The following is a 72,089-nucleotide window of genomic DNA, read 5'->3' as shown; positions in this document are numbered from 1 at the left end:
AGAACATGTACTGATTCAAAGTCATAGTAATCTAATTTAAAAATGGAGAAATTCAGTCCCATTAAAGTAGATGATCTGACAAATAAATTACCACCCTTAGTTAGTAACAGAAAGAATCAAATCCCATGTTTTCTCTATTATCTGCTTTCAGTATCACAGCCCCAAGTCTGGAGATATCCCCACACATTTTTCTTTAATTTAATATTCCAATAAATCACTCTGTAAATTCAGTACTTCTAGACCCAGAACTTAAGATGGGTATTCTTATGTAAGTGATGCATTAAGGGTATTCTAGCAAGAGAAGCTTATAAGAAAGAGAATAATAGATAGAGAAGGGGATTTATTAGTCTGCTCAAACTGTCATAACAAAATACCACAGGCTGAATGGCTTAAACAACAGATATTTATCTTCTCACAATTATGGAAGCTAAACACCTATGACCAAAGTACTGAACAATTCCATTCCTGGTGAGGGTTTTCTTGTTCACTTGCAGACAGCTCACTTCTTGGTTTATTATCACATGTTCTCCTCCATATGCTTGCACAGGGATGAATCTCTGGCATCTCTTCTTCTTATAAGGATACCAGTCTTGTTAGATTAGGGTTCATCCTTATGACCACATTTAATTTAATTACCTCCATAAAGACCCTATCTCCAAATACATTGGGGGTTAGGACTTCAACCTTGAGATTTGGTAGATACACACTTCAGTCCGTAACAGGTAAACCCAAACAACAATATAGTTTTAGTTGAAGTCTAGGCTTAGTTGACACAGAAGGGAATATAATTTGCACCACAGAATTAGTCCTGCTGAGGCTAGTGAGACAGACTTTTGTGCCAGTTTTCTCACCACACCCAACCAAATAACATCACATTGGCTATTCATGTTAGTAAATTTGATAGGAATGGGCAAGCCTCCAAATCGGGCTTAGCCTGAGAGGGTGCCTGGCTTTGCCCACGAAAGAATTCAAGGGTGAGCTGAAGGTATTAGCAACTTTTATTGAAGTGTACAGCAGCAGCAGAGGTACTACTTTTGGTGGAGCAGGACTAACCCTTAGTCAGTATGCCCAGAGTAGCCGTGCATGGGCTGGTGGCACCTGTTTTTAATTAAGAGGCAGATTACTTAGAACTTTCTGCAAAAAAAAAAAAGGTGAGGAACTTTTATAAGGTAACTTTTGTGCTATTGTCTTCATGCATGACCACGGCACATTCGTCATGGCACCAATGGGAGTGGCTTTATGTTAATGGGCAGTGAGGGCAACTAGAGATCATTTTTGTTGCCATCTACTGATTTTGACTGGCTTCTTTACTGCACCCTGGTTTGACCAGATTCTGATCCGATTAGTAGGGTCATGACCAGTGTCATGACCAGTGCTTGGAAAACAAGTCCTGATGATCTCCTACCTCAGATTGTGGGGTGATATAAACTGCAGGGTTGATCTATTCATAAAAGACAGCTCTCTGGAGGAGTTTCCAGGTGGGAGCCACTAACAGCAATACAAGCAAAAGTTAAGAGATGGGGATATTAAATCAATGAAAGAGTTCCCAGAGGATTTGGGCAGGTTCCAATCAGATCTGCAAAGTCACCAAATTGTGTGTTTCACTTATCCGAATGCCATGCTCATGCCCCTGTTGATTCTCATCTAGATATTGCAGTAGTCTCTGATCTTGCTGCTTCCAGTGTTTCCCTTCTCCATTCCATTCTTCTTGTTGTATTTTTAAAACACAAAAATGAGCATGCCACAGATCTCTAAAATCAGTCACATCCTTAAGGGAAATGTCAAACTCTTACGTGCAGCACCTAAGGCTCAATTTATCTGAACCTGGTCTACTTTTCCATTTTCATCCATGGTAGTCTCTAGACCCACAAACCATGCTTAATTGTACCTAAGAAATTACTATTTTTTGAATCTCCCAAGCTTAACTAAACTTTGAGGAATTTCTGGTACTATTTTATCCACTTAGTTTGCCCATTAGTCCTCTTCTTCAATTGACTTTCTTGTGCTTACTCTTTAAATTTAACTAAAATGTCATTCTAGGAAGTTGTCAACCCACTCAAACTCAGGCTGGTTTAGTTGCCTACAGGGCTACTTGAGCAGAATATATCTATCTATATATATATACCAGAGCATTTCATATTATGTTATAGTTAGTTGTTTTATATATCTAATTAGTACTAATAGTATGTATCAGAAGAAAAAAATTAATTTGTGTCAAATAAGAAGAAAAAAGAGAGTGTGTCTCTGAGGCATTACAGCTATTAAAAGCTAAGCAAAAATTAGATTTAACCTAGAAAGTAATAAGAAGTCACTGAAAAAAGTAAAGTTTAGTCATAATCTGTCAAAATTAGAGATAAGTTTAAAGCAACTGCAAGTAAAATAGTTTTGATTTGAAATAATTTAAAATATACATAAGATCTGTGAAAGAAATATTTATGCAGTCTATTTTAATTGTTTGAATAACCTGTGATGTGTATGCAGTCACAATTATAGTTTTGAAGTATGTGGAGAGGAATTATAGGAGTGCATCATTTTAATTTTAATTACAACAGAACTGTTTACTAAAAAATTGACCAAATTTTCATAAATTATGTTAGAGTTTCAATTCTTTTGAGTTATTTAACCTGAGTAATAAGGTCTTACATAAGCATGATTGATTTATCACTATGCTTCAGAATTCTAAAAGATGTATAAATAATAAGAAAAAAATTAGAATGCTGAAATATTTAATTATATTTAAAGTCATAGGATATTGGATTGAGGTTGAAAGCAATTTTTCACTATTTTTTTCTAAATATTTCTGTGTTACCCTTTTGAAATTAGCATGTGTCATTTTTGAAATTCCAAAGAGTTTAGAAAAGATGAAATAAATCATTACATTTATCACAAATATCTAAAAATTTTTATGATCTTAGTAGATTCAATCCATGATTAAATCAGAATAGATTCAATCAACTTCTGATTGCAAATCAACATGTAAAGACCTTGGAAGACATTACTTCCATTCTTACAACAAGAAAATCAAAACAACATGAAAATCAACATTTGGACCCATCTGAAAATTGATGTTGATAAAGCAAACTTACATCCTGAAATCTCGAGAGACAGAGAGTCATAGATAAGATCTGCTTACCTAAAAGAGAAACTGCTGAAGCTACAAATTTGCAGAACATTTAAATGCTATTATTGATGAATTCCCAGAGTCTGAGGTTAGACTAAAATGAGAGTGGGAAATTCCTAGGGGCTACAGTCTTAGAGGTCCAACACTCCAGGATCCCACATTCCAGGAACTCCACAAGGCTCTCATGGTTAAGTGCCAAAAGATATCCATGTGTGGCTCTGGAAGGAGACCAGGAAGAGAAAGCATCATACGATATTCCCCAAAACATTCTTCATAACAAAGGAACTATTTACCACATGAAGGTCAGAATTATTTCAGCCTTACTGACAGCTAGAGGAAGGGCATTTCTACCATACCAGCCCCTCAGTAGACTTCCTCTCTTACCTACAGGATGAGTGGGGAAGGTGAGAAACACTGGGAAGGTTACGACTCAGAGAAACAGTCTCACTAAATGCTGATTATAATTATAGGTTCATTAAGTTATCCTCCACACCCTTTACTACCACATCAATATAGGTTCAGTAAAATCACAACAGATTGCAACTGAAACAGCTGCAGGATGCAATCTGTCTGTGGAGGAGTTTTTGTAGAATTCCCAAATCAACAGGGCAGTAGGGGGCAAAAACAAGAACCCAAGAGGAATTTGAAGCAGTTGGCACCTACTGCTACAGCAAATATTAAACTCAGCTTAACTCCTAGCCAGTTTAAAATAAATCATTACACTAAATGCCTATTTACCGAAGTTCCTATTACCCGACATATCATGTCTGGCTTCTAATAAAATATCACAAAGTATGCTGAAAGCCAAGAAAATACAGCCTGAAATAACAGAACAAGCATCACAACCAAATTTAGACGTTATGTCCCCAATAACAAGATGAACTCTGTGGCTCAAAAATTAAAGGAGAGTAATGGAGGCTGAGCAAGATAGTGGAATGAAAGGCTCCGCCCATCATCATTCTGGCAAGTACACCAAGTTAACAAATATCTACACAGATGAAACATCTTCATAAGAACTGAAAATCAGACGGGCCCTCGTAGTACCTGATTTTGACTTTGGATCCCTGAAAGAGGCACTGAAGAGGTAGAAAACAGCCTGGAGTAGCTGACGCCACTCTTCCTCCACCCCCAAGCAGTGGCAGTGTGGTGCAGAGTGTTTCCAAGTGCTGGGGGAGGGAGAGCACAGCAATTGTGAAGCATTGAACTCAGTGCTGTCCTGTTAGAACAGAAAGGAAAACAAGGCAAAACTCAGTTGATGCCCACCCACAGAAGGAACATTTAAACTAGCCAGAGTGGAATCGCCAATCCCAGCAGTTGGAACTTGAGTTCCTGCAAACTTTGCCAGTGAAGGCCAAAGTGCCCTTGGTCTCTATAAACTTGAAAGGCAGTTTAGGCCATAAGGATTGCAACTCTTAGCTGAGTCCTAGTGCTGAACTTGGATCAGAGACAGTGGACTAGGGGGTACATGATATTTTGAGACACCAGCTGGAGCAGCTAAGGGAGTACTGACATCACCCCTCCCCTAACCAATAGCTGCACAGCTCACAGTTCAAAAAAGGAGACTCCTTCCTTCTGCTTGAGAAGAGGAGAGAGAAGAGTGAGGAGGACTTTGTATGGCATCTTGGATACCAGCTAAGCCTCAGCTGGACAGGGCACCAATCAGAGTCGCAAGGGCACCATTCCAGGCCCTAACTCTCAGATGACATTTCTAAACATACACTGAACAAGAAGGGAACCCACTGCCTTGAAGAGAAGGATGCAGTCCTGGCAGCATCGGTCACCTGCTAACTGAAGAGCCCTTGGGCCCTGAATAACCATCAGTGATACCCAGGCACTACATCACAGGCCTTGGGTGAGCCCCTGAAACTAGTAGGCTTCAGGTGAGAAGCAGCATATTACCTGCTGTGGTGGCTATGGTTCAAGATCTGTTCTGCCTGAGAAAAGCAGAGGGAAAAGTAAAGGGGACTTCGTCTTGCACCTTAGGTAATAGCATGACCACAGGGAGATAGAGCACCAGGTGGGCTTGTGGGATCACCAATTCCAGAAATTGACCCTTGGATGGCATTTCTGGATATGCCTTGGGGAAGATAGGAGCCCACTGTCCTGAAAGGTGAGTCCTAGGTCAGGCAGAATTCATCACAAGCTGACTTAAGAGCCCTTAGGCCTTAAGGGAATATTGGTGGTAGTCTGGCAGCACTCCCTGTGGGCCTGTGGTAGCAGTGGCTATAAGGTGAGGCTCTCCAGCCTTTGGAAAGGAGAGGAAATGGTGGGCAGGATTGTATCTTGTGGTCTGAGTGCCAGCTCAGCCACAGCACAAAAGAACACCCGGTAGATTTCTAAGGTTTTTGACTTTAGTCTCTGACTCCCTGATGGCACCTCTGAACCTATACAGGGTCTGGGGATCCTCACTGCTTTGAAAAGAAAGATACTGTCATGGTTGGCTTTGCCACTTGCCAAATGCAGACCCCCAGGGCCTTGAGTAGACTTAAGCAGTAGCCAGGGAGTAGTTACAGCAGGCTCTGGGTAAGACCTAATGCTGTGCTGGCTTCATGTCAGTCCTATTGGTAGTGGTGGTGACAGAGATGCTTGTATCACTCCACTCCCAGCTTTAGGTGTCTCAGAACAAACAGAGATGTCCACTTTCACCAGCGTTTTTCAACACACTACTGGAATTCCGAGCCAGAGCAATCAGACAAGAGAAAGAAGTAAAGGGTGTCCAAATGGAATGAAAGAAGTCAAATTATCTTTGTTTGCGGACCCTCCCAATCCTAAAGAGATTAACTAAGACCTAAATAGGAAACATTTGTTATCTATTGTCTCTAAGGGTAGCCACTATAAGACTTCAAAAGAACTTTGGTCTCCACAGTCTTTATCTTAACCTGAACATTCCCTTTCTATCAATCCCAGGTCTTTAGGCAAACTCAACCAATTGTCAACCAGAAGATGTTTAAATTCACCTGTAGCCTGGATGCCACCTGGCTTGGAGTTGCCCCACCTTTCCAGACCAAGCCAATGTATTTCTTAAATATATCTGATTGATGTCTCCTGCCTCTCTAAAATGGATAAAACTAACTTGTGCCCCGACCACCTAGGGCACATGTTCTCAGGGCCTGCAATGGTCTGTGTTACAGGCCATAGTCATTCATATTTAGCTTAGACTAAATCTCTTCGAATATTTTACAGAGTTTGACTCTTCATTGATGGAAATTCTAATTATTAATAGCCACAAGATAGATACTTTAAATTAGATTCATACATTTAAAAAAATGAGAGTTCTTATTCTAAAGAATTGCCTTATACACATTTATAAAAATATTAAAGTTTTTTTTTTTTTTTTTTTTTTGAGACGGAGTCTTGCTCTGTAGCCCGGGCTGGACTGCAGTGGCCGGATCTCAGCTCACTGCAAGCTCTGCCTCCCGGGTTTATGCCATTCTCCTGCCTCAGCCTCCCGAGTAGCTGGGACTACAGGCGCCCGCCACCTCGCCCGGCTAGTTTTTTGTATTTTTAGTAGAGACGGGGTTTCACCGTGTTAGCCAGGATGGTCTCGATCTCCTGACCTCGTGATCCGCCCGTCTCGGCCTCCCAAAGTGCTGGGATTACAGGCTTGAGCCACCGCACCCGGCCCAAAAATATTAAAGTTTTTAAAAGGGACACATAATAGTGTTATGGCTAGACTTAGAAATTCTCTTGACAAAACTAAAGAGTAAATCTGACTAAAAGTTAAAATCCTTTGTATGCTCAAACTTCTTGCTTTGAAACCCCTGTAAGACTTACAAAAACTGTTCCACCCTATGGTCTAGTCACTAAGATTCTGTGCCTTTATGGCTGTAACCCAGGTTGGATTCCTGGTCAGGGAACCAATGTGAGGTACCCATTTGTTACGGATCCTTTTTCCTTCCGTGAACAGATCTTGATATTTTCTTTTTTGTTTTGTTTTGTTTGTTTTGTTTTTTCATCTTTGGAGCATATGAAGCCTTTGGGCTTTTCTGTGTAAGCGCTCAGCTGAGAAACAGATCCTAGAAAATATGGTCAGACAAAAATCAGGTATAATAGGCTTGCTGCTTTTTCAGAGCTATCCATACTAAGTCCAGGCATAGAAAATATGTCTTTTGCCTTATTAAAGTCAATAATCTAATCAAGAAACAAGCTTTGTTAAAAAAGGCCACTTTGCTTAAAAAAACCCCAAAGGCTTCATATGCTCTAAAGATGAAAAAACAAAACAAACACAACAAAACAAAAAAGAAAATATCAAGATCTGTTCATGGAAGGAAAATGGATCCGTAAGAAATGGGTCTGCAAAATACTTTCTGGAATTTTTCTGGCTATTCTAACATGCTTTGTAAGAGAAATTTACATCTACAGAAGAAATCTTCATGTTTAAGTGTATCTCCCTTCCAGTATCTAAGTCCCTAGAAACTTAGGAAGAGAAAGACATTGGCTTACAAATATTCCCTTTGTTTAAGATACTTTCCTGATAATCTTGTCTTGACCGGACCTTTACTTACCCCTTTTTTATTTCAAGGAATAATGGTGTTTAGATCTAAATTCTATGTCTTTGATATGTAAATATTAACCTAAGAAGTCATGTCTTCGGAAATAAAAATTTCAGCTTGCTGGGTAATAATCATTTAGAGCTTGACAGTCTAAAAGGGGAAAACAAAACTATTTGAAAAGTGGCAAATGAAGGATCTTAAAAAGCTATAAGATCTGCTTCTGACTGTGTGTCTGCATGTCTCTATGTTTATATGTGTTACGTTATGTGCTATTTCACTCCCAAAATATTAGCGCTCTAATTAATTGGCTTAAAGAAAAACAATAAGTGCTTAGACAAAATATTTTATCAGAAAAATAGAAACAAACATAAATATCTTTACTTTACATGCCTTGGGTAAATCTTTGGTAAATGAAGTTAGTTTAAAATTGTTGGAAACGTAAAGTTGGAATGTCCTCAGAACTATCAGTGTTAAACATAATTCAGACATTTTCACTTGTGCGGCTCACCAGACAGGTTTAGGCTGTTTCTACCAGATGTATCAAGGTCATAACACTATTGCTTCTGTAGTACTTTTAATATGTGCTGGATTTGTCTGTTCGCTAAAGCTTTAAGGGATGACTGCTAGGCTTCTCTGAAGCCTTGTGCACATGTGATTGTAAACTTCTCTTTGGTTTTTGAGCCTTTAGATTCTGAGATCTGAACAAATGACCATGGTAAGGCCTAAGGACATGTTCTCAGCACCTGGACTACCAGCTACAAGGCAGAGTCAAGCCCCGTATGGCCCCATCTTCTATGGCACAGCTTTGCCTCCTAGCTAGGCTAGGAGGGGTTAGATCCTTCAGACATCATCTTCACAACTCTGTCCTTTGTCCTGAGCTCTATACCTGGTATGTAATGCAAGATCCAGATGGACCCCACTCTCGATAGCCATCCATGGGTGCCACGTAGCTACCTGGGACCCTATACAACTTGGAAAGACTTTAGGAAGGGTACCTGCTTTATAGCCTCAAAATTCTTTTCAGTAACTTAAAATCCTGTTTTGTTAAGTAATAGATAAACACAAAATGTCTGAGTCATTTAAAAGTAAGTTACATAATTAAATATTAATTACTAATCAAAAATTTGTTTATATACTTTGACATCTTATTTCCATATAGTATACAAAAGGTAAATATACTTAGATTTGTTAACAAAACATTAAAGAAACATGTTTCAAAAAATTATAAAGTGTTTTTCACCTACAAGTATTGTTACAAAACAGTTGAAGTTACTTCCTAAGTTTTCTACTTAAAATTGGGGTTAATAAGAGTTAAAACTGTAGAACCAAGAGACTACAGCAGGGTGAGGAAGCAGTCATCCTCTCTGTGTCCTTGGAAAATCTTGCAAAGCCTGTTTTTCTAATATATTTGCTTACATGTTAAGGTAACATGTACAGTCAGGAATGCGTGTTTCTATATTTCTGGGCCCCCTCCCCCCATATTCCCTACTCCTTCTTGTTACTTCCAAGAAGTACTCATGACCTTTATATTTCCTTGCTTTGGATACTTTTTGCAGGGCAGAAAGCTGTAGTTGCATGGACATTTCAATTTGATTTTTGTGGATTTTCAAGCACATTAGGAGGATTGTTAAGGGAATGTATTTGAGGAACATATAAGTAGGGAATAGATAGAATTTCCACAGACTACAAAAAATTGAAAGTTGATTGCTGGGTTTGGGGATTACGAGAGAGAGAGAGGAGAGAGAGAGAGCAGAGATCTGCTCCCTCTTCTCCAAGTCCTCACAGATCACAAGGTGGTAAGACCTGGAGAAGAGGGAACAGATGGCTGTGTGATGTAGCTTTAGAGGCTGGATTGTAATTGTTGAGGTCTAGATGTTGTTCTGGAAACAACGAATCTAATAGAAGGGAGGGGTTCTACAGACTGTACAATGGACATCTCAGCAGGAACAAAGAGGGACCACTAGCAGTCCCTAAGATTCTTCTCCAACACCCTGGCTCTGTACAGAAACTGGAACTTTGGGACAATTTTGCTCTATGTGGCAGGACAAAGCCTCAGAATAGAAACTAAGCTGATTTCAAGAAAATAATAAATAATTTAAGATACCTGAGCGCTACATTGAAATATAACACATTAAATTACTCTTATTTTTTTATTCCCCTCAAGATCACAGCATATTGCTTATGAATGTATGAAATATTTCAACACACAACTTGCACACCTATGAATAACAACACTAATTAAATATATTTTAATGATTTAAATTTCTTCAAGAAATATGACTAAAATATATATGAAAATTCAATGAAATAAAATACCTGCCCTCTATTGAATCATCACATAAGAGTAAATGAATAAGAAATGGGGATTTGAATGAACAGAATACTGGAGACAGGTAAACTTACAAAACTAGGTCACAATTGTGAATGAAATACAGCACTCTTCTAAGTGAGATAATGTAGAGATGGCCATAATAGTAACTGTGTGTCATTCACATTTGAAGTTAGGAACTAGAATCTGGGTTAGCTGGATCATGTTGAACATTTTGAGGAGAACTTAATAAGATATTCAGGTTTTTAGGGTGATAGCAGGAATAAACAAATGCGAATCTTCAGACTTTTATGGGGAGATGTTGGCACCCTCCAAAGATTTTAGAAAAATTACTGAAATTAGGAGATAAATCACAGAATATATGTTTTAACTTATGCTGCATGTAATTATTTTGAAATCTGGGGAAAATCTCTATTAAATATTTCAAAGGTTAATAAGACTTAGCACGAGTAGTTATAAAATACAAGCTGAAACTACTGTATTTCCTTTCTTTTTTATTTCTTTTTCTTTTTTTTTTTTTTTAAATAGAGATGAGGTGGTCTCACTGTGTTGTCCAGGCTGGTCTCGAACTCCTAGACTCAAGCGATCTGCCCACCTCGGCCTCCCAAAATGCTGGGATTACAGGTGTGAGCCACTGTGCCAGGTCTCTTTTTATTTTATTGTGAAAATATCAGAAATAAGAGGAGAGACTAATTCAGTTGTTACATATATTATTTGGGGAGACATTTGTAACCATCTACACTTCTTTGTTATGTCTTTTAATCTGAATTATTTTGTGATAGTACGTATTTTATTTTTTAAAATGAAGCAACATTTATAATCAATATATAATTTAAAAGAAAAAACCCTAAAAGCCCTTATGTGATAGCACACTAGCAAAGGTAGTAGCCTATAATGATTTCCCCTTTCAAATTGATTTTCATATATTTATTAATCATAACTCCTATTGTTCCCTGGGGTATGAATTTCTAGCTGGTTACCTTTATCAAAAAGTATTTTTCAGTAATTCCCATGTGATTTAAACTTTTACCAACTTAAAATATAATTTTTGTTCTTGAATGCTACCCTTTTATAAAACAAGTTGTCCAAGTCATCTTCTTCAGACATTTAAGAGGCCTATTCCACTACTGTTTGTGTCTTGCATTTGAAAGACCAAATCCTAGAGGGTTTCCATAAGTATAATATGGTAGATCTTTATGTAAGTGAGTTAAATGGCAGGTGTTTCCTGTGATCACCTTGGATTATATTTTTGCTCTGTTTATCCTAAATTTGAGCATTTCCAGAGAATTTACAGAAAGTCTTTATCTAGAGTCTCCTCAGAGGAATGCCTTTGTAACATAAGAAAGCAAGAAACAGCAGAGAGTTAGTGGTGTAGTTTAAGTTCAAGGACAACAGACTCATGTCAGAGAAAGTATGATTCTGAGTACCGTACTCTTTTTTTTTGAGATGGAGTTTTGCTCTGTAACCCAGGCTGGAGTGCAGTGGCTTCATATCCGCTCACTGCAACCTCCATCTCCTGTGTTCAAGCGATTCTCATGCCTCAGTCTCCCGAGTAGCTGGGATTACAGGTGCCCGCCACCACACCCAGCTAATTTTTGTATTTTTTAGTAGAGATGGAGTTTCACTATGTTGGCCAGTCTGGTCTCAAACTCCTGATCTCAAGTGGTCTGCCTGCCTCGGCCTCCCAAAGTGCTGAGATTACAGGCATGAGCCACTGTACCCAGACTTCAAATATTTATTTTAGATCAGTTACCAGAAACTCATGCCTGAGTACTAGGTATATTTAAAATACATGTATGAATAAAAACTAAGCATAGTTTGCCAACTTATTAATACAATCACCAAGAAACTTTGAGAAGACCACCTCTTATGATCACTGGGAACCATAATTTATCAGTGATCCAAGACAGTTATAAATTGACCTTGCACATAAAAAATTTTATCCCTGTGGGGAAACTCAATAAATTTATGTCTCTGGACACTTGCCTTTTGACAAGGAAGACATTATTATACTCAATTGTAAAATAGAGATACAAAATGAGTTACACTTCTAAATGATTATTTTAACCTTTCTCATGAGTACCAAGTAAATAATGTTGGACAATGCCTAGATGACTGAATAGAAGTAGAATACTGTCACTACTCTAAAACTAGCTAAGTAAGGATAATAATATGTTCACAGTGGAGGGGATGCCATTGACTCCAAGAGTACCCAGGTTATTTCTGTGAATTAGAAGCCAGATGTATTTCTAGGTAATTCTGCACATATAAAACTTTGCTAATTTTTTTTTTTCATTATTAATTGCTTGCTAAGCCTCCTCATTTCATGTCTTGGTCTTTAATTGAAGTATGCCAGTTGTTTGATTCTCCAGATTTCTTAAATAGGCAATTGCATTATTGCACCCTTGTAGAATGGTGGTACTATATTCCACAACAATATGGTTGCATCCTTCCAAAATACCCTGCACAGAGTACAACTGGTTAACTTAAAAGCAACTTATGAAATGCACACTATATTGGTGTCTCTGAGAGGGGTATGATTTGTAAGAATGTGAGAGAATTAATTGTGGCCAATTTGTGATATTTAGTATAATTCTTTAGTACTATTCAATAAATAGTATCCATTAATTTTCTAGGCATGTTGTAGTTTTAGGGTAGTAGTTAAAAAGCAGTCTGGGTTAAATATAGTTTGCAAACGTACTGATTTTGTGACTGAGGGTTAATTACTTAACTCTATAGATTTTTTTTTTTTATATATCTGAGGTGGATATAACAGTACTCCTACCTCTTAATTGTCTCTTGTGTTGTTTAAATGAGAATAACATTTTGTACATGAATTAACATATAATACACAATAAATATGTTATTTTAAAATGCATTAAAATTTAAAATTTTCAGCAGAAGCAGAAAACATAAGCCAAGTTGAAATATTAAAAACAATTCATACATATATTATAAATATAAAAACTTGCTTAATGATCTTTAAGTGGTCATTTGATCTGCTTTTGTACTCAGCGGAAGGAAGATCATTGAAACTGAAAACAGGCCAAACCAAAACATAAAGATAGTAATGAGTAAAACACGACTAAATTGCCAAACATATTGAGATTAAAATGTGTGTGTGTATATACATATATATGTATATATCTTTTATATATATGTCATATATATATATCTGTCTCATATATATATCTGTCATACATCTATATATGTGTGTGTGTATATATATATACACACACACGTCTCCGTGTGTGTGTGTGTGTGAGAGATACTTTATTGGAATACAAAATAAAAGAGGAGAGAGAAAACAGTGCAAAAAATTATTTGAAGAGATAATGGTCAGAAATTTTTTAAAGTACATAAGATATATCACAGGAATCCATTTCAAATGGGAAAATGCAAAGAAAACCATATCTAGGTATATCAGTCAAACTGCTCAAAACCAAATATACAGAGAAAATCTTTTTCCTTTTTTTGAGACAGAGTCTCGCTCTGTGGCCGAGGCTGGAGTGCAGTGGCGTGATCTTGGCTCACTACAACCTCTCCCTCCTGGGTTCAAGCGATTCTCCTACCTCAGCCTCCTGAGAAGCTGGGATTACAGGCACCCGCCACCACACCTGGCTAATTTTTATATTTTTAGTAGAGATGGTGTTTCACCATGTTGGTTAGGCTGATCTAAAAGCATCTAGAGTCCAGGGCAAGGCCCATTACAATAAAAACAATGAGTACATCTCATCAGAAATAATGAAGGTCAGAAGATAAAGAAAGAACATTTTTATAATGTGCAATTGGAGGAAAACATAAACTCTTCATTCTATATCAATTGTATTTCAGTTGAAATATCATGTAACTATGAAGGCAAAATAATAATATTTTCAGAGGGACTTTGTCTCCAGCCCACCTGTACTATAAAAAGTACTGAAAATTCTTCAAACTAGAAGAAACGATTACATACAAAAATGTTTAACTGCTCAAAAAATATAAATAGCTGGATAATTATAAAATAAACACATATATCTGTGTATGTATAAGTATATACACATGCCTATATGTATGTGTGTATATATTATATTTGTACTCTCTAGTAATTATTGTAAGAAAAAACAATATATGATGGGATTATTGCATATGTAGAAATACATTATGACAAATGTGAGCCTGAGGGCATGAGGAGGGTAAACAAAACTTTACTGTTGTAAGTTATTCTTATAGTGTCTCTAAAGTTAGTTTAAAAATGCATTTGATAGATCGTAAAATTTTAAAATGTGTATTGGAATCTCTAGAGTAGTCCCTAAAATAGCCCAAAAATATTTAACTAAAAATTCATAAAAGAGATAAACTATTTTTTTAAAATTTGATTAAACAATATGAATATAAGATATTTAAAGCAGGGGAACAAATAATAGGTTGGAAAAATAGGGGACATATGCCAAATGGTAGATTTAAATCCTGGCATATAAACATTTATATTAAATGTAAATGGTTCAAACACTTCTATTAAAAAAGAGAGGTTTTCAGATTGGGTTAAAAAAAGAAAAGCAAGAACTAACGATAGTTTATTTAGAAGAAATACATTCTAAATTACAGGACTTTATAGTTTGAAAGCAGAATAGTAGAAAATTATCTTCTATGCAAACAATAAAAATTAGAGAATTGGTATGGCTATATTAATATTAGGTAAAGTAGATTTGATGACAAAAAGCTATGCTAGAGATAAAAACATTTTGTAATGATATATGAGTAAACTTTATCAAAAAGTCATAACCATCTTAAATACATATAACTGTAAATATAGAATTTCAAAATACAAGAAGATACAATTGATAGAAATGCAGAAAGACAGAGAAATTCACAATCGTAAGTGAGAGTTTCAAAAATAATATCACTGTCTGCAAGTCTTCAATTTTGGTAACAGAAATAACACATATAAAACCAATAATAAGGTGAGGTACGGTGGCTCACACCTGTAGTCCCAGCACTTGGGAGGCCAAGGCTCGTGGATCGCTTGAGTCTAGGAGTTTGGAACCAGCCTGGGCAATATGGTGACTCAGTCTCTACAAAAAAATACAGCAAATTAGCTGGGCATGGTAGTACACGCCTGTGGTCCCAGCTACTTGGGAGGTAGAAGCAGGAGGTCAAGCCTGCACTGAGCCATGATCGTGCCACTGCACTCCAGCCTGTGTGACAGAGCAACACTATCTCAAAAATAAAAATAAATATAAATAAAATAAAACCAACAATAATATACCTCAGAATATGACTTTGCTGAAAACTAGAGTTACAGAGTACTATAAGGAGACAGAAAACAGTAGAACCCTGAATTAAATTATAGTTAGATAAATGTATGAGTGTCTTAGATAAAGATAGTGGTGGCAGTGGAGTAGAAAAGTTCAGGTTGTGTTCACAGTTTTACCACTAATTCTTCTTCAGGATGTGTTCGCAATTTTACCACTGCTTGAAGAATAGAATACTTAACAAGATTCCATCGTAATGTAAGTGTATCAATTCCTTTATTGGTCCAATAGAAATAAACTCTAATAAGATGTTGTCAGAATTACTTGAGGGAAACTGTAAAGAGCATATCAAATAGTATGTACTGAATAGATTTTGATGTCTTCCCTTCTCCAAATGTTTCTTCTTTTCTGGTGTTACTGGTGTAGATTATATGCTTACCTGATGCCATCTGGATATCCCAGTACAGATTTACTTTCCTCTAGTCTCTGTTCATACTTGCCTAAAATTCACAATGTGACTAGATTGATTATTCTGCTGAAAGACTTCCAGACTTATCAGTTGCCCATAATGAAATATGAATTCCCATAGCATAGCATCACATCTTATTCACTTAAAAAGAAACAGAAATTAGACCTGAAAAACTTAACCAAATATATAAATTTAATAAGAAACCACACATTTATACTTTGCTTCTTCATTGGAATTAATATAATTATGGAATGACATATATTTTATTCACTTCAAAAAATAAACAATGGGCTGGGCATGGTGGCTCACACTTATAATTCCAGCACTTTGGGAGGCTGAGGTAGTCAGATTGCTTGAGCCCAGGAGGTTGAGACTAATCTGGGCAACAGGGTGAAACCCCATCTCTGCAAAAAACTAGCCAGGTGTGATGTCATGTGCCTGTAATCCCAGGTACTTGGGAGGCTGAGGTGAGAGAATCACTTAAGCCCAGGGAGATCACGGCTGCAGTGTGTTGTGATTGTGCCACTGCACTCCAGCCTGGGCACCAGAGCAAGACCCTGTCTCAAAAAACAAACAAACAAACAGACAAACAAACAACAATGTTCTAAGCTTATTTAAAAAAAAAAAAAAAATTGCCAGGCGTGGTGGCTCACGCCTGTAATCCCAGCACTTTGGGAAGCCGAGGCAGGCAGATCACCTGAGGTCAGGAGTTCAAGTCCAGCCTGATCAACATGGTGAAATCCTGTCCCTACAAAAAATACAAAATTAGCCGGGTGTGGTGGCAGGCGCCTGTAATCCCAGCTACTCAGGAGACTGAGGCAGGAGAATTGTTTGAGCCTGGGAGGCAGAGGTTGCAGTGAGCCAAGATCGCACCACTGCACTCCAGCCTGGCTGACAGAGCAAGAAGCAAGACTCCGTCTCAAGAAAATAAATAAATAAATAAATAAATAAATAAATAAATAAAACAAAACAAAAAAAACAAATTCAAGTATAAAAGGGGCACAATTTATGCAAAATACCAGGAATGAAAATTTATCTCCTAGAGTCCATGTAATAGATACTTCAAAGAAATCTTGTTAGACCACTGAAAGAAATTAATCTTGTAGAGCTGAAGATAGTCATAATTTTGATTACCAGTCATTTTCATATTCTGCCAAATCTGTTGTATTCATCTGTGAAATAACTGATATTTCCAAATTACTGGTGATAACTAGTAACTTGACTTAATCAGAGTTTAAAGACATGAAAATCAGAAAATGAGCTCTGCTAACGTTACACTACAAACTAGGAAGAAAATATGCCCTAACATGAGACTACACCCTAGAAAGAAAAACTGCCATATTTTGTTAAATCTGGAAGAAATAGCAAGAGGATATGAAAGGTGGTACATAATTGCTCAGTTCTCAAGCAAAATTGAGTTTTCTTCAAAAAAGCATCATAGCACTAAATGTCACATCCAATAACCAAGGTGTTGGGATCTAGAGTCACAAGAGGAAAACAGCAGGAACTTACATTTTCCTGTAATGATTGAGGTCATATCAACCATAGGAATGCAGGTGAAGTGAACCTCCATGGGGAAGTCTTCTTACTTCATTATTCTCATTGCATTGTTATCCAGATGTAATATCCAATATAGGGAAAGCATTAGAAAGAGAAATATTAAGGAAGTATAAGCTCCAACTGAGAGCATGTAGATTATGTGACTATGGACTTTTTAAAATTTCCTAAACAATACAAATTAAGCAGAAAGATGTTCACAAAGCAGAAGATTTAGTAAGAGAAGGTTTGATTTTATAAATCTGTTAGAGGCTGTGCCTAAACTCAGTTCCTTCTCTTACTCATATAATTCTTAAGTAAACATTAGCTTAAATATAACTGCCCTCTTTCAAATATGAATATCTACAAAGATGTAGTGTGGGCTTTATGCACACATTTTTATAAGGGAAGTAAACAAAATCAGAAAACATTTGAAAAATTCGTGTTCTATGCCTAAATCTGTACCTTGTGGGGTGAACATAGAAGTGCATAAAATGTGGTGATATACTATGGGAATTAATATTTTACTGTGAGGAATTAATATTTTATTGTGAACAATTAAGTCTGGAAGTCTTTCAGCAGAATAATAAATTTAATAACATTGTGGAGTTTAGACAAATGTTGACAGAGAATAGAGGAAAGTAAATCTATAGTGGGATATCCAGATGGAACCAAATAATACATAATCTACATCAATAATACCAGAAAAGAAGAAACATTTGGGGAAGAGAAAATATCAAAATGTATTCAGTAATACTATATGCTATACTCTTTACATGTTTCTTCAACATCCTGTTGTTAGAGGTTATTTCTGTTGTACCAACAAAGTACTTGAGATATAAGGATTTTGTCCTGTTCAAAATCACTCAAGTTGTAGTTGGAGAAACCAGATTTGAAACTAACATTAATGAATATCTAAAATCATTAATAGAGTCCTGAATTGAAAGATGTAAATGTGAAACAAATTAAATTTACTCTCTGATTCTGAGGTTTGAATAGAGGCAAGAGAGTAAGTTAATTATATTTTTTAATAGTGGATATTGTGCCATCTATCAAAATAAAGAACGCAGTAAATTTTAGGGTCAAAAGTTTATATATTGTAAGTTTGAGATGTTCACAGTGCCTAAAAGTGAAGATTTCTAAAGTTGTGTTGGAAATATGTAGGAAAGGTGTCATCAGAGCTTCTACAAGGCAGGAGTATATCTAGTTTACCTTTGTGCATCTAGTACCTTGCACCCAAACACAGTTTGGCAAATGACTGCTGTCAGACTCCTGGAAGTTGATGAGTACGTCTATAAACAGAAAGAAAAATGTAATGAAATTAGAACATCAGAGCTAAGTAAGAGCAGGGGATTCAATAATGCTCTCAGATTGGTCAAAGAGGAACCTGGAGTATGCAGCACCTCAAACTATGTTAAAAAATCAGAAATGAAGGAATTTAAAAATCGGTGAAATGTTACCAAAAGATCTTATGGATGAGACATTTTAATATATTATTTAATTGGTTGTCTTTAATATGTAATGGGAATATCAAAGAAATGAATGTAAAATTATGGTGTTCCAGATCCATGGCTACAGGTTAAAAAAAGTGCGTTTATGTTCTCACTCACAGGTGAGAATTGAACAATGAGAACACCTGGACACAGGAAGGGGAACATCACACACCAGGGCCTATCATGGGATGGGGAGAGGTGGGAGGGATAGCATGAGGAAATATACCTAATGTAAATGACAAGTTAATGGGTGCAACACACCAACATTGCACATGTATGCATATGTAACAAACCTGCACGTTGGGTACATGTACCCTAGAACTTAAAGTATAATAATAAAAATACATACACACATGAGAAAAAAAAAGTGTGTTTATTTAGTTGACAAAACAGAAAAGGTTTTGCAAAGGAAGGGATGGTTAAGGGCAGTGAAGCTAATGTAAGTCATCAATCCAAACATTTTTTTTCAAATGCTTGAGTCATGATTGTACTTGTGTTGTGATTGAGTACTGTGCACTCTGATTGTACTTGTGTTGTGAAGAGTGCTCTCTTGGTAGAGTAGGTAGGACCTTTAAAATACGAAAAGTTAGCTGTGACTGAAATGGATTCTGTCTGGGAAAAATAGTTCATTTTTAGGAGTAGCTGTGGCTAAATGAACTTTGTGATACATGAGACAACACAGCTCTTGAAATCTGATTTTGCTATTTCAAACTAAAATACATATTTCACATAACTATATAGTTTTACAAAATCATCTGGCATTATTGTAAAATGGTTATGTGTGTGTATTAAATGAGCTGTTTATAGGATGACAATTAGCCTAATTAAAATATTGAAATATTGTTTAAAAATAGTATATTAAGACTGAGTGTGGTGGCTCACACCTGTAATCCCAGCACTTTGGGAGGCCAAGGCAGGTAGATCACTTGAGGTCAGGAGTTCGAGACCAGCCTGACCAACATGGTGAAAGTCTGTCTCTACCGAAAAATACAAAAATTAGCCAGGTATGGTGGTGCGCACCTGTAATCCCGGCTACCTGGGAGATTGAGGCAAAAGAATTGTTTAAACCCGAGAGGCAGAGGCTGAAGTGAACCGAGATCATGCCACTGCACTCCAGCCTGGGCAACACAGCGATACCCTGTCTCAAAATAAACAAACAAATAAAAATAAAACATAAAGTTTGAAAGAAGTTGACAATCCAGAAATTACCTCATGATTATGTTCTTCTGTGTTGATCACATCAGTTTCTAGGATGTGCTCATAGTTTTCTCAGTGCACACCACCTTTTTTTTTTTTTTTTTTGGAGACAAAGTCTCATTATGTCACCAGGCTGGAGTGCAGTGGCGCAATCTCTGCTCACTGCAACCTCCATTTCCAAGGATCCGGGTTCAAGTGATTATCCTGCCTCAGCCTCTGGAGTAGCTGGGATTACAGGCATGTGCCACCATGCCCAGCCAATTTTTGTACTTTTAGTAGAGATGGGACTTCACCATGTTGGCCAGGATGGTCTCGATCTCTCAACCTTGTGATCTGCCCACCTCAGCCTTCCAAAGTCCTGGGATTACAGGAATGAGTCACCATGCCCGGCCCACACCATCTCTTAAAAGAGTCAAATATCTGGCAAATTTTGCCTGTTAACTTGGTTGCTCTCTCCAAAACAGGGAAAAAGCTCTTTTTTACCTTTATGTACCACAGAGTTTCTTAATTTATTTTTCCTGTTGTCCCCCACAATGAGACATTTTAAACATTTTTTCCTACTGATTCCCCACAAAATGTTGATAATACAAATACACTATATATTTGTTATGTAATGTATGAATATCTGTGCTTTATACAAATGAAGAATAAGATTCTCCCTCTCCAGGAACAATTTTTGTTCTTTCAGATGTTATACTGTGCCATTAAGAATACTTAATATATCTTATTCAAAGTAAACAATGTGTGATTCCTTGGTGAAGCTATATTATTAAGAAGGCTAAAAATTCATCAGGACTTATAGCAGTTTTGTTTTTAAGGAGCCAATTCTCTTTAGAACCATGTGAATGCTGTCTTGAACATAGTATATCATTAAAAAATAAGAGAACAAACTTTACTATAGTTTCCTGATTTGGAAATGATGGTTTAAATACTTATTTAATCTGATGCAAGACTTGAAAAGCAAAGTTTTATGAAGTGTAACCATATTTTCAGAGATTTAAACACATAATTACATGCACTTTTTATAAATACAAGCAATCTAAGGTAAAAGAAGTAAATCATTTATTCAAATATTTATTGAATACTGGGGATTCAGTAGTGACTAAAATAGAAATGGGTCTACCTCAGGAAGACCATTATCTACTGAGTGAAAGAGTCACCCAACCCAGGTTAATAGAGGCTAAGTTCAAGGGTTTAGGGAACTCTAAAGATCTATACTGAAAACGTCCACACGCAGACCATCTGGCACAGGGGACAGTTGGCAGGCTATAACAAATCTATGGACATGGCAGATTTTAGATCCCGAGGTGCCTGAAGTGTAGAAATGCAGGCATAAAATCTGTTTCATGTAAGAGAGCAGTTGGCAAATGTCAAATAAGAGCAGCAAGCAGTGAAGATTTTAACAAGGCAGGCTGGATTGCATCCAGAATTTTTTTATTTTTTAAGGAGGAAGGGACAATTGGTGTAAGCCACTGCTTGAGGAATAAAGCTGCTAATATCCAGGCATGGGAACAAAGGTTGGAAGTTAACAAAAGTTGGAAGCTAAAGGAAAAGATTTGAGGCATCAGATGTCTGCAAATCACAGATCCACAGAAGAGACAAAAATGAAAGACACATGTGGTACTGGCAGCAGCATAACAACCAATAATGTAAGACTAGGGACTGTCTTCCCTAAACTCTTGCTTTATCCTTCCTAGAATAAAGCATCTGGGAATAGGCTTAAACTGATGGATCATCTGAAAGGCAGAAAGTTGATTATAGCCATTAACTTTAAAAATAAGATTTTTCTGAGATTCCTAAATTTCACCTAACTTTTAATGCCCAATCCCAAATCATTCCTTTCATTTTCTCTGTAATTTCTTTCAAACTAAATAGGATCGTTAGGAAAAAAAAAAAAAAAAAAAGCATGGAATTGTATTGGCATATAATGCTTAGTATCAATTTTCAGTGTACTGTAATTTCCCCGAGTAAGATAAATTTTCTAATTTCACTGCTATCCCAAGTATAAACTTACAGTCAGAAGTGCGTTTTATATATGCTAAAGTACCGTGTTTTTCACATTTTTTTGTAATAATCATCTCACTTCTAATAATATTTCATGTCTGTTTTCTCTAGTAGATGAGAACCTCTTAAGGATAGGAGCAAGATCTCTTTGGTTTCAGACTATTTCCCTAACACCTAAAACAGTGTCTGGAAAAAATAAATAATTTTATGTGGAATGACAGATTGTACAACAAGAGAAAAAAACAACATTGGGGTAGGAAGGAGGAGAGACAGGCTGAGAAAAAGGAAAGATGTAGGAAAGAACTAAAGAAAAAATATAGAGAAACTTTTGTTTCTTCCTCAGCATTGGCAACTCAAGGAAATCATTCTTACTTGACATATTAAATAAATAGTGATATTAAAATAAATATTTATCTTTATGTATATTAAATGTGTCTAGTCAGAGATTTACATTACAGATAAATTTTATTTCATCATATTAGTGTATCGAAAACAAACCCATTTAATAATTTGAGAATTAAAGAAAACATTCATTCAGATGGTAGTTTCTTCTTTCCAATTGTAAAAGTCTTAAGAAACATCTCCTTGTATATAGTGCTTTAATAAATACAAGAAGCTTCCAATGCAGTGTTTAATGTCATTGCAAAACATAACAAAACATAAAACACCTAATGGACAATAAATACCTAATAAATAATAAATATCAGTAAAATAGTTTTATTATTTTGAAACTATAAATATAATCTCTTATCATAAAGCAATCCCAGATATCTTAGTTAAAATATCTTATAAAGTGTTATAAAGCCCATCTAGTACTATAGAGAGAAAACTAACTTTAATACGTGCTTGGAGGATCTGTCACGTGTGGTTTTTCCAAAGGCCCTAGCCACACGCTAGATGACAATCACTACAGCCAGGAGCACTCTGTAGGTCCTGGCATCCTCAGCCAGTGAAGTGTGTTCTTGGGGTCCTTTTGTGGAACTTAGAATACAATTTCACCATATAAAAATACATAGTAGACAAAAAGCATTAATCAATACTGTATTTCATGTATTTTAAGGATTAAATTAGGCATACTTCACCAAACTTTGATGCACTAATCACTATTATCTATTTTGAGATATTGATTCAGAGTTACAAAGATCAATGTACAAATAAAATTTTGACAGAAAAACTGCTTGTCAATTGAGCTATATCTGTACTTTCCTAAAATATATTTTTTCACACTTTGCTTATGATATCCTACTTAAACCCAAGAACACTATTGCTGCTTCAAAGAAGACTCTAACTCTCTCAGTGATCTTGGCAAGGCTTTATAGTGTTCTAAGCCAGCTTGCAAAGCCTCGAACAAGTATACATATCTATGCTTAGGCAGCTTTCACATAGATCCCTTAAACCTGTTTCAGACGATTTCCTCTGCTCTGTGTCAGAGTACATTTAGTGAGAACCAATATATCCGGCTGACTCTGGGCAAAACTCTTTTAGGGTCTTCTACTTTAGCCACTCTGTCAATCTCCTTCCAATATCCAGGGCTTTAATGGATACTTAAACAGACAAGTATTAGGAATGTGTTCTCAAAATAACCACTTATTTTCTAGAACTCTCTTTTGCCTTACCTCTTGCTTTTGTGGGCCAGTTTGATAATAGCTAATTTCCAAAAATGAACATGCAATGTATTTTACATGTAGTTTTATGGAGCAGAAACATAAAGAATGAATATGCTATTTTGGCTTCCCTTTAGGAAATATTAAGCAGGCTTTTAGCTGTGGTACACAAAAATACATAACATGCTGGTGGATTTTGTTCAATCCTTACTTTCTTAAATACAATTATACCTATAGCTAAAACAGATGTTGTAAATTGAAAACCAAATTAATGGCATGATTATTATTTGTATATTTTAAATTACAAAGCACTATATACAATTTCTGATGAATTTGTTTTAGAAAAGCTATTTTCTTTACATTTAAAATTTTAAGAAAATATGAGTTCTAATCAGATTAGACTGAAGTCAGATTAGAATACAGCTATGCTTATGTAATGTCCAGATATTTATTCTTTATATCTATTGCATTTGTTTTATATTGTCACATCAAAAATCAGATGTTGGAATTCTGGTAAGCCTTTGTTTGATAAAATTATATATATTTTAATAAATAGATTATTAGAGATACTTCTTTTAAATATTGAAATATATTTGCCTCATCTTAGTTTAAGGTACTTGGAATGACTGTTCTGAATGATCACTTTTCTCTGATATCTCCAATCAGTATAGAGGAGTGCTATATTGTATATGCTTGAACATGTGACTCTCACCAATTTCTTATCCCTGCAAGGATTGCATAAGCATCATGGTACCTAGAGGCAGTGCAGTATAATAAAATGAGCCTTACTGGTAATATCCTGGCTTTGTGTCTAACCACATGTGTAACTTCAGACAAATTATTTAAGCTTTCTAACTGTTAGTTTTCTTATCTACATAAGAATCTTAATGATCTATTACAGAGCTATTGAAAGACATCAGTAAAACAGCCAACTATAATAATGCTTTAGATTGATTAATACGTAGTAAATACTATGCTACAGATTTGCTGAATTTTTTTACCTAATTTATGAATACACTGTATGTATTGCTTTGCAAATAGTAAACTACACACCAAAAAGATTTTATTTATATGTGTTTGTCACACACGCAAACACACATATACACAAATACCCTTTAATTAGCATAGGAATTCTTCCTTTCTGTGTGGCTATACAAGTAGCATGGTGCCAGCATCTGCTTTTGGTGAGGGCTTCAGGAAGCTTCCAGTCATGGCAGAAGGTGAAGGAGAGTTGGCATGTTACATGATGAGACAGAGAGCAAGACAGGGAAAGGAAAAACGTCCCAGGCTTTTTTTAACAACCGGGTCTCTGGAGAACTAAGAGTGAGAGCAGTCACTCAATTCCGAAAGAATGGCACCAAGCCAGTCGTGAAGGATCTGCCTTTATTACCCAAACAACTCTCATTAGGCCCCACCTCCAATAGTGGGGAATCACATTTTAACATGATATTGGTGGGGACACATAGTTAACCTGTATCACTAAGTATCATGAAATCTTTGTCTGCTGGTGGAACTACACAATGGTGCTGCCATTTGGAGGAGCGCTTTGATGCTAATTAGTCAAACTAAAGATGCATCCCCTATACATGATCAGATTGGGCTCACTGATTCTCTGAATACTAATAATATGCTATTTTGGTCACATTTTCTATATTTAAAGATATATTTTTCTTATTATTCCTTAAGATAAAAAGGATAGTCTTCTTGATTCTTAAGAATATTTTGTTCCTGGCTTCTCTTCTCTTCTTTTCACATTTTATCTTACTTACCTTATCATTTGATAACTACATATGTGTAATTCCTGAAAACAAATCGTACTTCAAATGAATTTTCTTGCTCTGACTACTGCTTTTTATGTATCCTGAAAGTAAAGATGCTCACCTGATTGGCCATCTCTGCTCCAATCTGACAACCTACTCAGGCATTTTCCTTAATCTCAACAGCTACTGATCTACACCTAGTTGTGTCGTGTGTGTGTGTGTGTGTGTGTGTGTGTGTGTTTCAGGATTATAGCATTATTCATTGGAAACAAAGAGACGTATGCACAGGCAGGCTGTACGTAAGTACATATATATGAGAAGCTCAGACCAGGGATACCTGTTTGGAAGCATCAACACAGAGGTAGAGCTATTAATTCTAAGCTAAGGCAAGGCAGCCAACTGAGGTGTCGATACTCTATAACCATGCCCATTCTTTCTTTTTTTCTTTTCTTTTCTTTTTTTTTTTTTTTTTTTTTTTTGATGGAGTCTCGCTCTGTCGCCCGGGCTGGAGTGCAGTGGCGCCATCTCGGCTCACTGCAAGCTCTGCCTCCTGGGTTCAAGCCATCCTCCTGACTCAGCCTCCCGAGTAGCTGGGACTACAGGCGCCGGCCACCCAGCCTGGCTAATTGTTTGTATTTTTAGTAGAGACGGGGTTTCACCGTGTTAGCCAGGATGGTCTCGATCTCCTGACCTCGTGATCTGCTCGCCTCGGCCTTCCAAAGTGCCGGGATTACAGGCGTGAGTCACTGCCCGCGGCCAACCATGCCCATTCTTTTAAGTATAAATGAACGCTGAGTAGACAGAGGAAGTTCCAGGTTTTAAGAAAGCTGAACATTTAAAATTTAGTTGTCCTTTTAAAAAAAAAATACAAAATTAAAAGAACAAAGTCACATGTGAAAATGTATATTCATTTTAATTAGAAAGAAATTAATACAACTAGAATTGTTTTAAGTCTGTCTACTATAAACTTGAAAATACCCAAAAAAAAGATAGCATCATATTTATAATAATTAACAGCTTGACATATCGCTCAAACTTTTTTCCTAAAGTTTTGTATACATAATCTTTAATCACTTATTCATCTGTTTTTGTTAGGAGAGAACTTTTGGTTTGGCTATGCTTTAAAAATAATCAAGTACTCTGGTTACACTTTTCATATGTGATTAATGAAAGAATCACTAGCTTATGGCTCTGCACACATTTCAAGGTATTTTTAAGATAATATATTTTGGAATTGGGTATCACAGAGCACTTTCGTTTATAATTATTTTTCTATTTTCTCGGATTTCTTTTTTTTTTATTCTTTCCTTTTATTTTAATGCTTCTCATGCTTGTTTCCTGAGAACACTTTCATATTTCAGTAGAATCCCTGACCAATTCAGCCAGCCAAAGAGTCTAAAGTGCCTCTCAAACCTGTGTTCATCCAAACTGCTGTTTCTGTTTTTGGTGTCCCCCAGAATAGGATATGCCATATTCTGTCAGTACCACAGATGCGTATGGTAAAAGCCAGACCCTCTAGATGTAGCTGGAATAGTTGGGGTGTTAGATGTATATTTCAGTTCCTTTTATCCTCATGGTGAAGCTGAGAAATATTTGTTTATCTCCTACTGTCTCTGCACTAAGCCAGGGAGAGAATCTGTGGCAAATGCCTGCACTTGTGTTCAGACTGTCTCCTCTGTTCCTGGGGAGATAATCACTGGAAGTGATGCAGGGCAGCGAAACCCCAAAGTGGAGCTTAGCCCGTAAAGGTCTTGGCTTTGCCCCAGAACAAATTCAAGGGCAAACCAGAGGTGGAAAAAAAGCAGCTTTATTAAAAAGGCAGTCTTGCAGCTTCGTGACTGCTCCTGTAGAGCAGGGCTACCCTGTAGGCAGACAGTAGCAACTCAGGGCAGTTGTGCAGTCAGATTTATACCCACTTTTAATTACATGCAGATTAAGGGGCAGTTTATGCAGAAATTTCCAAGGAAGGGGTAGTAACTTTTGTTTATCTCCTTTGGATATCTCCATTTTATTTGCCTCCATTGGATCATTGCCATGGAAAGGGGTGGTAACTCCCAGGTGTTGCTATAACAATAGTAAATTGACATGGCATACTGGTGGGCATGTCTTATTGAAGACTGCTTCCACCCCGGCCCTGTTTTGGCTAGATCTCAATCTCATCTGGTGTCCAAGCCCCACCTCTGGAGTTGAGTCCTGCTTCCTACCTAAGTGGGCCCGTTGTATATCCACCTCTTTGTTTTCTGTGATCTGGGGAGAATTAAAAATGCAGATCCCCATCAACTCCCAGAGCTAGGTGGTTAAAGAGGCATTCCCTTTGGTGAGTGGTATAAAAGTTGGTGTACGAACAAGCTCTTTTTAGGAAGAATGAGTAGACCTAAATTTATCACTGTGGTGAGTCATGGGAGAAGGTTTGGTAAGTGCCAAGCTCTTGCTCAGGCTTCAGAGGTCTACTGTTTTACTGCTCCATTCACTCCTCAATGCGTATTAGTCACAAAATAGGTCATCAAGTAGCCTCTGGAAGTGAAGCCCTTCCAGAGAGAAAATAAGAATTGCATGTTCCAGTCTCTTTTCTGCCCTGCTTGCAGGAGTATAGCTCTGGAAGTCCTTGTGCACCAATTTAAAATCACCTTTTTGTTTTGTGGGGCTAATATCCAAAATATATAAGGAACTCAAACTACTCAAAAACAAGGAAACAAATAACCCTATTAAAAATTTCAAGGACTTGAATAGACATTTCTCAAAAAAAGGCATAAAATGGCTAATAGATATATGAAAGAATGCTCAATATCACTAATCATCGGGGAAGTGCAAAAGGCAACCTTATATATTGTTCTGAGAATGTAATTTAGTTCAGCCACTTAGAAAAACACTATGGAGTTTCTCAAAACACTAAAATAGAATTAATATATGATCTAGCAATCCCACTACTGTATTGCTGGATACACACACACACACACACACACATATACACATACACACACACATATAGACATAGACACATTATTATATGTATTATTATATAATTATATAGACATTATATATACACAGACATTATATATATACACACATTGTATACATATATGTGTGTATTTTTTATTCTTTCCTTTTCTTTTAATGCTTCTCATGCTTGTTCCCTAAGAACACTTTCATATTTCAATAGAATCCCTGACCAATTCATCCAGCCAGAGAGTCTAAAGTGCCTTTCAAATCTGTGTTTATCCAAACTGCTGTCTCTGTTTTTGGAGACAGCCTTTCATATGCATTGCAGCATCATACACAATAGTCAAGATATAGAAACAAATAAAATGTCCATCAGTGAATGTATGAATGTTTTAAATGTGGTATAAAATACACAATGGAATATTATTTATCCTTGAAAAAGAGGAAAAGTTTGTACCTGTGAGAATATGAAGAAATCTAGAAGATGTTAGGCTAAGCGAAATAAACTAGACACAGAAAGACAAATAGAGCATGATCTCACTTATATGTAGAATCTAAAACAAGTCAAACTTGTAGAAGCAGAGAGTAGACTGGTGGTTACCAGAAGCCGGGTGTAGTGGTGGGCAGGAAAAGGAGGGATGTTGGTCAAAGGGTACGAAGCTTCAGTTACATGGGAAGAATAAGTACTGGTAATCTATTGCACAATGTATTGGCTATAGCTAATTATAATGTATTATATATTTCAGAATTACCAAAGGAGTAGATTTTAAATGTTCTCACCACAAATAAATGATGAGTATATGAAGTGATGAAAATCTTAGCCTGATTTTATTATTCCGTAATGTAAACGTGTATCAAAATATCACATACCCCATAAATAAATACAGTTAAAATTTAAAAGTAAGACTGATGGTTAAGTGTTTCTTGTCATGACAGCTGGTGTGTTGGAACACAGAGAGATGGGAATATTCATGGAAGCCACTCCTATACCAGAATGGTTTACAATTACTGTAAATGAAGCAGCTAAGAACCACATAAATATATCTCACTAATGCCAAAACTCACACTTCAGCTAGATCCCAGGAGTCATGACAATGCCACCTACAGAAAGGGAATTATAAATGAGAGTAATGTAAGATATGAAAAGTCAGTGATTTAACCTTTTGCAATAAAAATATTTTACTCTCCCAAATTACACAAAAACACACAATAATGCCAATGTATTGCTAGTGCTTCCCTCATTGCAAGTGAAAGTTCTCGTTAAACACAAAACAAATGTGCTTAGTGCTGGCTTGGGATTGGGAAAACAATGACTCTGATAATATACACACACAATGGAATATCATTTAGCCATTAAAAAATGAAAACAGTCCTTTATATTTGTATATACATATATAATATATACCCATTTGTATATATACATATACTTTTGTGTGTGCATATATATATATATATCACATTTTCTGTATCCAGTCTATTGATGAACACTTATGTTGAGTCCATGTCACAGTAACTGTGAATAGTGCTACAATAAACATATGAGTGCAGGTGCTCTTTTCGATATAATGATTTCTTACCTTTGGATAGGCACCAAGTGGTGAGATTGCTGGATCAAATGGTATTACTATTTTTAGTTCTTTGAGAAATTGCCATACTGTTTTTCATAGAAGTTATATTAATTTACATTCCCACCAACAATGTATAAGTATTATCTTTCCCCTGCATCCACACCAACATCTGTTATCTTTTGTCTTTTTAATATTAATTTATTATTAAAAGTAATGGCAAAAACTACAATCACTTTTGCACCAAACTAAAAATAGCCATTCTAGCTCATTTAAGATTATATCTCATTATGGTTTTGATTTGCATTTCTCTGATAATTAGTGATGCTGAGCATCTTGTCATATGTTTGTTGCCCATTACTGAGTCACCTTCTGAGAAATATCTGTTCATGCCCTTTGCCCACGTTTTAATGGGGTTCCTTGTTTTTTGTTGTTGCTGTTGTTGACTTGTTTGAGTTTCATGTAAATTCTGGATATTAGTCCCCTGTCAGAAGCATAGTTTGCAAATATTTTCTCCTATTCCAGGTTTTCTGTTCACTCTGTTGAATGTTTCTTCTTCTGTGCAGAGCTCTTTAGTTTAATTAAGTCCCATTTGTCTATATTTGTTTTTGCTGCTTATGCTTTTAAGGTATTGGTCATAAATTCTTTGCCTAGGCCAGTGTCCAGAAGATTTTTCACTAGGTTTTCTTCTAGTATTTTTATAGTTTCAGGACTTAGATTTAAGTCTTTTATCATGCTGAGTTAATTTTTGTATATAATGAGAATTAGGGTCCAGTTTTATTCTTCTTCATATGGCAATCTCAGTTTTCCCGAATCAGCATTTCTATACACCAATAATGATCAAGTTGAGATAACTCAATCACACCGATAGTGGCAATAAAATAAAATAAAATAAAATAAAATACCTAGGCATACATTTAAGCATGTGGTTGAAAATTCTCTACAAGAAAAACTACAAAACATTGATGAAAGAAATTGTAATTGAAACAGAAAATGGAAAAAAATCCCATGCTTATGGATAAGAAAAATTAATATAGTTAAAATGGCCATATCATCCAAAGCAATCTACAAATTCTATGCAATCTCTATTTAAATCCCAAGATCACTTTCTCCAAAATTAGAAAATTCAATCCTAAAATTCACATGGAGCCAAGAAAGAGCACACCCCCAAGAAAAAAACAAAAAACAAACAAACAAAAATCCTAAGCAAAAATAACAAAGCTGGAGGCATCACATTACCTGACTTCAAATTATTCTACAGGGCAATAGTAACCCAAACACCACAGTACTAGTATAAAATAGACATATAGATCAATGGAACAGAATAAATAACTCAGAAATAAAGCCACACACACACACACACACACACACACACACACACACACGTATATATATATAGCCAACTGATTGTTGACAAAGTTTTTCAAGAATATACACCGGGGAAACAACTTTTTTTTTTTCCCCCCGAGATGAAGTCTTGCTCTGTCACCCAAGCTGGTGTACAGTGGCATCATCTTGGCTCACTACAACCTCCGTCTCGTGGGTTCAAGCAATTCTCCTGCCTCAGCCCCCCGAGTAGCTAGGATTAGAGGTGTCAGCCACCACACCCCTCTAATTTTTGTATTTTTGGTAGAGACAGGATTTCACCATGTTGGCCAGGCTGGTCTTGAACTCCTGACTTTCACCTCATGATCTGCCCACCTCTGCCTCCCAAGTGGTGGGATTACAGGTGTGAGCCACTGCGCCCGGCCGACATTCTTTTAAATATCACATTATGAGTTCCTGGTTCTTGATATAATGGGTGGTTTTTATTTTATTCTTGACATTTTGACTATTATGTTAGAAGAATTTGGACCCTATTTAGATATTTTGTTTTGGCACATAGTCACCTTGTTTAGGTTTGCCAAAAAAGTCCTAGTCTGTGAAGGCTGTGGTTTCAATGACAATATAATTTTTTAGAGACCATGCAGTGTTATTTTGATCTGTTTTGTTTATCTCATATTGCTGGGGTTCTCACTGATAACAGCTGATTGTAACTGACAGCCTGGAGGATATTCCTCAGTCTAGGCTGACTGATTTCTAAGTAGGGGAAGGACTTCCTACCTCCCAGTTATGTCCACTATATAGAATGCAGAATGCTAACTGGGATGGAGCTTGATGTGCTGGGATCCTACTTTCCAGTACCCTCCGAGTATTGGTTTCATTAGGCATAAGAGGGAAATACCAGGGCAAGCAGGGAAAAAGAGACATATTTATGGCCAGTTATTGTCACTAGGACTTCCCATTGACCCCTCTTTCCTGTTCTGTCAGGCATGCCTGATGTCGTAGGCTGGAATTCAGTTCCATCTAGGGGAAGAATGAGATTCCTGGGCTGTCTTTCTTTTGCCAGGCTTGGAATCAGGAAATGCCAGGCCTAAAGTCGCCTTCTTATGTTGGCTGGGGTCCGTAAGACATGCCGCCACTGTGTTTTCCTCCAATCCTGGGGGCCCCAAAACACTGTAATGCTCCCGTCTACCTCGTACAATTCTCCTTTGGTTGTCTCTTAATTTATTTTCTGGTTTTGTAGTTCTACTTGGTAGGGAGGAGGAGAGAGAGAAAAGTTTGCCATACGATCGGACTGATAATCCTGTAATCACATTTTGATCTGAAATTATTTTTATTGCATTAGATTTCTTAATTTAATTTATAACTTTTCTGTATAGCCCCTTTGAGAATACATGATCCATGAGGGTAGGGGCTTTATTTTTTAACTGCTGTCTTCCTATTGTCTTGAATAGTACTTGGCAAATAGGAAGTATGTATTACCTGTGTAGAATAAATAAATTTAATATGTCCCCAAATTATTTAAGAGTACTATAAATGCCAGTGCCATTGAGAAATGGTGAATATTTTCAAGAAAAAAAATAAGGTGAGAATATAGATGAAAGTAACAGAAGATTCACTGACTAAAAGATAATTGTAGCATTTTACTCAGAAAGAGTAGGTACCAAAGCAATTAATGTATTCAGCTTAAAATATTCTTTCCTCATATTAGTTCTAAGGGTTTTTTTTAGTCAGAAATTGATCAAATACAAATGTAGAGGGAAAAATATATTCATATATGCCCATATGTATACACACAGCCATATGTCTTTTGGCAATGCCATTGTTGTGCAAACAGCATAGAGTATACTTACACACACCTAAGTGGTATAGCCTACTACACACATAGGCTACATGATATAGCATATTACTCCTCAGTTACAAACCTGTACAGCATATTACTGTACTGAAAACTGTAGGTAATTGTAACACAATGGTAAGTGTTTGTGTATCTAAACATATCTAAAGACAGAAAAGCTACGGTAAAAATATGGTATAAAGGATTAAATATGTGTTGAGTCTTTAGTATAAGTGGAGTTTGTAGGACTGGCAGTTGCTTTGTGTGAGTCAGTGGGTTAGTGGTGAAGGAGTGTGAAGGCCTAGGATACTACTGTATACTACTGTAGACTATAAACACTGCACTTAGCATATACACTATGGAATACTATGCAGCCATAAAAAAGGATGAGTTCATGTCCTTTGTAGAGACATGGATGAAGCTGGAAATCACCATTTTGAGCAAACTATTGCAAGGACAGAAAACCAAACACCGCATGTTCTCGCTCATAGGTGGGAATTAACAATGAGAACACTTGGACACAGGGCGGGGAACATCACACACTGGGGCCTGTCATGGGGTGGGGGGAGTGGGGAGGGATTGCATTAGGAGAAATACCTAATGTAAATTACGTGTTGATGGGTGCAGCAAACTAACAAGGCACACGTATACATATGTAACAAACCTGCACGTTGTGCACATGTACCCTAGAACTTAAAAGTAAAATTTAAAAAAAAAATGTACATAATGAAAGGCCATCACTGACTACAAGTTGTCTGTAGTGTGCAAGGCACCTGTGGGTACTTGATCATTAATGATTTTTTTATTTTTTTTTGAGATGGAATTTTGCTCTTGTCGTCCAGGCTGGAGTGCAGTGGCATGACCTTGGCTCACTGCAACCTCTACCTCCTGGGTTCAAGAGATTCTCCTGCCTCAGCCTCCCAAGTAGCTGGGATCACAGGCATGTGCCACCATGCCCAGTTAATTTTTGTATTTTTAGTAGAGATGGGGTTTCTCCCTGCTGGTCGGACTGGTCTCGGACTCCCGACCTCAGGTGATCCCCCTACCTCGGCCTCCCAAAGTGCTGGGATTACAGGCATAAACCACTGCATGCTGCCATTAATGAACTTTTAAGAACACTTTTGCATTACTTTCTGTGAGGCTAGAAAAATGTGAAAGTCTAAAATGTGTTTCAGTCTAAGCAATAATGTTTACCTTTCCCTCCTCTATCTGTCTCTTGCTCTCTCTCTTTTTCCTTTTTTAAATACTTAACAAAAATCTGTGCCATGGTGTTTGAATAATTGAATGTAAAAAAAAAAAAAAAAAAAAAACAACCAAAAACTGCACTTAGGCTGCACTAAATTTATAGAAAATAATTTTCTGTCCTCAGATAGCTTTCTGTAACTTTTCTACTTTATGAACTTTAAAAAAAAACGTTTTGACTCTTTGGTAATAACAACATTAAAACACAGACATCGTAAATATGTACAAAAATGTCGTCTTTATATCCTTATTCTGTAAGTTGTTTATATTTAGTTTTTTTTTTTCACTTTTTAAACTATTTTTTCAAAAACTCAAACACAGACATGCATTAGTGTAGGCCTACATAGGGTCAAGGTCATCAATATCCCTGTGTTACACTTTCACATCTTGTCCCAGCAGAAGGTCTTCAGGCAGAATAACACACATGGAATTATCATCTCCAACAATAATAATGCTTTATTCTGAAACACTTCCTGAAGAACCTGCCTGAGGATGTCTTATGGTTAACATTTTTTATAAGTATCAGGTATGCATGCTAAAATAATCATAAAACATATAGTTTATTAAATATATAAGCCAATAACATAGTCTTTTATATTATCATCAAGTATTATGCACTGTATATAACATGATATACTTTTATAGAACTGGGAGTGCAGTAGGTTTGTTTACACCATCATCACCACAAACAGATGAGTAATGTGTTGTGCTAAGACAGACATTAAGATAAATATGACATCACTAGGCAAAACAAAATTTTCAGCTCCATTATAACCATATGGGACCACTGTCATATGTGGTCTGAGTAGCTTACTGAAGCTTTCTTATGTGCTGCATGGCTATATTTAATTGTCATAACTCCTAAAAAAGAACTTTTAGAGAACACAAAAAATACACTAACATCAAATTTACATGTTTGTATAACTGTATGTGTGTGTTTGTGTGTGTAGTCTTGTGATAATAAATACACACAAACTGTTGATAGAGCACAAGACATTGTTAGCATAAAGTGCAAAGCAAATATTTACACAGTAAGTTTTCAACACAGATGATTCCATGACAGGACAGAGCATCAAATAAGTGAATCATTTAACATAATAAGTTTTAAAATGGTTCAATCTGAAGAAATTACATAGCAATATCCAAGACTATAGCAGTGAGCATTTTGAAACAAAAACATTGCATACATTATATTCAATATCTAGTTGATAACTTAATCATTTTCTTTGACAATGACAATATAAACTGGCTTATTTTTAATTGATTTGACATCATAATTTTTTTTTCTTTTTGAAGCAAAGAGTTTATTTTGCATGTTGAACAAATAACTTCAGTGAGATAAATTCTTAGCAAGTGGAACTGAGAGAGCTGAATTGTGGGAAGACAAATGGGAGGAACCAATGACTCTGTGTTGATATCTCACATAAAATAAAACATATCACATATATTCAATAAACAACAGCACCACAAATAACTTCTAAGAGACTATGCAGTTCTCATAATTAAGAAAGAGGTTTAAAGGTCCACCAGCTAGGGTGTCAAAATATTAGAAGAATGGAATGGAGATATTAGACAAAATTTGTTTTACCATGGAGTTTTTTATTTTATTTTTTTTACTTTTTTTTTCTGAGACAGAGTCTTGCTCTGTTGTCCAGGCTGGAGTGCAGCAGCATGATCTTGGCTCACTAAAACCTCTGCCTACTGGGTTCTAGGGATTCTCCCGCCTCAGCCTCCCCAGTAGCTGGGACTCCAGGCACCTGCCACCAAGCCCAGCTAATTTTGTTGTTGTTGTTGTATTTTTAGTAGAGATGGGGATTCACCATGTTGGCCAGGCTGGTCTTGAACTCCTGACCTCAAGTGATACGACCACCTTGGCCTCCTAAAGTGTTAGGATAACAGGTGTGAGTTATCATGCCAGGACTCCATCTGCTAAGTACTGTTTGATTGTTCCATTGCAGAGAGCATGCTAAGCTGAAAGGAAAGAAAAAAGGAAAAAGAAAAAATGGAAAGAAAGAAAGGAAGGTAGGAAAGAAAGAGAAAAAGAAGAGAGACAGAAAGAACAGAATAAGAGAAAATCTTTTTGAAAACTCTACATGTTTAGGTAAATAAAATTGTGAGTTGAGAAAGAAACTTCAACCTTAAAATCCACCATTCTCTGACCACTTTGATCTTTTTCAGACTCCCTGTTTCTGTCCCCTGACAGAAATGAATAAAATATAAATAAAGCAATTAAGCAAACAAAACAAAACCACCACCAGCAAACAAAAAAGAGTCCCAAATAAAACAAATTTATTTGTGTCAGTAAACAATCATCGCTTTTCACAGAAAAAGTGGATAAAAAGAACATTTCAACATTTTTCAGAGTGTAATTTGAATATTTTATCTACTATAATGATAACTAATAACCTAAGTAGGTGAAAAAGAGCTTGTAAGATCTAATGGTTGAACTATTAATATACAGATTTTGTATATATAGAGAGAGCAATAAGCCAAAAGGAATAGATAATTCATACATATTTATTCTTTTATTCATTCAACAACTATTGCTGAGCCCTTAATTTGGGCTAGTTGATAAATTGATACAAATTTTTAATTTTAGGTCTTATATATATAATGGTTAGAATACACCACTAGCATATTACAATAAGAAAAAAGCTGGAAAAACTGAAAATCAATAACTTTCCTTGGACCCATCAGATAACTGAGGTCATGAGCAAACTGCTTCCCAGAAATCTGGAGATGGGTAAATTGAGAGAAGCACAGTCCAAATCATCTTCCTATGAGCAAAAGCTGCTGGGGCCATAAGCTGGTAAGAACACTTAAACACCTGGTGGGTTGAACCGTATCCCCGAAAAAGTTATGCTTCAGTCCCGACCCCTGATACTTATGAATGTGACCTTATTTGGAAGTAGATATTTTGTAGATGTACTCAAGAAAAGCTGAGTTTACATTGGGATTAGGGTGGGCACTAAATCCAGTGTCTGGTGTTCTCATAGAGACTCAGTGACACAAGAAAGACAGAGTAAAAGGCCATGTGAAGACAGATGTAGAGATTGAAAGGATGGAGCTATAAGCCACGGAAGGCCAAGGATCGCTGACAGTCATGAGAAGCTATGAGAGAGGTATGGAATGGATTCTCCCTCAGAGCTCCCAGAAGGAACTAACCTGCTGACACCTTGATTTCAGACTTATGGCATCCTGCACTGTAAGCAAATAAATTCCTATTGTTTCAGGCCACCAAGTTTGATGTAATTGGCAGCCTGAGAAAACAACTATAAATGGTAACTTTGACTAATTGCTAGAAGTGGAAGGTAGACTAGTCAAAGACTGAGAAATTCCTAAGTGTCAGGGTGGCCTCTATGTTTTTATGAAACTTAATCCTAGGAACTCCAACAGGTTCACAAGGTGAAGAGTCAAGTAAAAGCATCATATATCTGGCAGGAAAAAGGAAAAACTTGCTATTTTGAAACACACCCAGAACATTCTCCATAAAAAAGTCCTACCTACCTAAATCCCAGCACTTTGGGAGGCTGAGACGGGCGGATCACAAGGTCAGGAGATCGAGACCATCCTGGCTAACACGGTGAAACCCCGTCTCTACTAAAAAATACAAAAAAAACTAGCCGGGTGAGGTGGCGGGCGCCTGTAGTCCCAGCTACTCGGGAGGCTGAGGCAGGAGAATGGCGTAAACCCGGGAGGCGGAGTTTGCAGTGAGCTGAGATCCGGCTACTGCACTCCAGCCTGGGCAGCAGAGCGCGACTCCGTCTCAAAACAAAACAAAGCAAAAAACAAGTCCTACATAGCAAGAAAACAAGAAAATGTACATTACTAGAGCCATATCTGTGTGTGGAAAGAGAAATTACCTATCTCCAGCACCCTGCAGACTTTCTGCCTATCTGTAGAAGACACAGAGGAAAGTTAAGAAGCACTTGTAAAGGTCATTGCCCAAGGACCCAATTTATAATACATTATCATCTATACATAGAGAATCAGCTGTTTATTTTGGGGGGTGAATTTATAGCCCAAATCTCACGAATTTAGAAACTTTGTGAGAAATTATGTTTATCAGCATACTATCTCCTGCATTCAAAATTTAAAATAGTGTGGAAAACTGCATGGCCATTCTCATCCATACTATCTTTCTTGTGTTATTTTATAACACTTTAACTTTACAACATGAAGACAGTATTAGTGGCAACTGGTAGCAAATGCCTTTAGGTGAGGTGACAGGATTCTCATCAAATTAAAGTCACCTCCTAAGGATGCAAAGTTAAACAATTACTTTTAATGTGAGTAGTTTTCCCATCTCACATTAAAAGTAATTTCCCATCTGCCTACTACTAATAGCTTTAAATCTATATTTAGGCATTGGTGAATACCTTTAAACCTCTGTAGATAAAATGATATAGAAGCAAAGAAATCTGGCTGAATTGTTTCCCCCGTCAGTAAAATTGCCAGAAGCTCTGTTCAGTATCTCATCCTCTCAGCCAGTGTTAGCATTCATTTTTGGCAATTTCATAAATTTTTACATTTCTTGAGTTCTCTTCTTTTCCAGTTCTTTGCTCTTTACATTACCATTTTTTTAGTATCTTTCTATGCAAAAGATTTTGTTTTTGTTTTTGTTTTAATACTGCACTCCCTATTGTTCTCAACAGGAGAGATGGTCTGTAGAAATCTAGTCAACTAATACTAGAAACCTTCATTTGTTGTTTAAAATTTCCTAACTTGTAGACACTTCATCAATGTGTTCATGAGGCAGTTGTCTTTTTATCTTCTTCTGCACTTCTCCTGTCTCGCAAGAACTTGAGTGTTTTGGGCTTACCAGTCTTACCAGTCTGTTGGACTGTCATAGGTTTACGAGTCCAACTTATTTTTCCTGTAATTTTTTTCTTTCTGTGAAGATTACCAGTCCAACTTATTTTTCCCATAAATTGTTTTTCTTTGTAAAGGACGAGTCTCACTATGTTACCCAGGCTGAGCTTGAACTCCTAGGCTCAAGTGATCTTCCTGCCTTGGACTCCCAAAGTGCTGGAATTACAGGCATGAGCCACCACATCTGGCCCCATAGTGGTTTCTAAAGGAAACAAACACTGTTTACATTTATCTACGTATTTTAGAAATAGCTGATTTAATTGATTTTCTAAATTCTGAAAATGTATCTGTGAACAAGCTACCTTCAAGTAACTTACATTACAGTGGAAGGAAACAAGTGATAAATATATAGGCAAAAGAGTATATGATATAATGAAACATGTTGATAAATGTTATGAAAAAAAGAAAACTGTCTTGCTCCAGTCTTGATATATTACTAAAAATAGTGGCTAGAGATGACAAAGCATAGCAATTTTACAAGCTACTATGAAGTAAAGTAACTGCAAAATTCTTTCTGCAAAGTGATTATCTTCATATTGGAATAAATATGCTCTGGGAAAAGCACAAAGAGTTTTTACGTTAGAGAGTAACATGGAAACTTCAGTTGTGGATTTCTTAAAAATAATCTGCTTTTAGACCTTCAATTGCCATAAGTAGTTTTCTTGCCTGCATATGCTTCCTTACTTTCCTCAATCCCTTCCTTCCATCTATCTTAGAATTCAGAAATGAGAAGGGACATGTCTTGGAAGGAGAAAAAGATGAAGTTACACCTTTTCAGCAAATCTAATTCAGTTGATAGGTTTGACATTGAGAACTGGCTTTACCTTTTAGGTTATATTGTGTACATTTTTCATAAACTGAATGATCTAAATCTGTATATCCAAGGGTTTGATAAATGTATATTTAGAGCATATGTGTAATAAACAATATGCTGGAAAATTTGTCCATTGAACATATTTAATATTTTAGATAGCAACTTCTAACTGTACAAGGTGATAAATATGTTTCTGATAAAGATATACTAGCAAAAATATTCAAAGAACACTGTCATTGAGTATGGTAACATTAAGATTAGTAAAGTTAGATATGAACTTCATTTTGAAGAAGGGCTATTTGCTTACCTATGAATATGGTACCATCTCCTTTCTGGGAAAAATGATATTAGTGTGTTAGTATTAGAATTTGAAATGCTTTGTTTAAATGCTTAAGTCAACTTTGTTAGAGAAATGAAATAGCCAAATAAACAAAGTTGACTTTTTTGTGTTTCTCTGAGGTTGGCTGTTTCTGATTACTCCAATGAGGATACACTTCAACAACTTAGCATGAGAAGTCCTTACTGGCCATTTCAGCTTTCTTAAGAACAATAACAAAAGATAGTTTGTGGCTCTTGGTTTTTCTCAAAAACATGTGAAAAGTACATTAACGTATTTCAATGTCATTTACAGCCTTTTTGATTTCTTCTCCTCAGAGGATGCAGTGGTGCATTATCCAAATTACCCCACTGCCTCTGAGGACTGAAACACTCATTTCCCAGGGGGCTAACAGATTACAGCTGAGACCCACAACCCCATTGTCCTGAGCTAAAGAGAGCTGCCTTACCCAAGGAGATTTCCCAAGGTTAAGTTCAATAACCAGCTCATACTCAATTCTGAACAATTTTGAAGTGTTATCTCAGATCTGGAGATTCCTGTGGTGTAGCCTAAGGCCTTCATTGAGGCTACATCTATAAGTCCTCTGCTCAATTATTCTTCTGTTTCTTTTAGTCTTGCATGGGATTGATCCCTAGAGCACTCCCAAATAAACAGCCTACACAGCTCTATTGTATAATATGCTTCAAGGTAGTCTTACCCAAAACAGTTATCTTATTCATATCCAGCTAATTTTAAAAATTTGTCTATCATCTATACAGCTCTTAAATTCACTCCACCTTTTCCACCATCGATGCTACAAAGTTATAGCAAACCATTATGTTTCTTTCTTTTCTTATTTATTTTTTATTTTTTATTTTTTTGAGATGGAGTCTCGCTGTGACGCCCAGGTTGGAGTGCAATGGCGTGATCTCAGCTCACTGCAACCTCTGCCTCCAGGGTTTAAGTGATTCTCCTGCCGCAGCCTCCTGAGTAGTTGCAACTACAGGCATGCACCACCACGCCCAGCTAATTTTTATATTTTTAGTAGAGATGGGGTTTCACCATATTGGCCAGGCTGGTCTCAAACTCCTGACTTCCAGTGACCCGCCTGCCTCGGCCTCCCAAAGTGCTGGGATTACAGGTGTGAGCCACCACGCCCAGTCCATTATATTTCTTTACTTGACTTATAACCTCTCTTACCTCCTTACTTTTTTCTTCTTTTTACCTGCCCTTTAAACCACCACATAATGATCGTTTTTAATATTTAAAGTCTAACCAATTCCTTACCTATCTTAAAATCTGTCAGCAGCATCTAATTTCTAGAAAAAGACATCTAAATTCCAATACTGTTGAGGATATGGAGAAAGGGGAACTCTTCTACACTGTTGGTTGGAATGTATAATTAGTTCAGTCATTATGGAAAGCAATATGGAGGGTCCTCAAAAAACTAAAAATAGAACTATCATATGTTCCAGCAATACTGCTGTTGAGTATGTATCCAAAAGAAAGGAAATCAGTATAACGAAGAGACAGCTGTCATCCCATGTTTACTGCGGAACTATTCACAATAGTCAATATATGGAATCAGCCTTAGTGTCCATCAACAGACGAATTAATAAGGAAAATGTAGTATGTAGGCACAATCAAATATTATTCAGGAGTAAAAAATGTGAAATCCTGTCATTTGAAGCAACCTGAATGGAACTGGAGGGCACTATGTTAAGTGAAATAAGTCAGGCACAAAAAAACCACAAATATTTCATGGTCTCTGTCATATTTAGGAGCTAAAAAAATTGCTCTCATGGAGGTAATAAATGGAATAATGGTTACCAAGGAGGCTGGAAAAGGTAGTGGGAGGGGTGGGTGAAGAGGAGTTATAAATGGATAAAAAAAATCAATAGATATAAAGAATAAGTTCTAGTGTTCGGTAGCACAATAGGATGACTATACTTAACAATGTATTATATTTCAAATTAGCTAGTAGAGAAGATTTGTGTTGGAAGATTTCCAACACAAATGAAAAATACTTGATGTGCATTTACCCAGTTTTAATTATTACATGTGTATACTTGGATAAAAATATCACATGTGCCCATAAATATATACAACTATTATGTATCCATAGACATTAATAATAAAATAATTAAAAAGTAAGACACACTAGGCTCTATAGCATCTAAACTGTCAAGTCATTTTTCTCACTGTATACTTCAGCAATCCTGGAAAATTGGTAGTTCTCTGTGTGTTTGATGTTCTTTCACTCCTTCGTTGCTTCATGCATGCTTTTCTAATATAATATATTCAAAATATTCAATATATTATATTTAGCACCTCATATTCAGGTGCTAAGATTGCACATAATATCACTGTTTTTTAAACTTTTTTCCATGGTACCTTATTCAATGAATAATTGAAAGAACTTGCCTTAATTAGATCAATTTTGCTGATGGAGAAAAACTAATATAGTAATTTTGTTTGATGACTCAGTAGGATTATCTGGAGGACATTGCAAAGAATCTCCACCAGAGGAAATATTCATCCCTCCAGACTTCAAACAAGTGCTAATGCTTAATTACTAATTTGTACTCATTAGAAGACAGACTATGGGATGTAATCAAGAAATATAAGGCATTGTTTCTGCCCTCAGGGAGTCTATAATTTGAAGAATAAAACAAACATTAAATGATTACAAAATATTATATATTCTAAAACATGTAGAACATATATTATTAACGAACCTGTGCTAGAGTGAGATGTCTATAAATCTGAAAAAAGGAAATAACTACAATTATTAATCAACTAAGATTTGCTAATTAGGTCACACAACATTTCTTTGAATTAACTAATGTTTTCTCTAAGGTACATTTCAGGGAGGTGTGTCCATTTACACTGGCATTATATGGCTTTAAGAACTTGAACCCATGACTTGACAACTTCTTAGAATCTTTTTCCCAATCATGATCTAGCTAACTATTCTGAAATTCACTTAACTTCAAGTAGTGCCGGTTTACTCAATGACATCTCTATTATAATTTAAATTATTTCATCCTCTCTTCTAAAAAAATATCTAACTTTTAATGGGATTTTTGTCTTTAATTGGCTAGATTTTCTCATGCTTTTTGTTCTGAAATGCCTATCAATCTAGCAGGTCTCTTAGGTGTTTTGGTGATTAAAGAACACATCAACGTATCAAAACAGATATCATGACTTGGGATTATCCATTTGAACAAAAATCTATCACTCTGAAAAATTACTGGCCTTTTCTAAAATATAAATTATACAATTCTGTAAGAAAATATGGCCAATTATTTGCTGCCAGCAGCACTAGTGTGGTTGACATTCCCCACAGTAGACCCCTTGTCAACAGCAAATAGCCATGAGGTTTATGTTCAACATAAAAGAAAACAAAATAAAGCAGATAATCACATTTTTGACTTATTGGAGTGAGCTGGCGATAGACAATTATGTGGTCAGTTTCTGGAGATACATAATTATGCAGATACTATATTCAAGAGACTATCACTTAATATCATCACAAGCAGTAATAATGCAAAAGCCAAGACTTATAGACAAAAAAACAGAATTGTGCATAGGAAAAAGCTTTCTTTTAAAAAGGAAGTTAAAATATATTTTATGAATATTTAATATGCCAGTTTAACTTGCTTAGCTCTGTGTTGCAACATCTTAAATAAAATTGCTATTTATGTAGACATTACCTTGAAAGACATTCTGAATTAATGTAATTATACAATGCCATAGGTGTGAAACAAAAAGGAGAATGATTATATTTTTGAAACACTGAAATTTAAAAAATGCCTTGATTTTTTGAAAAGCCAGATTCAGGGGTAACAAGTGAAATTATCTGGATACATTGCGTAGTGGTGAAGTCTGAGCTTTCAGTGTACCCATCACTCGAATAGTGAACATTGTACAGAATAGGAAATTTTTCAACCATCTTCCCTTTCACACCCTCCCCCATTTTGGATTACATTCTTTTTTATGGCAGCATAGTATTCTATGGTGTGTGTGTGTGTGTGTGTGTGTGTGTGTGTGTGTGTGTATCTATCACATTTTCTTTATCCAATCATTCATAGATGGAAATAGGTTGACTCCTTCCCATCACTGTTGTGAATAGTGCTGTGATCAACATATGAATATAAGTGTCTTTTTGATATGACAATTTCTTTTCCTTTGGGTATATACTTAGTAGTGAGGTTGCTGGATTATATGGTAGTTCTATTTTTAGTTGTTTGAGAAATTTCCATTCTCTTTTCCATAGGGGTTGTACTAAGTGACATTCCCACCAAAAGCCTATAAGCAATTACTTTTCTCTGCATCCTCACCAACGTCAATTTTTTGACTTTTTAATAATGCTATCCTGCTCACAGCTGAATTCTACCTAATGTATGAAGAAGAGCTGGTACCATTTCTGATGAAACTTTTCTAAAAAATTGAGGAGGGGGGACTTCTCCCTAACTCATTCTATAAGGTCAGCATCATCCTGATAACAAAACATGGCAGAGATGCCATAAATAAAGAAAACTTCAGGCCAACATCCTTGATGAACATCAATGTAAAAATTCTCAACAAAATACTGGTAAACTAAATTCAGCAGCACTTTAAAAAGTTTGTCCAGCATCATAAAGTCGGCTAAAGTAGAACTAAAGACAAAAACCATGTGATCACCTCAATAGATGCAGAAAAGGCTTTTTAATAAAATTCAACATTCCTTAATGTCAAAAATTCTCAATAAACTAGATATTGAAGAAATATACCTCAACATAATAAGAATCATCTATGATAAACCCACAGCCAACATTCCCCTTGAAAAATGGCACAAAAAAAAGGATACCCTTCTTCACCATTTGTATTCAACATAGTACTGAAAGTCCTGGCCAGAGCAATCAGGAAAGAGAAAGAAATAAAGCACATTCAAATAAAAAGAGGGGAATTCAAACTGTCCCTGTTTGCAGACAACATGATCCTATATCTAGAAAACCTCATGTGGTCAGCCCAAAAGCTCCTTAAGCTAATAAACAACTTCAGCAAAGTCTCAGGATACAAAATCAATGTGCAAAATTCACTAGCATTCTATATACCAACAACAATCAAGCCAAGGGCCAAATCAGAAATGCAATCCCAATCACAATTGACACAAAAAGGATAAACTACATAGGACTATAGCTAACCAGGGACGTAAAAGAAGAGCTACAAACCACTGCTCAAAAAATCGAAGATGATACAAACAAATGGAAAAACTTTGTATGCTCAGGAATGGAAAAAATCAATATCATTAAAATGACCACACTGCCCAAAGCAATTTATAGATTCAATGCTATTTCTAGTTAACTACCCTTGCCTTTCTTCTCAGAACTAGAATAAGACTATTTTAAAATTAATATGCAATGCACACAAAAGAAGCCCAAATAGCCAAGGTAATCCTAAGCTAAAATAATGAAGTTGGACGCATCACCTACCCAACTTCAAACTATACTACAAAACTATAGTAATGAAAAAAGCATGATACTGGTATAAAAACAGACACATAAACCCAATGGAACAAAATAGAAAACCCAGAAATAAGGTGTGCAATTCCTCAAAGACCTAAAATCATTCGACCCAGCAATTCCATTACTGGATACATACCTAAAGGAATATAAATTGTTCTATTATAAAGACACATGCACTTGTAGCTTCATTGCAGTACTATTCATAATAGCAAATACATGAAATTAACCTAAATACCCACTGATGATAGAGTGGATAAAGAAAATGTGGTATATATACACCATGGAATACTATGCAGTCATAAAAAAAGATTAAGACCATGTGCTTTGCAGGAACATAGATGGAACTGGAGGGCATTATTGTTAGCAAACTAACACAGGAACAGTGTATTAGACCATTTTTACACTGCTGATAAAGACATACCTGAGTCTGGGTAAATTATAAAGAAAAAAGGTTTAATGGACTCACAGTTCCACCTAGCTGGGGAGGCCTCACAGTCATGGCAGAAGGCGAAAGGCAGATCTAACATGGCAGCAGGCAAGAGAAAGAATGAGAACCAAGTGGAAGTGGTTTCCCCTTATAAAACCATCAGATCTTGTAAGACTGATTCAATAGCACAAGAACAGTATGGAAGAAAATGCCCCCATGATTCAATTATCTCCCACCAGATCCCTCCCAAAACACATGGGAATTATGGGAATTCAAGATTTGAGTGGGGACACCGTCAAACCATATCAAACAGAAAACCAAATACAGCATGTTCTCACTTATAAGTGGGAGCTAAATAATGAGAATACATGGACACATAAAGAGAAACGACAGACACTGAGGCCTATTGGAGGGTGAAGGGTGGGAAGAGAGAGAGGATCAGGAAAAATAAAATAGATAGTAGGCTTAGTACCTGGGTGACAAAATAATCTGTACAACAAACCCCCATGACACAAGTTTACCTATACAACAAACCTGAACGTGTACCCCTGAACTTAAAATAAAAGTTAAGTTGATAAAAATAAATACTACTACTAATGATAATAGTGCTACTCTGACTATTGTAAGATGGTATCTCAATGTGATTTTAATTTCCATTTCCCTGATAATTAGTGATGTCAAGCATTTTTATTTTATTAAAAAATAAAATATTTTTGTTGACTAGCCTCTTGTTTGTCTTCTTCTGAGAAATGTCTTTTCATGACCTGTACCCACTTTTTAATTTTTTTTTTTTCATTATTTCTTGAGTTGTTTGAGTTCCTTGTAGATTATGGATCTTCATCCTTTGTTGGATGTATAGTTTACAAATATTTTCTCATATTCTGTATGTTGTCTGTTTATTGATTATTTCTTTTGCTATGCAGAGCTTTTTAGTTTAAATCCCATTTGTTGGATGGGCGCTATGGCTCATGCCTGTAATCTCAGCACTTTGGGAGGCCGAGGTGCATAGATCACTTGAAGCCAAAAGTTTGAGACCAGCCTGGCCAACATGGCGAAAGTCTGTCTCTATGAAAAATAGAAAAATTAGCCAGGCATGGTGGTGGGAGTCAGTAATCCCAGTTACTTGGGAGGCTGAGGCATGAGAAGTTCTTGAACCTGGGAGGCAGAAGTTAACAGTAAGCCAAGATGGCGGCATTGCAATCCAGCCTGGGAAACAGAGCAAGAATCTGTCTTCAAAAAAACAAAAATAAGAAAGAAAGGAAGAATGAATGAACAAAAAACAAACCTTACCTCAAAAAAATCCCATTTGTCTATTTTTGTTTTTATTGTATTTGCTTTTGAGGTTTTAGTCATAAATTATTCACCTAAACCAAAGTCCAGAAGAGTTTTTCCTAGCCTTTCTTCTAGAATTTTTATAGTTTCAGGTCTTCCATTTAAGTTTTTACCCATCTTCAGTTAATTTTTGTATATGGTGAGAGATGGGTTCCATCTTATTCTTCTGCATGTGGCTATCCATGTTTTCCAGTACCATTTATCGATAGGGTGTCCTTTCCCAAGTATATATTTTTGTTGACTTTGTTGAAGATCAGTTGGTTGTAGGTATGATGTTAAAAGTTCTATTCATAAATGTTTTCTATTTTTTTTGAAATAATCATTAAGACTAAATCATAAATAATTGAACAAGGTAAACTGAGGTGAGTTTAGGGCCCCTGGATCTATATGCTGGAGTATTCTCCCCTCTTTTACAGATCATCCTCAGCTTTATTGCAGTGAAAATCTGTATGGACAAAGCCTTTTGGATAGAAATGCAAACTTCCTGGTGCCTGGGTCTCTCTTTCATGTTAGTCCAGCTGGAAAACATTTTATACCTGTGTTGTTTCCTTAAAATAAGATGTTATGTCTTTTTAGGACAGATTTCTATCTGATAGTAGTTGATATTACATAAGTAGTACAAAGAGTATGAGAAAAGAAGGTAAAAAAGATCTTAATCAGATCTTGTGCTCTGTATGTAGACACTGCTATTCCTATTTCCAAATGTTTCTTATTCTTAATTTTAGTTCTTCTCAGATGTCAGGCAGGTGAGATATAACTAATATCAGTCTTAACCACTGGAAGAAATAACAGTTGTAATAAACTAATAAAAAAATTATAAGAGAACTAATTTATAAATGTGGATTACATTCACTTTTGGATTGTCTAAAATTTGGTTTGAGAATACAGTCTTTTTCCTTGGTTCACAAAAACTTAAACACATATATATATATTTATATATACTTATATATACAGATTTAAAACTTAAATGTATACGTATTTGTATATATACACATATATATACTTCTCTACATACTTATTCTTTTTCTCACATATGTTTTCCTTATTTTATTAATTTATCTATGGTCGATTTTAATTTTAATGTAAAAAAATTGAGGCATCTAAAAATTGACAATTATAAGAAGTATTATAAGTGGAAAATAGCATTTGGATTCTATGAAGATAAAGACTTTTGAAAGCAATTCAGTGCAAAGCTCTAGTAGAAATTTTCAAATTCTGCACTACAGTGAACATTTTTAATCATAGAATTTGATATAATTTCCACTTCTCTACATAATGAAACTTTAACTAAATTGTAAGAAAATGTCAAAAATTACAAAAATTTGAGTTTATATTGATGATATACAAATATGAGTTTGTGGTGACAACTAATAGCATTATTTCAGTTATTTCTACTTCTGTTTGTACAGCAATGAACTTTGAACCTTACTTCCATAAAACATACTAAATATGAGACTAGGATCCAAAATGTATGCAATAGAGAATATAGATAGATTATATATTGTATCTGTCATATATTATATACATGTATAGTAAGTGTATATGATTTAAATTTCTTATTGATTAAAACAACCTTTTTTCACTTTTTATTTTAACCTATTTGAAAATTTTAAAGCAAAAAAATATTATTTTACAGAATTCATGCACATAAGATAAATGTATTTGTTATTGTTATTATCAACAGTAATATCATATATATAATGTATCATTGATTAAGTTTCCAATTGGCAATGGAATTTGATTTAGAAAAATAAAATAGAACCAGCGATGTAAATTCATTTATTTTTGGCAGCTGGAAGTTGAACAGCTGAAAGACATGACATTTTGAAGCAGGCATGGAAAGGCAAAATATTTGGCACAAGCTTAGTTTACAACAGCAATATTGCTTTCTGGGTCATTAGTGCATAGTATAAGCACAATATTAGGGTTGATTATGGAAAAATAACTATATATATTTCACTGTTAGCCTTCTGAATTCAAATTCAACATCTGCAAAAATCACAAACTATTTGAAATATCTCTTTTAAATGAATTTTAAAGTCCAGAAAAGTAAGTATAATCTTTTAAAGCTCTAAAGTGTTGAATTGAACACAAAATATACACATACAGTAGTGTCTCAAATTTAGATGTTCAGCAATAAAATTTCACTTATTAGTAAAAGTATAAACTTAGTAAACAATAGAATGCCTTAGAATATATGAAACTTTGCCATAAAGTTTATTCAGATAATATATCCAATATACTTATTTCTTGAATATTCAGAGCCTTATTATCATTTAATATATAACTCAAACTTGGTTACTTGCCATTAGCCTATAGCAGATTGAAATAGAATCTTCTATAGATTCTAGAGAACTACTGTAAGACTATTAGGGACAGATAAAGGATTAGCTGCCTGATAGTCCTGAGATTGAACAAAGAAAAAAAATAAGCTGTCTTGGAATAATATAATCATACTTTAGAAAGATTAAGATTTTAACAAGACTGCTGAGTCATCAAGTACAGTTTAAATTATGACCAGGTCAGCTTATGAAGAAAAAGATATAATGAATTTTCAGAAAAAATGACTAGAAAAATGAGTAAAATGTAAGGAGACATTTATGTTAAGGGGATAAGACTTAGATGAATAAATATGAGTTATGTGATTACCTTTTTCTCTCCGTGATACCAGTAAAATTAGATGCAACTGTCTCATGTATTTAGAAATCGTTCATTGCATACAGTGAAAGAAATGTTAATGAATTTAACTCCCCCTCCCATATCTCAGTTTAGAGATAAGGTACACCCACACCCACACCCACACACACACATATGAGAATATATATATATATAAATATATAGATGAATGTGTATATTTATATATAGATTTATATATGTATATGTGTGTATATATATCAAATGACAATATAAGTTGTATTATAGAAGAATAAGTAAAAAATAAAAATAACATAAGAAAAGTAGGACATTACTGAGGGCCAAAGGTTAAAAAAAAATGCTTTACAAAATAAGTGATAACTAAGCTTGGTCTCAAAAAACAAGAGTTAATCAAGTGGACGAGGTAGGAAAGCATATTATTGTCATAAGAAATATCTTATATCCCAAGACAGCTTATTTTTTTCTTTGTTCAATCTCAGGACTATCAGGCAGCTAATCCTTTATCTGTCCCTAATAGTCTTATGGTAGTTTTCTAGAATCTATAGAAGATTCTATTCTATAAAGACTAGTACAAAGTTCAAAAGTATGTTTCATTGAAGGAAGTTATAGACTATAGTCAAGACATTGGAGACTTTATTCTCTAGGTCAGAGATTAACACTTTTAAAATAAAGAATGAGATAATAAGTATTACAAGCTTCTTGGGCCATAAGGTTTCTTTCACAATTACTTTCCTCATATTCTTGGGTTCTGTCATCCCAGACTGAGTGAGCTGTACCCACCCCAGATGCCACACACTACGATTGCCTTCTTCAACCTAATCAACTCCAACTCCTCATTAGCGTCAGAACAATCATGAGTCCTCTCTTCATTTTGCTTCAACTCTTGTGCTTTGCACCAGGACTTCCCCATTTCATCTCCATCCCCATGGACACCTCCTCACTTAATTTGAATTCTGTTACCCCATGCTAGGCTGCTCCTTCATATATCACCTCTTTTTTCCACTTGGGTTCTAAGTTCCTGTTCAGTGCTGATGCCATTCTCATCCCATTTTAGCTCTGCCAATTCATGCCAGGATGTCCCTTCTTATGGAAGCACTCTTGACTCTGCTCAGGCTGAGCGGCCTGCATCAGACTGCTGCCTTTCATGAACATCATTTTCACAATTCTAGTGCTCCTCTGTCCTGGGCATGCCACAACAAAGCCCCGTCCTCACCCACCTTAGTCTCTGGACCCATGGAAATGGAGATTGGTTACCTATAGGGAACTGGAACAAATCATTCATACATTAAACATGTAGAGTCTATGTTTTTCAAGATGAGTGGGGAGAGTTTGAACCCTGTGATGACATATTGGATTTGGAAATGTATTGGTGGCAATTCATGATTTGTATATGGATATAGATGTGTATATGGATGTGTATATGGATATAGACATAACTATGGATGTAAATGGGTATGTATAGATCTGTTTTGTATATACACATATATTTATTAGCTGTATTCTATAACTCTGTATAGGAGAGGGTCTGGTAACAGTGACATGTCGACTGCAATGAATATACCTAGTTCTCATGTCTTGGCTTTTAAATTTCATTATCTACTAAAGGAAAGCAATATGCCTGGAGGAAATGGCTAATTCCATAGCTGAAATCAGGAAAGTATAAGATAAGACTGGAATATCTTATTTCAGGAGGTAAAGAAGTATTTGATGAGGGCATGTCTATGGAAATAAAATTCCACTTAAAGTGACTTCTTCTGGCTAAATTGAGGACAATTAGAGAAATAATAACAGAAATGAGTTACAACATATTCAATGCGGAAGAAAACATGAGTATATAAGATATGAATAAATGAGTAATACACAAAATGAAAGTTTAATGAGAATAGAATATATACAAAGTGTGAAAGTACTCTTACCCCAAATCATTATTCATTACGGAGTGAAGACCATGTAAAGATAGAGGGTGTTGGCAGGGCTGGTTTCATCTGAGTCCTTTCTCCTTGGCTTGTAGATGGCCTAACTTCTTCTATAGGGCTATCATCTGTAGCCTACCTTCATCCATACTGTTTCATGATAGAGGAAAAAAAGTGTAAGTAGTATCATTTAATCTAATTGATATTACAGTTTAGTCTTGGCCTCACCTAATAAATAAATATTATCATTGTAAGTAATATTAACTATAGTTAATACATTTATTTATCATCATAGATCCTCAGCTTGTAGATGGCCAAGGAGAAAGGACTCAGATAAAAACCAGCCCTGCCGACACCTTGATCTCTGACTTCCAGCCTCCAGAATCAACAGAAAATACATTTATTTGTTTAACCACCCAGTGGTTGTTACTATGTTATGGAAGCACTAAAAATCAGTTCAGTAATTATAACAAAAGTCTATAACATTATTCTAATTATGAAGAAACATAAAACAAAACCAAACTGAAAAAAATCTACAAATATATAGCCTGTAATTTTCAAAAGCTGCAAAGTCATAAAAAAACTCAAGCAGTTTCACATTTTGCAAGCAGCTCAACTGAAGTTCATTAAGGGAACTGTGTCAGCTGCCTGCAGCCTAAATTTACTGAACCTTCATGCCTTGCTAGTTGAAGCCTGTGATGTTAGGAAAAAGGACAGATTTTTCACATCCAATAGCCAGAGATAAGGAGATAAAGGGAGGTTCTTGAAAGGGTTCTGAGTTTAAGTGTTCTCAACCAGAAAATGAGAGCCAGCCCACAGAAACATCCTTCCCACTCAAACATCTAAACTTAGTGCTCAGATATCCACAAGTTAGTTTTCATTATTTTGAGAAAGAAGGGTATATGCTGAGAAGAGAAAACTAAATAAACTAAATGAGAGACTTTATACTTAAAAATTGTATTTAGATGATAAGCTTGGCTTTAATGGCTTACATTTAGAACTGACTGACAGTGAACAGTGCAGAAACTACTAAGTCTGTGGTAAATATATTGCCAATAAAAGGCTTAAAATTATCATCTCAATACTTGGCATTATTCAATTCCTAAAGCAACTTGCAACCTCTGGATCTGCAACCTTCATCCAAGAAAGCAGGTTGTAGAAGCTGTGTTTCTGCCAATGAAGATACACAATTTTATGTCATTTGATGTGACTGTGCAGGATAATAAATAGGGAAGAAGCTACTAGATGGCAAAGCCAGAGACCCTAAAGGATAATAGATAGGTTTGTTTAAAAACAAACTGATGATAAAGAAGAAGTCTATATGTCAGGTCAGAGAGTCTCCACAATTTCTGCCATTCAGATTTGAATAACTGCTATGGAAAAGTAACTTCCCCTCATCCCATATCTACCCTTTTTTTTTTTTTTTTTCCAAAATGAGAATTTTCAGATTGGGGATGTTTACTGAAATAATACAGCTCCTATACCAGTAGTGATATTAGTTGTGTATGTGTAGGGCAGAAAATATGTTTTAGTCTATAGTTTGAAGAAAATGAAGATTTATCTGTCTATCTGGATCTGGTAGACAGCACTACACTTCTCCATATTGCCTAGAAATAGTGGATTTTAGAACTGGATGTGGAAATTTAAAATTGTCTCCTTTGGATGTGTGAGTGGGTTTATTAAGTATTGCAAAAAATATATCTGTGGACACCTGTGTGCTCACAGGAATGGACTTGGCCAAGCCTGACAATTATTCCCTAATATCTCCAGTTTCTTTGTTCCCTTCAGCAAGAATGTCCCAAGTACTGCGCATATAGCCATCTAACCAACAACTCCATTTTCCAGCATCTCTAATAGCTAGGGATAATGTTACCAAGTGACTACATTCTGGACAAAGGGATTTAATGGGAAATGATGTATTCAACTTTTGAGAGCGACTTTTTAAAAATGCTTGCTCTTCACTTTTTATTTTTCTTTGTGAAGAGAACAGGTGTCTGTTAGCTTCATCTTCCTCAGCCAAGTATATGATAACCATATCATAATAAACGTCACAGTAAGTAAGCAAAGACAGGACTATGGACCTTGAGCAGGAAGAGTTACTTACTGAAATCTAGATAGCCTACCTTCATCTGTACTGTTTCATGAGAGAGAAATAAACCATTTCAGTAGTATAATTTAATCTCATTGATATTACAGTTCAGCCTGGGCCCCACCTAATAAAGAAATATTATCATTCTAAGTAATATTAATTATAGTAAATACATTTATCTATCACAAGTTATGTGCCAAGACTCTATCCAGTGCTTTAAATGAATCATCTGATTCCTTCTCCATTAAAAAACATGTGAGTTTTGCACTACAACTTTCCTCCTTGTATGGGTAATACAAGCCTACAGAGTTTAATACTTACAATTTTTATAATGTTCAAAAATTCAAAACTTAAAAAAAGTGATTAAATAAGTTATACAACATCATTTTACTAAAATATTTTTGTTATTAAAATAGCCATGAAAATACAAGTAAAAATATGACAGAAAGATTTGTTATATTTTGTGGACAAGGGATTCATATTGGTTCATAAAATATGGATATAATGATCTAAAGCCCAAATCAACTAAAGAAGTCAATGATGCATAGAAGTATACTGAATAAATATATACCATAAAATAAGCAATACATTCCTACAGGCTGTTGAATTCTAGTTAACAAATACATGAAAAAATCCTCTCACTATCTTTCCTAATACATCTTGATTCTTTAATATTAATAAACATATTTTAGTTTACTTTATGTCCTTAAGTTACTCCAGATAATTTCAGGTGTTTCAGGGAGTTGGCATTTTTTTCCAAAATAAAATAAATTCAAATAAAAATATCTGCTACGTTGCCTATAACTCATATTTGAAGGTGGACTTTAAAAACAGTTGATGCTGAATGATCATAGACTTCTAATATTTAGTACCTCTAAGTCATTATGTTTTCATTTATTTGACATATATATTTTTGGATTATAATAATTCCATTTAAAATAGTTTAATAGAGTGTCTTGTGTGTTCTGGGAACTGTGCTAAGTACTAGAGATATAAAGATGAAAAAGAGAGCGTCCTAGTTCTAGAACAGTTCATTGTCCAATGGGATCAATTATATTTAAAGAAAAATACATTAAGCAAACACTGGAACTTTGAGCATGTTAACCCTGTATGGACTCTTCATTGATCCTGTTCTAAGACATTACTTATATTATTTATTTATAAATACTTAGTAACATTAAAATTATAAAACACATTTTATTTTAACAATTTTTTAAAAATGCCTAGACATTCCAGATTATTGTGCCCCTATATTATGTCTTAAATATTGCATTTTAGACATTGGAGAGAGAGATAAATAAGATACGTTCATGGTAGCAGCTTGGAAAAAGCAGCCAGTAATTAAGGCTTAATTCCACAGATAGCAATTAGGCTTAAAAGAATCTGTTTAATAATCCAATGAAGAGAGTAAAAATAAAAGGCAAATAATCTGATCTACTTCCCCTAGTAATAAGTACTTCTGAATATTAGAAAGCTTATAATGCTACAACATCATGTTATCTTCATTTAAAGATTGAGATACCTAATAGAATTGTACAATATGAAGCACTTCATCTTTTTAATATTCAAAGTAGACAATTTAAAAATTCATGAACTAAAAAGTATAGTAAAATTTGTTAAAATTTTACAAACCTCATCCATCAAAGCAATAAACTGAAATAAGCAAGCAAATAACCAAAAAAAAAAAAAAAAAAAACAATTGATATGAACAAAGAAAGAGACAACTAAAAATGACAAATATACTTGGAAAGATATGCATATTTTAGAGTAATCAGATAAATGTAAATTAACATAGAAAAGCTAACCCATCAAACTGTTAGAGATAGCATTAAATTTTTATGAATATGTTGTTAAAAAGGCCCTTCTATGCAGGGTATTTAGGATACTTAATGGATACAACAATTTTGGAGGACAATTTAAGATGGTTAAAAATCTTTAATTTTGAATAAACCCTAGGCCAGTAATTATATTCTTATGAGATTTCTTAAATGAAATATTTTCAAAAATACAGAGACAAGAATATTCATTAAATTGTTGTGTTAATGTTATATTTCTATTGCAGAAAGAGTAGATTATTGAAAAATCAGAAAAAAAAAGTAAACATTATGACACTGAAAATCACTTGTATTTCCAGAGACAACATTGACATTGTTGTCTATGTTTAATGTATACATTCTGCTTTACAGAAAGCTAGTTTATGCCCTCATACAAGCATACATATGCTCTTGAATGTTGCTTTGGAATTAACATAGCTAAAGTAGGCTTTTAATAACACTAAAAAATTACACGAATAAATTATGCTACATCCATAAGGATTTGTTAGCAGGGCTTATCTTTCAGGTTGTTTTCAAAATTGACTTCTTCATAGCATCTTTTAACTTTTCAAATGTTCTAGTGTGAATATATCATCAGTTTTTACTCAAACAAATTAATGCATGCTATTATAAATGAGAATCTAAGGTATCAATGAACACTTCTCAAGCACTTTGAAGGTCTTCTCTTCTCATACTTCGCTACACCCAGGTTATTTAAAGGCATAATTATAATAAGTATACAAAACCTCAAAGATTTTTGTATATATATGTTGTGTATATTGATGCTTAGTAAGATATCCATAATTTGTGCTTTTTCTGACTGAATTTCTATAAATCTATTTAACATTTGCTTAAAATTTGAAATCACAGGCAGCTTAGAAATGTAGAATTGTTTGAGTTTGTTGTAGATTCTGGTTATTAGTCCTTTGTCAGATGTATAGATTGTGAAGATTTTGTATAGATTGTGATGATTGTGAAGATTTTCTCCCATTCTGTGGGTTGTTGTCTGTTTGCTCTGCTGACTGTTCCTTTTGCCGTGCAAAACCTCTTTAGTTTAATTAGGTCCCAGCTATTTATTTTTGATTTGTTGCATTTGCTTTTGTGTTCTTGGTCATTAAAACCTTGCCTAAGCCAATGTCTAGAAGGGTTTTTCCAATGATATCTTCTAGAATTTTTATAGTCTCAGGTCTTAAATTGAAGTACTTAATTCATTTCAAGTTAATTTTTGAATAAGGTGAGAGATGAGGATCCACTTTCATTCTCTTACATGTGGCTAGCCAATTATCCCTGCACCATTTGTTGAAGAGGGTGTCCTTTCTGCATTTTTTGCTTTTGTTTGCTTTGCTGAAGATCAGTTGGCTATAAGAATTTGAGTTTATTTCTGGGTTCTCTATTGTGTTCCATTGGTCTATGTGCTTATTTTTATACCAGTATCAAGCTGTTTTGGTGACTATGATCTTATAGTATAGTTTGAAATCAGGTAATGCGATGCCTCTAGTTTTTTTTTTTTTTTTCTTTTTTCTTAGTCTTGCTTTCACTATGCAGGCTTTTTTTGTTGTTGTTCCATATGAAGTTTAGATTTGTGTTTTCTAATTCTGTAAAGAATGATAGTGGTATTTTGATGGGAATTACATTGAATATGCAGATTGCTTTTGGCAGTATGGTCATTTTCACAATATTGATTCTACTCATCAATGAGCATGGGATGTGTTTTCATTTGTTTGTGTCATCTATAATTTATTTTTACAGTGTTTTGTAGTTTTCCTTGTAGAGGTCTTTCACCTCCTTGGTTAGGTAGATTCCTAAATATTTTCATTTTTTACAGGTACTGTGAAAGGGGTTGAGTTCTTTATTTGATTCTCCACCTGGTCACTGTTGGTGTATAGAAGAGCTACTAATTTGTGTACATTAATTTTGTATCTGGAAAATTTGCTGAATTCTTTTATCAGTTCTAAGAGCTTTCTGGAAGATTCTTTGGATTTTGAGGTAAATAATCATATCATCAACAGACAGTGACAGTTTGACTTCTTTGCTGATTTGGATGCCCTTTATTTCTTTCTCTTTTCTGATTGCTCTGGCTGGGATTTTCAGTATTATGTTGAAGAGAAGTGGCGAGAGTGGACATCCTTCTCTTGTTCCAGTTCTCAGAGAGAATGCTTTCAACTTTTCCCCAATCAATATTATGTTGTCTGTGAGTTTGTGGTAGATGGCTTTTATTACATTGAGGTATGTCCCTTGTATGCCAACTTTGCTGAGAGTTTTAATCATAAAGTGATGTTGGATTTAGTTGAATGCATTTTCTGCATCTATTGAGATGATCATATGATTTTTGCTTTTAATTCTGTTTATGTTGTGTATCACATTTACTGACTTAACATATGTTAAAGTATCCCTGCATCCCTGGCATGAAACCCACTTGATCACGGTAGATTATCTTTTTGATATGTTGTTGGATTCAGTTAGCTAGTATTTTGTTAAGGATTTTAGCATCTATATTCATCAGGGATATCAGTCCGTGGTTTTCTTTTTTGATTATATTGTTTCCTGGTTGTAGTATTAGGGTGATGCTGGCTACATAGAATGAATTAGGGAGGGTTCCCTCTTTATCTTGTGGAATAGTGTCAATAGGATTGATACCAATTCTTCTTTGAATGCCTGGTAGAATTTTGCTGTGAATCCATTCGGTCCTGGACTGTTTTTAGTTGCTAATTTTTAAATCACCATTTCAATCTTGCTGCCTGTTATTGGTCAGTTCAATATTGCTATTTAATTCTTCCTGATTTAAGCTAGGAGGATTGTATCTTTCTAGGAATTTATTCATCTCTTCCAGGTTTTCTAGTTTATGCATGTAAAGATGTTCGTAGTAGCATTAATAGTCTTTTGTATTTCTGTTGTGTCAGTTGTAATATCTCCTGTTTAATGTATTATTGGGTTTATTTGGATTTTCTCTCTTCTTTTCTTGGTTAATCTTGCTAATAGTCTATCGATTTTATTTATCTTTTTAAAGAACCAGCTTTTTGTTTAATTTATCTTTTGTATTGTTTATGTTTGTTAGTTTCAATTTCATTTAGTTCTGCTTTGTTCTTGGTTATTTCCTTCCTTCTGCTGGGTTTGGGTTTGGTTTGTTCTTGTTTCTCTAGTTCCTTGAGTTGTGTCCTTAGATTGTCAGTTTGTGCTCTTTCAGTCATTTTGATATAGGTGTTTAGAGCTTTGAACTTTCCTCTTAGAACCATCTTTGCAGTATCCTAGAGGTATTGATAGGTTGTGACACTATTGTCATTCAGTTTGAAGAATTTTTAAATTTCCATCTTGATTTCATTTTTGACCCAATGATCTTTCAGAAGCAGGTTATTTAATTTCCATGTATTTGCATGGTTTTGAAGGTTCCTGCTGGAGTTGACTTCCAGTTTTATTCCACTGTGGTTTGAAAGAGTGCTTGATATAATTTCAATTTCTTTAATTTGTTGAATCTCATTTTGTGGCCTATCATATAGTCTATCTTGAGGAAAGTTCCATGCACTGTTGAATAGAATGTGTATTCTGTGTTTGTTGGAAGGAATGTTCTGTATATATCTGTTAAGTCCATTTTTTCCATGGTGTAGTTTAAATTTATTGTTTCTTTGTTGACTTTGTATTTTGATGACCTGTCTAGTGCTGGCAGTGGAGTATTGATGTCCCCTACTATTATTATGTTGGTGTCTATCCCATTTCTTAGGTCTATTAGTAATTGTTTTATAAATTTGGGAGATCCAGGATTAGGTGCATATATGTTTAGGATTGTGACATTTTCCTGTTGGACAAAGCCTTTTACCATCATATTATGTCCCTCTTTGCTTTTTTAAACTGCTGTTGCTTTAAAGTTTGTTTTGCCTGATACAAGAATGCTGCTACTGCTCACTTTTGGTGTCCATTTGCATGAAATGACTTTTTCCACAAATTTACTTTAATTTTATGTGAGTTCTTATGTGTTAAGCGAGTCTCTTGAAGGCAGCAGATTGTTGGTTGGTGAATTCATATCCATTCTGCAGTTCTGTATATTTTAAGTGGAGCATTTAGGCCATTTACATTCAATGCTAGTATTGAAATGTGAGGTGCCATTGCATTCATCATTCTATTTGTTGCCTGCACACCTTGGTTATTATTTTTTTAATTGTATTTTTGTTTTATAGGTCCTGTGAGATTTTTGCTTTAAAAAGGTTCCATTTTGATGTTTCCAGGATTTGTTTCAAGATTTAGAGCTCCTTTTAGTAGTTCTGGTAGTGGTGGCTTGGTAGTGGCAAATTCTCTCAGCATTTGTTCGACTGAAAAAGACTGTATCTTTCCTTAATATATGAGGCCCAGTTTCACTGGATACAAAATATTTGGCTGCTAATTGTTTTGTTTGAGGAGACTGAAGATTGGACCCCAACCCCTTCTAGTTTGTAGAGTTTCTGCTGAGAAATCTGCTATTAATCAGATAGGTTTTCCTTTATAGGTTACCTGGTGCTTTTGTCTCACAGCTCTTAAGATTCTTTCCTTCATCTTAACTTTAGAAAACCTGATGACAATTGCCTAGGCAATGATCTTTTTGTGATTAATTTCCCAGATTTTCTTTGTGCTTCTTACATTTCAATGTCTAGGTCTCTAGCAAGGCTGTATATAAGGGAAGCTTTTCTTGATTATTCCCGCAAATATTGAGAGGTGAAGCCAGTTGGGCTTCTGGGTCGGATGGGTACTTGGAGAACTTTTCTGTCTAGCTAGAGGATTGTAAACACACCAATCAGGGCTCTGTATCTAGCTGAAGGATTTTAAATGTACCAATCAGCACTCTGTAAAAATGCACGAATCAGCACTCTGTGTCTAGCTAAAGGGTTGTAAACGCACCAAAATGCACCAATCAGCATGCTGTGTCTAAAGGGTTGTAAACGCACCAATCAGCCCTCTGTTAAATGGACCAATCAGCAGGATTTGGACAGGCACAAATAAGGGAATAAAAGCTGGCCACCCAGCCTGTAGCAGCAACCCGCTTGGGTGCCCTTCCACGCTGTGGAAGCTTTGTTCTTTTGCTCTTCACAGTAAATCTTGCTGCTACTCACTCTTTGGGTCTGCACTACCTTTATGAGCTGTAACACTCACCACGAGGGTCTGCAGCTTCATTCCTGAAGTCAGTGAGACCATGAATACACTGGGAGGAACAAACAACTCTGGAGGCGCCACCTTTAAAAGCTGTAACACTCACTGTGAAGGTCTGCGGCCTCACTCCTGAAGTCAGCGAGACCACAAACCCACTGGAAGGAGTAAATACTGGACACAATATGTTTTCCAAACTTTTAGATTTATTTCTTTCTCTGGAATACAAATTATTCTTAGGCTTGGTCATTTAACATAATCCCAGACTTCTTGGCGACTTTGTTTATATTTTCTTACTGTTTTTCTTTGTCTTTGTTGGATTGGGTTAGTTAAATGATCTTGTCTTAGAGCGCTGAATTTCTTTCTTCTGCTTGTTCAATTTCTATTGCTGAGACTTTCCAGAGCATTTTGCATTTCTGTGTGTCCAGTGTTTCTTGAAGTTTTGATTGTTTTATATTTATACTATCTATGTAATTGAATATTTCTCCCTTCACTTCTTATAACATTTTTTTGGGAATTCCTTGCATTGGGCTTTGCCTTTTTCTGATGCGTCCCTGATTAACTTAATAACTAACTCCCTGTATTCGTTTTTAGACAAATCAGGTATTTCTTCTTTGTTTAGATCCATTGATATGAGCTAGTGTGATTTTTAGGGAGTGTTAAAGAGCCTTATTTTGTCATATTACCAGAGTTGTTTTTTTGATTTCTTCTCATTTATTTAGGCTCTGCCAGAGGGAAGGTCTAGAGCTGAAGGTTGTTGTTCTGATTGTTTTGTCTTACAGGGTGTTCCCTTGATGTAATACTCTCCCCATTTTCCTATAGATGTGGCTTCCTGAGAACTGAACTGTAATGATTTGTTATCTCTGTTCTGGATCTAGCCACCCAGCAAGTCTACCAGACTCAAGACTGGTAATGGGGGTTTTCTGCACAGAGTCCTGTAATATGAACCATATATGGGTCTCTCAGATGTAGATACCAGCACTTGTTCTGATGGAAGTGACAGGGGTGTGCCATGGACTCTGTGAGAATTCTTAGCTTTGGTGGTTTAATGCTCTATTTTTGTGCTGGTTGGCCTGCTGCCAGGATTTGGTGCTTTCCAGAGAGCATCAGCTGTGGTAGTATGGAGAGGAACTGGTGGTGGGCAGCACCCTGGAACTCCTGAGTATATGCCCTGTGTGTTCAGTTACCAGGGGAGGTAGGGAAGGCCTATCAGGTTGGGGGGAAGGGCTAGGTGTGTCCGAGCTCAGACTCCCCTTGGGCAGGTCTTGCTGTGGCTGCTGTGGGGGATGGGGTGCAGTTCCCAGGTAAATGGAGTTATATACCTAGTATGATTATGGCTGCCTCTACTGAGTCATGCAGGTTGTCAGTGAAGTAGGGGAAAGCTGGCAGTCACAGGCCTCACCCAGCTTCCACACAATCCAAAGGGCCAATCTCACTCCCACTGTGCCCCCCAACAGCATCGACTCTATTTCCAAGCAGTAGGAAAGCAGGGTTGAGAACTTGCCCCAGGCTACCCACCTCCCAGCTATGAAAGAAAGTAGGGCTTTGGTTCTTCCCCTGCCTGTGGAGTCTGCACACAGGATTCACACCCTCCCCTGAGTTCTGGCCAGGAGGCTTCTCACCCTGTTCAAATTGTTATAAAGTTCAGCTGAAGATTTCCTTCTTCCTGTGGCATTTTTCCTGCATCTCTGGCCGTGCTCCCAAAGGATTCCTGTGGTGCCAGGCAGGAATGACCTGCTTTGGGACCCAGTGAGTGCATAAAACCTTTCCCGCTACTTCCTCTACTCCTGTATTTTGCTCAGCTCTCTAAATTGACTCAGCTACAGGTCAGGATGGAATCTTCTCCCATAAACTAGACCTTCAGTTTCCCTAGTGGGGGTGTGTGTTCGGGGGTGGAGGATCTCCCTTTCCCACTTCCACAGTTTGGACACTCACAGTATTTGAAGTGTGTCCCATGTCCTGCAGGGGCAATTCACTTCCTTCAGAGGGTCTTTGGATCCTCTTGGGTTTTCTGATTTATTCCTGCAGTCATTCTGGGGCTAAAATTCATGATGTGGGTCTCCACACACTATTCTGTCTGTCTGAGTTGAAGCTGTAATCTTGTCCTGCCTCCCATTTGCCATGGTCCTCTTATTTTATTTGTAAGTAATCTAAATTACTTTCACATAATTAGTAAGACTATACAATATAAATTATTTATATAAAATGGAATATTATTTAGGTTAAAAAAATCTGCCATTTGCCACAATGTGGATGAACCTGGAGAATATTATGCTAAGTGAAGTAAGCCAGACACAGAAAGATAAACGTTTCATGATCTCGCTTACTATGTGAACTATTTAAAAAAAAAAATCTCAAATATGTAGAGGTAGAGAATGAAGCAGTGGTTACCATGGCATGCGGGGGAGGAAATGGGAAGGTGTAGGTCAAATGCAGAGAGGAGTTCCCGAGAAATGGGTTGCCAGATCCATGGTGAAATGCAAGGGGTTTTATAGATGCATGGTGAGGAGGTGGTGTCTGATTTACATAGGGCATGGAAGATTGGTTGGACCAGGTGTGTCATTTGCATAGGCCATGAAAACTGGTTAGGACTAAGTGTGCCATTTGGCTAGGGCACACATTTCTGGTAACCCCACCCTAATCTCTTATTATGTAGGTAGGTTCTGTGCCTGGCCTGTGCCATGTTGCCTATTCCTTTACTGTACAAGTGGTAACAACAAGAAAAAGGAAGATGGAGCCTCCATGTTGGATATGTATGGCCCCCAGGTATCCCTTTTCTGTTGGCACAGTTGCTGGCATTCCCCTGTGCAAGCTTCTAGCTTGTTTGATTATGTTTACAGCTCAATTTTTCAGGCTAGTCTTTTTTAGGAAAAAATAATTTCTTGGGCTCCTTTTTGTTAAAAGGGAAGCTCTGCTGAGGACTCTTTACCCTCATTATCTACCTAAAAAATTTCTTTCTACATCCTATATCACATGTGCCACATTTTCTTTATCCATTCATTTATTGGTGGACACTGAGATTAATTTCATATCTTAGCTATTGTAAATAGTGCTACAGTAAACATGGAAGTGCCAATGTCTCATGAATATACTGATTTCCTTTCTTCTACATCTATACCCAGTAGTGGGATTGCTGGATCAAAGAGTAGTTCTATGTTTAGTTTTCAGAAAACGCTCCATACTACTTTCCATAGTAGCTGTACTAAGTTACACTTGCAACAGTGTAAGAGGCTCCTCTTTCTCCATATCCTCCCTAATATCCATTATTTCCTGTTTTTTTTTTTTTTTCCCAAATAAAAGCCATTTTAATTGAGGTATGATGATATCTCATTGTTTTGATTTGCATTTCTCTAATGATTAGTGAAGTTGAGCATGTATCTGTAGGCCATTTACAATTTTTATTGAGAAATATCTGTTCGATATATTGCACACTTTTTAATCAAATTATTTGTTTTTAGCTGTTGAGTTGTTTGAACTCCATATATATTCTGATTAGTAGTCCCTTGCCATATGGATAGTTATAAGACATTATTTCCAAGCCTCATGGTAACCAAAAACAAAAACCTATAATAGATACAGAAAAAAATAAAAAGTAAGACATTAAAACACGCTACCAGTGCAAATCACTTTTACACAAAGGAAGACAGGAAGGAAGAAAGGATGAGAGGACCAACAAAACAACCAGAAAACAAATAACAAATTGTCAGTAGTAAGTCCTACCTATCAATAATAACAGTGAATGTAAATGGACTACATTCTCCAATCAGAAGACAGAGTAGCTGAATGGTTAAAAACACAGAAACAAAACCCAATTCTATACTGCCTACAAGTAACACACTTCACCTATAAAGATATACATAGACTGAAAATAAAGTCATGGAAAAAGATATCCCATGCAAATGGAAACCAAAGGACAGCAAGAATATCCATGGTTAGATAAAATAGCTTTACACGTCTGTTTTGAGGGATTAATTAGCCATACCTACTGTTCTCTAAGGGCCTCATACTGTTCAAAGAGTACTAATCTGTCTCATGATGGCACCCAGAGAAATCTACTTATTTGGGGGACATACCTTACCATGAGAGAAAATAAGGACATCAAATTATTATCTGGCTTCTTACCTCAACATGCATTAATAATTCCCATGAAGGGAATAAACTCTTGTGATACTGTAGTGTACACTGAATTTTATTCAGCACTTACTTATTTCAGCTGTTTCAACTTTTTAAATTACCATTTTGAATGTGCTTATATGTGTTTTATTAGTATAATGAGAATATGATATACTTCTCAGCCTCTTTATAGTACATTTTTGTTTTGTTTTTTGCTTATTGCCTCACTAATCTGTCTTGGACAATATAATATTTCGCTATTGGATGGCAATCCTAGTCATACTAAGTACTAGAATGTAGAAACCAATGTTTCAGAGAGGCACTGCATTTCTATTTTCTTTAAAATAATGTCATATCAATTATGTTTTGTTCCCCTCCTCACTTCATTTATCTTCACATTGCCAGGATGAATTATTTTCTTTTTCTAAGATCTCCATTTAGATGCTTTCTTTTTCCTCTCAGCCTTTGAACTGTGTGTGAGCAATGATTATGTCCATCTTAGGACTATTGAGAAGGATTTTGCAGTTTGTGTACTGCAAAGTGCCCATATAAGAGAGAATGAACTGGTAGGGTCTATGTTCCACTCTTTACCAAATCATTTGCCCTTTCAGTTAATTTCCACTGATAAAGAGTGCTATTTTGTAACTCACTTGAAAAATTCTTGCAGAGACATTGTAGGTACTAATAGGTACTCCCCACCAACTTCTCCAACCCCCAAAATAGCTTGTTCCTCACTGTTTTTTTCAGGACCAATTCAGAGGCTAGTAAAGGTAAGTACTTAATAAAAATGTTTAATTAATTATATGTCTAATTATACTGATAAATGGCGTTTCTTCCATTCAGTAACAGTGCTTTAGCTTTATGCCATCATAAGTCAGGAAGTAGTGATGTTTTAATGCCAGTACCACACAGTGATAAAAACAAATAGGAATTTCTAAGTTTGTTATTCTGGTTTCACCATTTACCAACTGTGTGACCCTGGGAAAATTACTTAAACTTTCTTATTTTTAGTTCCCTTTTTGGGAGACATTATCAGCAATTATTCCATAGAATTACCATGAGAGTTTAAATGAGTTAAATATATATAACTTGACACAGTACTTGGCACATTAAAATGATACTGAAGTGTTTGCTATTATTTTTACTGTGAGAAACAGCCCAGTAAAATTTAGTGTTTACTTGAAAAGTGTTTTAAATAGTATTTTTCATTGAATTACCCAACTTTTTAAATAATACATTTCCCTCTGGTGTCTGTCCTAGCAATAGTCTTGCTTCCCCTGAGAAACGGTTTGTTTACAATTGATCATGTCCCAATATTTTCATTGCCCCTTGGATATTCAAAGCCAAATCTGCAGTCTACTTATCGCAAATCAATAAGACTTTACAATATATAATTCATATACTAATTTACATAGCTTTTGTTATAGTTTACCTTTAAATGCTATTTTTTTCACCTTAGATTTGTTTAGGAAATTGATGCTTATATCAAATAATTGCCTGGTAAAATATGAGGAAAGGGTTACCCTAATTTTCTGTGTAATTTTCCTCAAGCATCTTAATTGTCTAGCATAGTTTTCACTTTTGTTCTACTAATAGAATAAAATCTGTCATATAAGAAAATAGAAAAATATTAGTATATTGTCATATGATAGATCAGGATATAATTAATGTAGTTAGTTACATTTAGATGCTGCCATAAAATTTTACTATTAAATCTTTAGAAAACACATACAAGAAACTATATTTAATGAAAAATACTTTTCATAAACATTACTAACCTGAAGTTAGATTCAAACTATACTAAAGAAATTAAAGAAATTAAAATTCTCCTGAGAAAGGGGGAAAAAAAACCCTTTGGCTATTCTAAAGTCACAATGACTTTTTTAAATATTGGATTCAAAATTACTCTAATATCAGAGACCTTAATAGCACCTGGAAATGCTGTTTATAAAAGACTATCATTATATGAGGATTGAAATAATTGCTGTTTTCCTTGTTATAGTTAAACAATTGCTTGGACATCTGTAATTTATAATTGGTAATGATTTAAAAATGTTTTGATAGGGTTCTGCGTGATCACAATATGGGACACACACAGGGTCCTTAGGCATTCTGAATTTCAACTTTCATTTTATTTTAATTGGATTAGAAAATTAAGCTCCTAACACATGTATAATTCTGATGTTTTTCTATTAAGTAATGTGTCACAGAGTTAGTTTTTAGTACTATTTTGCCTTCTTTACATAATCTTCTTGAGGACAAATACTTATGTCAACATATTTTAAAATAATTTCTGGAGAAATGCTATATTAAGTTGATATTAACAAGTTTAAAGTAAATTTACCCAAGGGAGCTTAGGGTTCTTTCAGGGTCAGTGTATTAACAAGTGAAGGTTATAAACTTTACTGTTTTCTCTATTTTATTATCAAATTTCTCAAACAAATACCCACAGGCAATAATAAAAATAACACCTTTAGTGGCGTAGGTAGTTAGAACCCAAGAAAAGCTACCTAAAGGAACAACCTTGTGAATCTTTTTTATTTTTTCCCCAAAAATCTTTTTATAAAAGGAAAGTCCCTGAAATTATTATATAAAAATCTTCCTTGTGCTATAACCTCCTCTGTCTACAGGAGATGAGTTTAATCAAAAGCAAAAGACCAAAGAAGAAAACATTTGTGCTTCCAAGCCTTGTTTGCCAAAATAAGCTATGGACTGGAAAACAGGAGATATCTCCTCTAATTTAATTTTAATTGATTGATTAAGTAGTTGTTTTACCATAGATTCTGTGACTTGCTCAATGTCACAAAGCTAGTTATCAGCAGAACTCTGATAAAAAGATGTGATATTCTCTCAGGTCAGTCTCTACCTAATTGTTTTCTTCTTGCACAGGTGATGGTGTTTGTCTTGCAAAAAGTGGGGGGAAATTTTCCAACTAGCTAAGTTAGTGAAGTTTCTCAAAGGTTGATTTTTTTTTTTTTTTTTTGGACCTTTGACAATGATGCGTTAGTGAAAGACTAAGGAACAGAATGACAAAATCAGGTTTAAATTCTAAAATGTTTACAGTGATGAGAAGGATGAACAAAGAGGCTGGTGTCCATGCCAGAGCATAACAGTTTTACCTATGATAGAGAATCCTAGGATAGTTTGAAGTGCAACCATTTGGGAGGTTAAAAGAACAGGCTTTAGGTTGGACTGAGGGAGATCTTGAGAATGCTGCCCAAGGCCTTCTATCAGGTTTGAAGATAACTAATGGAAAAGACTGACCAAGAGGGCCTTAACCTTTCCCTCAGCTTGACTAACCTTTAGAGAGGCTTCTTTCTGCTAGTAGGCCCCTGATCTTTCATTCACCCTAGCCCCTACAGAATTCAGATAGCTTAACCCCAGAGGACTCACCCCTTCCTTTTCTCAGAGCATTCATGTTTGCAAGCTTGCAATTGCAAATTCGTTCTCTGACTTTAAGATGTAAATAATTTTAAAAGCCTTACTAGCTTATAAACCCAAGGCTGTCTTTTATTAGGACCTAGGAAACACATCTTTGGAATGTAACCATGGAGGAAGGTAATACTTGCCTCTCAGTCTCTGTGGGAGTATAGGAGCCTAACTTTGAGCCCCTTGCCACAAGTTGCGAAACTACCTCTTGTAATAAAAACAGAAAAATCGTATTTTTTCCTTTGGATAAAGCCAAGTAACTAACACAGATGGTCCCTCCAATTGTTTTACTGTTATTTTTCTTCTTTGTTTACTTTCAGCTGCATCCTGACATTTACATTCTGAATCTATGTTGATTTTTATCTTTAGGTAACAGTGAATAAACTAACAATTTAGTAAAGACAGTTCTCTTTGGGGGAGCCCAAATAGGTCTAAGTGTTCCATAAATCTTTGTCTTCTCAACATCGGTGTCTAACTAGTGATCTAGCAGAAACCCTTTATGTTTGAAAGGAAAATTATTTTAGTTTTCTGGGGCTGTCATAACAAGCTACCACAAACTGAGTGGCTTAAAACAAAAGAAATGTATTTATTGTATTACAGGTCTAGAGGCTAGAAGTCTGGAACGATGGTATCAGCATGACCCTCTGCACCCTGTAAAGAAGCATCTCCTCTTTTCTTCTTCGAGCTTCTGGTATTTGCTGGCAATCCTTGATGTCAGCTTATAAATGCATCACTCTAATCTCTGCCTCCACCCTAATATGACTGTCTTCTCCCTGTGTGTCTGTACATCATCCTCCCTCTGTGAGTCTGTGTCCAAATGCCTGTCTTCTCAAATCGTATTGGGTAAGAGGACCACCCTCTTCCAATATGACTTAATCTTAACTAACTACATCGTTGCAGGTATCTTTTTAGGTAACAGAATTCAACCTTTATCAGACATTAAAGGAGAGAAGATGATATCATGTCTTAAAATTCAAAGTGCTAAATAAAGCTTTTAGAATATTTACACTTAAACACTTGGGGTTTATCTTGAACACTGTAAAACTTGATGGAGTTTGAATCAAGCCAGAAATTAGGAAGCACAAATACCAGGTCTTTTTATTATAAATACCTCTCAAATAGGAACACTTTGGGAAAGGCATATATTATCCACTACTATTTTCACATTCATAATGGGTTTGATGATTTTTAGGAAATACCAAATATTATATAAAAGATATACTCTTGAAAATACCATAAACTCCTGCAATGCAATTCAGAAACTACCACTTGGTGGCAAGATAATGCTGCTGTTAATGGGCCTAGCAATGACCTACATACTTGTTCTTTTGAATTCTAAATCCTTGATAAATTTGAAATAGATTTGCAAAGGGAGTCAGGCTAAATTACTGACATTTTTTAAAAAGAAAATGATTTACATAATAAAAATGACTGGTAAAACACACATGTAAAATTCAGTTCAAACAATGAGTTAATTCTTTGACTATTATTAGTAAGATACTCAAATAAAACATGGAAATGAGTAAGAAAATAATTATTCCATAGATACATTTTATGCCTGTATATTTTCTTACAAATCCTAGCCCCAGGTGAGGTGTCATAATTTTTTTTTTGTCTCTGGTTCATTTGACTGAGCATGACTACCCAGTGCAATATTTACATTTGTATCCTGGTAGCACTTTAGAATAATATGTCCCTATTTTATTGAACTACTACCACCTTTTACAAGAATTATGAAGTTTCTGGCAGAGAAAAATGGATTCCTTACTTACCACTGTGGTCAGACAATGTTATGCTTAGTAAATATGTAGTGTTTTCTATGAAAAAGCGTATGAAGATTTCTCAAAGAACTAAAAGTAGAACTACTATTTAACCTGACAATCCCACTACTGGGTATCTACTCAATAAAAAAGAAATTATTTTGTCAGAAAAGACACCTGAACTTGTATGTGTATCACACATTATTCACTACAGCAAAGTCATAGAATAAACCTAACTGTCCATCAATGGATGAGTGAATAAAAGAATTGTGTTACATATACACCATGGAATATTATACAGTCATAAAAATGAATATCATGTTCTTTGCAGCAACATAGAAGAAGCCAGAGGCCATTATCTTGAGTAAAATAAGAAACAGAAAGTCAAATACTGCATATTCTCATTTATAAGTGAGAGCTACACTATGAGTACACATGAACATAAAGAAGAAAACAATAGACACTGGGTCTCATTTATAAGTGAGAGCTAAACAATGAGTACACATGAACATAAAGAGGAAAACAATGGACAAATGTGCAGAGGTTAAGAGGGAGGTAAATGTTAGAAAATTGCTTACTGTGTAAAATGTTCACTATTCAGATGAAGGGTACCTAAAATTTAAAAATATATATATATATACACACACATACAAGTATAAGGTTTCCTAATGAGTATATATTCATTCTAAAATACAGAAGAAATAGAACTGTTTTCCAGGATTCTCTGTTTGAGAGAAAATAGAGTAACAATAGAAAATGCCTATTTTATACATATATAAAAAGAAAAATGAAAAGGGATAATAAACAATTCATGGGAAAATTATTTATTTATTGAGAATATAAAAGATTTAATGATATTCCTGAGTAGAGGGAATTAAATATAAATTATTGTTTTGTTGTCTAACAATCTCTTTCAATGCTTAGTTTTTTCATGGATAATCATTCTAGGAAATATTTGAATTAAAGAGTAGCCTCTTATTGGCATAGGAGACATAAAGGTTTGGATTGTTTTATTTCTATGTTATTTTGAGGCAGTATTTTACAGTAGTTAGGAAGGAAGTGAGTCACATCTTGAGTCCCACCTCTGTAATCTACTACATACTCTTGAGCTAGTCACTTAACTTCATTTCACCTCAGTTCAATCATTTGTATAATTCGAGAAATAATAGTACCTACCTTGTGATGTTGGTGTGAGAATTAAATAGAGTTATGCCCTTAAGATGCTTGGTTTAGTATCTCTTCCACTGTAAACATTAAGTATAATTTGTTAATATTTTTCCTAAGCATCCATGGGTACATATTTCTTGGATATTTGCTGAACAATTAGGATCTTGGAAGAATTTCAGGAAAGAAAGTTTCCACCAAATTCCTTTTTCCCAAGCCTTTTTGCAACTTACTAACAATTTTCAAGTAGAAAAAGATTATAGGTCGTTTTGGTTGCTGACGGAAGATCAATTTTTCTTGCTCTTTCTGGCTTTTGGTGCTCTGCTTTGGCTGGCAATCTAAAATCAAAGAATGCCTGGAGGTGTCACATTTTCTGGGAAAGTACTGGAGCCCTACAGTGTTAATGCTGACTGTAGTTCTATGATGAGCTTTTCAGCTTCTATGCCATGCCTTTTAATGAATTTTGCCAGGGGCTGCAACTTCTAAACTTTTTTCTCAGATCTTTTTAGCCTCTTAACATATTGCCAAAGCTGATAGAGAGAGATATCACAGAGTCATTCCTGTTGCTGAAATAGTCTACTCCGTGGTGTTAATCATTGACAGAGGGTCAACACTAAGCAATAGA

This window comes from Chlorocebus sabaeus, chromosome 24 (assembly GCF_047675955.1).
Source record: "Chlorocebus sabaeus isolate Y175 chromosome 24, mChlSab1.0.hap1, whole genome shotgun sequence".
In the NCBI taxonomy this organism is placed as follows: domain Eukaryota; kingdom Metazoa; phylum Chordata; class Mammalia; order Primates; family Cercopithecidae; genus Chlorocebus; species Chlorocebus sabaeus.
This window is presented reverse-complemented; position numbering follows the sequence as displayed.